This window comes from Hordeum vulgare, chromosome 3H (genome assembly GCF_904849725.1).
Source record: "Hordeum vulgare subsp. vulgare chromosome 3H, MorexV3_pseudomolecules_assembly, whole genome shotgun sequence".
Lineage (NCBI taxonomy): Eukaryota > Viridiplantae > Streptophyta > Magnoliopsida > Poales > Poaceae > Hordeum > Hordeum vulgare.
Genome location: NC_058520.1, coordinates 594,169,683 through 594,241,771, shown reverse-complemented (window position 1 = coordinate 594,241,771; position 72,089 = coordinate 594,169,683). Strand labels below are relative to the sequence as shown.

At 44.1% G+C, this 72,089-nt stretch overlaps 3 protein-coding genes and 1 pseudogene across 3 annotated transcripts; all 4 read right to left on the bottom strand.

Annotated features, from left to right (window-relative positions):
• Window positions 1-18,502: 18,502 nt before the first annotated feature.
• Window positions 18,503-25,245, bottom strand: LOC123445463 (lichenase-2-like). Its single transcript, XM_045122446.1, has 2 exons — window positions 25,058-25,245; window positions 18,503-19,533 (listed from the first exon to the last, which is right to left on the bottom strand). Exons 1-2 carry the CDS (start codon window positions 25,107-25,109, stop codon window positions 18,590-18,592), a joined length of 996 nt encoding a protein of 331 aa, XP_044978381.1. The 5' UTR covers window positions 25,110-25,245; the 3' UTR covers window positions 18,503-18,589.
• Window positions 25,246-44,095: 18,850 nt separating this feature from the next.
• On the bottom strand, window positions 44,096-44,770 carry LOC123445464. Its single transcript, XM_045122447.1, has one exon. It carries the CDS (start codon window positions 44,735-44,737, stop codon window positions 44,291-44,293), a length of 447 nt encoding a protein of 148 aa, XP_044978382.1. The 5' UTR covers window positions 44,738-44,770; the 3' UTR covers window positions 44,096-44,290.
• Window positions 44,771-50,917: 6,147 nt separating this feature from the next.
• Window positions 50,918-52,335, bottom strand: LOC123445462 (glucan endo-1,3-beta-glucosidase GII). Its single transcript, XM_045122445.1, has 2 exons — window positions 52,200-52,335; window positions 50,918-52,034 (listed from the first exon to the last, which is right to left on the bottom strand). Exons 1-2 carry the CDS (start codon window positions 52,282-52,284, stop codon window positions 51,103-51,105), a joined length of 1,017 nt encoding a protein of 338 aa, XP_044978380.1. The 5' UTR covers window positions 52,285-52,335; the 3' UTR covers window positions 50,918-51,102.
• A 9,088-nt stretch (window positions 52,336-61,423) lies between these two features.
• On the bottom strand, window positions 61,424-69,829 carry LOC123442160 (annotated as a pseudogene).
• Window positions 69,830-72,089: the final 2,260 nt, after the last annotated feature.

Below are 72,089 nucleotides of genomic sequence, written 5' to 3'. Positions count from 1 at the left end.
GGACTAAAGGGTCGGGACTAAAGGCCTAACCTTTTCGTCCCGGCCCTCTTACAAGCCGGGACAAAAGGTGCTCCACGTGGGCGTCTCGTAGCGCTCCAGGGGCAGGCCCTTTAGTCCCGGTTCGTTACATAGACCGGGACTAAAGATTTTCAGATTTTGCTGGTTTTAGATTTTTTTTTAATGAAATTATTTTTGGGTTTTAGGGTTTAGGTGTTCGGAAGATTAACGTGATGCCTCGTTTGGTGTTCGGTAAGAAGAGGAGATGGCCGTGTACTATATAAGAAGAGGAGATGAATATGAATATCAATCATGATAAAAAAGAATGACGGGTAAAAATAGAGGTTTGAATGTTCATTGCTTACGTCGAATCTGTGATCCTTGTGCTCAGAGGTAAACGTGCGAATGGTCTCGCAAACATAGTATCCGTATAGATGCGTTCCCCGTGGCTGCTGGTCGCACTTTACGAGAATAGAATATATATAATCAAAATAATAATGTAGCATCATAAATGTATTGAAAATTAATAGAAGTATATCATACTACTACTTACCTGAGCCGCTCTAAAGGTCAGCTTCTCATGAAAGTTACCGGGAGTCACGCACTTGAACCGCTTCCAAACCCTGCCCGACAAGGATAATGATTTGCTAAGTTTTTCATTAATTGATATATCAGAAAATCATCGAAAGAGACCAATAGAGCGCAAGAATGATTAAAATTACCATTGGAGCATGTCCTGCAGGCTTTGGAACTGTTCCAAGGGTCTCGATAATGGGTCGAAGGCATCAACTCTTCCCTTATCAATTTGAATGTCCAACAGAATCCAATGGAAGCTGCACATGTATGTGGTCACATATATATATCAGTAACTTATCAATTACACTTATAAGTGAATGGACACAACAGAGTAAAGACCCTCACCTGAAGTTGTATGGAAACAGTATGTGGTCACATAAATTTTGATCTATTAGAAACTTTAGAAGGTTTTCCTCCGTCTCCTTGGGATAATTAGTTAGCGTCGCTATATGTATTTTATCTGGGTCAATAAACCCAATATTTAGGATGCTCTTACTTTTACAATCCAGAATCTTCATTCTGCATAATAGAGTACAAGTTATATATAGACAATGAATTGAAATAACTAAACAAGTTATATGTAGACAACGAATTGAAAAACTTACATGCAATAGCAACTCATAAGCCAGAACATCTTCAACCGAGACACCCCATTCAGCCGCCCACTTCTTTGCTATTTCAAAAGCTTGCCCCTGCACCGGAGGGGGAACATTCTCGGTTAACACCTTGAGGGGTGGGATCGACTGTTTGGCCTGTTGTCCAAGCTGAGGAACGTCTGATTTTTTCTTGCTTGTAGTTGAACTTGATTTTCTCCCACTTGCACTTGCACGTGATCTGCTCTTTTTCACTTCCTTCTGCAATGTGCGTGTATAGTCATCAGGCTTATGGTGTAAGTCATAAGGTCTGATATAGGAAGATTAGCATGACGTACCTTTGGGAGGGGCGACAGTTTGCGCTTTGGGGTGCTCTTTGGCTTAGGAATCGTCGGCCGAGCGTTCTTGGTGGCACGCTCCCGCTTAGTAACCGGAGCGGGCGGCGGCAGAGACGAACGACCCAAGTCCGGCGGCGGTGATCGAGATGGACTCGTGTTGTGCTGGCCGACGTCATGTGGAGGGCTTGCACGTGATCTGCTCTTTTTCACTTCCTTCCGCAATGTGCGTGTATAGTCATCAGGCTTATAGAGTAAGTCATACTGTGATGGAAGGGGGTACGATCATAAGGTCCGATAGGAAGATTAGCATGACGTACCTTTGGGAGGGGCGACCATTTGCGCTTTGGGGTGCTCTGTGGCTTAGGAATCGTCGGCGGAGCGTTTTTGGTGGCACGCTCCCGCTTTGTATCCGTGGCAGGCTCAGGCTTTGTATCCGGAGCAGGCGGCGGCGGAGCGTTCTTGGTGGCACGCTCCCGCTTTGTATCCGTGGCAGGCTCAGGCTTTGAATCCGGAGCGGGCGGCGGCGGAGCGTTCTTGGTGGCATGCTCCCGCTTTGTATCCGTGGCAGGCTTAGGCTTTGTATCCGGAGCGGGCGGCGGCGGAGACGGACGACCCAAGTCCGGCGGCGGTGATCGAGATGGACTCGTGTTGTGCTGGCCGACGTCATGTGGAGGGCTTGGAGGTAATGGAGGTGTAGGTGACCTGCGACGACTCGGAGGCGGTGTTGTCCTTGGGGCCGAGCCTGGAAGCTTGATGTAGTTCTTGTCGCATAGGATGACTCCACCCAGTACCTCTCCGAGTGTCCTCTCATCTTCGGGTCCAGCTATGTCGAGCTCCATATCATGAAACCCCGTCATGATTTCATCCACCCCGACTTTAGCAAAGTCAGCTGGAATCTCACGGCCATGCCAGCGTGCATCAAGGCCAGAAGATAAAGCTTGTCCGACGGCCACCTTCATGGATATGTTCTTAAATTTCTGATGGAGTTCACATGATGTTGACTCCTTGATTCCATCCACGGGGTAGCCGGGACCGCCCTCTATCATTCTTCGTGCATCGTCGGGCGGGGCCTCAGATTCAGCCATGCTGTTTTTCCGCTTAGATGGGGCGCCGATAATATCAAGTGCAGGATCTTCCTGGCGCACTACTCCTCTAAGCTCATCAATCTGCTTCTGTTGCTCGTTAATCCTGGCAAGCAACTGGTTGAACTTGTCATTCTCCTCATCCTGCTGCCGCTTCTTTGCTCTCTCTCGGCTTCTGTAAGTGTCTTGGTCTCTAGCAAACCCAAGCCACCACGGGTAAGATGGACCGAAGCCTCACGTTCGTCCCCCATGTTCGTCATTGCCGAGGACCAGTGTGAGCAAATCTTTATCTCTATCTGCAGTGAACTTTCTTTGTCCCTCCTTAATTTCTTTCACTATCCTTTCTCAATTCTCACTGGGTATCCTAAGATTGTCATTGCAGATGAGGTCCCCTGTTGTTTCGTTGTACGACCCACCATGCGCAAGGAACCAATTTCTTGCTCTCAATTCCCACTCATCACGGAGTGGTTCAGGTACGATGCCTTTATCTATCAGATCTTGCTCTTTCTTTTCCCACTTTGGGATGGCAATCTCATAGGCCCCTGGCCCCAGCTTGTGGTGATATTTCTTCTTGTCGGCATTTATCTTGTTCTTTTCTGATAATGCCTGGGCATCTTCTGACTTCTTGTACTTTTGAAATTCCTTCCAGTGATTCGCCTGCTTGGCTAGATACCCCTCGAATACTGGCACTTTCTTTGTCTCCAGATAGTTTTTTCATAGCTTCTTCTTCCAGCTACGGAACAGTTCGGCCATCTTCTTTAGAGTCCACTGCTTGACTTTGGCCCTCAGTTTGTCTGTGGCGTCTTCATTCTCACATTCTGGCAGGTTGAAATGTGACATGAGATCATTCCAAAGATTATCTTTGTACCTTTCGGCGACATAGTCACTATCGGCTGCCCCTTTGCGCTTGTTCCACTCCCGAACGCTGATCGGGACGTGATCCCTAACGAGAACTCCGCATTGCTTCTTGAATGTGTCAGCAGCATTCTTAGGAAGCTTGGGTTCGCCCGTAGGCATTATCACCTCAAAGGTGTAATGCGTCCGTGCATCCAACTTTCTAGTTGGGCCTCGTTTCGTAGATTTGGTCGATGTGGAGGCCTAAGAGGGAGAAACATTCGTCAAATGAATGTATATGTATACAATATAGAGCTATCTCCAATATTTTTCACATATTACAAGTGATTGTCGAACTTCATATGTATACCTCGTCGGACTTTATTATTTCTTCACCGGCTTCTCCACCGGCTTCTCCATCAGTGGAGCTATCACCTTCTCCGTCATTGGACCTATCTCCTGCCCATCGGCTTCATCTTCGTGTCGCTCGACCTCCATTCCATATCCGGAGTCGTTTAGATATGACGTCGGAGATTCGGCTGGTTCAACGTCGGGGCCGTCTTTGATTATATCTTCGAGAAGTTCTTCCTCTTCGAGGTTCCTCATATGTGGATCCATAGTTCTGCAAAAAACGGACATTTGATTAACTAATAAACTAACAAACTAGCCGGGCGGAAACTTCGAAGGCTCGTTTTATATAGGAGGACCTTTAGTCCCGGGTCTTGGCTAGAACCTAAACTCTAAAATACCAGCCGGGCGGAGCCTAGTCCCGGACACTTAAGCATATACAATAGCAAAATTAAACTAGTTCTATTAATTTTCTTGCTAAAAATAAACTATTAACACTTAAGCATATACAATAGAAAAATTAAACTATTAACACTTAAGCATATAAAATAGCAATAATCTAAGAAACACTATTAACACTTAAGCATATACACTATACAATAGCAAAATTAAATGACAAAAAAATATTTCTTCTTCTTCTAACCCTAAACTAATTTTTTCTCTTCTTCTATTTCTCCTCTTCTTCTACTTCTTCTACTTCTACTTCTCCTCTTCTTCTACTACTTCTCCTCTCCACTTCTTCTATTTTTCCTCTTCTTCTCCTCTCCTCCTCTTCTTATTCTCCTTTTTCTTCTTTTCTTCTCCTCCTCTTCTTATTCTCCTTTTTCTGCCTTTCTTCTCCTTTTTCTTCCTTTCTTCCCTTTTTCTTCCTTTCTTCTCCTTTTTCTTCCTTTCTTCTCCTTTTTCTTCTTTGCTTGTGCTGGCCGGAGTGTTGGGGAGGAGGGGGCGTGGGGCTTACAAGCCGGAGGTGTCGACGGCGCGCGGCGAGGAGGACCGCGACGCGCGGCGAGGAGGACGGCAGGCGGCGGCGAGCAGGACGGCAGGCGGCGGCGAGCAGGACGGCGGGCAGCCTGACGGCGTCGTCGAGTTCGTCGCTTGCCGCGCCGGGCAGGAGAACGAGAGGAAGAAGAAGAGAAAATGGACGATTTGGGTTTGAAATTTTCTAACTCCCGCTTATACAGGTGGATCTTTAGTCCCGGGTGGAGCCACGAACCGGGACTAAAGAATCCTTTAGTCCCGGGTGGAGCCACGACCCGGGACTAAAGACCCTTTTTCGGCAACCAGAAGGCGGGAAACAGGGGCCTTTAGTCCCGGAGCGTGGCAGGAACCGGGACTAAAGGGGGTCTTCAGTCCCGGGTGGAGCCACGACCCGGGACTGAAGACCCTTTTTCGACAAACCAGAAGGCGGGAAACAGTGGCCTTTAGTCCCGGGGCGTGGCACAAACCGGGACTAAAGTTTTGCCTATATAAACCCTCACCCCTGCCCGCCATATCCCCGGTTTTTTGGTTGTTGAAGTGTGACCATGTCATGCTCTTGCCACTCTAGTTCATGCACATGACGTGTTCGATGAAATGCCCGAGCCACTCTACTTAAGCTTTTTCCTCTCCAAGCTCGACCTCCAAGCTCCATTTTCCTTAATATTTGTCTAGGTTTGGCCATGCACCAACTGCGAGCACCACCGTGGTGAGCCTCTTGTTCTTATCTTCTCTTTAAAATCAAAAAAATCTTACTTGTATGATTTAGATACATACTTGTATAAGTTACTTACTTTCATTATTTTTTGTTATTATATAGTGCGATAGTTTTGGTATCCGCCTCCGTCGGCCCTCGTCCTGTCTATGATTCGGATGTGGTATGTATTATCTTTTATAACTATTTGTTTTATTTAGTGTTTATGACAATTATGACGACCAATGTGACATATATTTTTTTAATCTAGGAGGTATGTGAACCGGAAATTCCAACGCACATAAAAATTCTTGTCGAGAAGTTAAATTTGACGGAAAAAGAAAACAAATACTTGAAGAAAAAATTGAAAATAATTGAGGATAAGAATATGGAACTGGAGTTGCATGTCGCCGATGTCATCGATGATCGCAAGATGAAGATCGATGCGATGCGGTTGAAGATGGATGCAATGCGCTTGAAGATGGATGAAATGCGCTTGAAGATTAGGAATATTAGAAAATATGCCATTGATAAAGAGGCTTGGTATCATTATGCTTTTGGGTCAATTGTTACCTTACTTGCGATTTTGATCGCGTTTGTTGTTGCATTTAAATGTTTTACATAGTTGTATGTTGTTTTATGAGAGAACTTTATGTATTTATTTTTTGCAATAATAACATTTGATCACTACTGTTCTTTGGCTTTAATGTGATGATGAACTTGTATTAATTTGGTCATATGTTCTGCAATGGTCTTTTGAACTTATTTGAACTCCATACTTTTTGTGTGCTCAAAATGCACCATTCAAAGGCACATCACAAAATTTTAACAATTTCTGACTTCATTTGGTATATTTCGTGCATTTACTTATTTATTTTTGAGCTAGTTGACCCTGAAATTGAAAAGCACTACAAATGAACTCTGAAAATGTTGAAAGTTGGCATGCTATCATCATTTCACCCACATAGCATGTGTTAAAAAGTTGAGAGGGCTACGACAAAACTGGATGCACTTCGTGTACAAAACGGACAATCTCTCTCGAAGTATCACGGTTTCGAACGAGAACTCATCTCTTACAAAGGGATTTTATTTTTTTGAACTTATTTGAACTCCATACTTTTTGTGTGTTCAAAATGCACCATTCAAAGGCACATCACAAAATTTCAACAATTTCTGACTTCATTTGGTATATTTCATGCATTTACTTATTTTTTTGAGCTAGTTGACCCTGAAATTGAAAAGCACTACAAATGAACTCTGAAAATGTTGGCATGCTATCATCATTTCACCCACATAGCATGTGTTAAAAAGTTGAGAGGGCTACGACAAAAATTGGATGCACTTTGTGTACAAAACGGACAATATCTCTCGAAGTATCACGGTTTCGAACGAGAACTCATCTCTTACATGGATACTATGAAAATGAAAAGTGTTTGAAATTTAGTACATTGTATACATGCATTATATAAAAGGTTTAATACATTATTACATTATTGCACCAATATTCCTATCTATTATTTCTGTTTTCTTCTGGGTCGTAGCCATGGAGAATCTTCATCATTGAGTAGGATGCTTGGGTCAGTTTTCATTTTGAAGGGCGGAATTTCATGAAACTTATTATAATCTTCTGACATGTCTGTCTTGTCATCTACTCCCACGATGTTTCTTTTCCCTGAAAGAACTATCTGGCGTTTTGGCTCATCGGACGATATCTTCTTTTGCTGATTTCTTTTTCTCGTTAATGTAGACATGTTCTTCACATAGAAAACCTGAGCGACATCATTGGCTAGGACAAATGGTTTTTCCAGGTACGCAAGATTGTTGAGATCCACTGTTGTCATGTCGTACTTTTGGTCTACAACTACCCCGTCTCCTGTCAGCTTCACCCATTTGCACCGAAATAAAGGGATCTTAAAAGTAGGACCATAGTCAAGTTCCCATATCTCCTCTATGTACCCGTAATATGTTTCCAAACAGTGCCCATTCTCGTCTGTTGCATCAAAGCGGACACCACTATTTTGGTTGGTGCTCTTTTTATCTTGGGCAACCGTGTAAAATGTATTCCCATTTGTCTCATACCCTTGGAAAGTACATATAGTCGAAGATGGTGGCCTGGCCAAACGGTACAGCTCATCTTCAACGGTGTCGTCATTCATGAGATGTGTCTGCAACCAACTGCCGAAAGTCTTCTCGTGTTCCCCTTTAATCCAAGAGTCAGCCTTCCACGGGTTTTCGGAGCATAGAATATTCTTGTGTCTCACGATATACGGAGCCACCATAGTGGAATTGTGTAGAACTGTGTAGTGTGCTTGAGAGAAAGAATGCCCGTCCATACATACTTTTGCTTTCCTTCCTAGTGTGCCTTTTCCTGTCAGCCTACCCTCATACCGAGATTCAGGAACACCAATCGGCTTAAGGTCAGGAAGAAAGTCCACACAAAACTCAATGACCTCCTCTGTTCCATAGCCCTTGGAGATGCTTCCTTCTGGCCTAGCACGGTTACGAACATATTTCTTTAAGACTCCCATGAACCTCTCGAAGGGGAACATATTGTGTAGAAACACATGACCGAGAATTCTAATCTCTTCGACTAGGTGAACTAGGAGGTGTGTCATTATATTGAAGAAGGATGGCGGGAACAACAACTCAAAGCTGACCAGACATTGGACCACATCAATCTGTAACCCTGATAGACTTTCTCGATCGATTACCTTATGAGAAATTGCATTGAGGAATGCACATACCTTCACAATTGCCAGACGAACATTTTCCGGTGGAATTCCTGTCAATGCAACCGGAAGCAATTGCGTCATAAGCACGTGGCAGTCATGAGACTTTAGGTTTTGGAATTTTTTGTCTTTCATATTTACGATTCCCTTTATATTCGACGAGAAGCCAGTCGGGACCATGATACTGAACAGGACTTCAAAGAAGATTTCCTTCTCTTCCTTAGTAAGAGCGTAGCTGGCACGCCCTTGAAACTGCCCTGGATGCATGCCATCTCTTCCTGTATGATGTTCCTGGTCCTCCCGTGCTTCCGGTGTATCTTTTGACTTCCCATACAAGCTCAGGAAGCCTAGAATATTCACGCAGAGATTCTTCGTCAGGTGCATCACGTCGATTGCCGAGCGGACCTCATGGACTTCCCAGTAGGGTAGCTCCCAAAATATAGATTTCTTCTTCCACATGGGTACGCGCTTATCAGGGCCGTTAGGAACAGGTTGGCTGCCAGGACCCTTTCCAAAGATTACTTTTAAATCTTTGACCATATCAAATACTTCAGCACCAGTACGGATGACAGGCTTCCCCCGGGGTTCTGCCTTGCCATTGAAATGCTTGCCTTTTTTCTTTAAGAGATGCTTGGGCGGAAGAAAACTACGATTGTACGGATACATATTCTTCCTACAGTTGTCGAGATATATACTTTCTGTCTGATCCAAACAGTGCGTGCATGCATTGTATCCCTTGTTTGACTGTCCTGAAATGTTACTAAGAGCAGGTCAATCATTGATGGTTACGAAAGCAACGCTCGAAGGTCAAATTCCTCTTGTTTGTGCTCGTCCCACACACGTACACCTGGTTCGGCCCACAGCTATAAAAGTTCATCCACTAATGGCCTTAGGTACACATCAATATCGTTGCCGGGTTGCTTTGGACCTTGTATAAGCACTGGCATCATAATGAACTTCCGCTTCATGCACAACCAAGGAGGAAGGTTGTAGATACATAGAGTAACGGGCCAGGTGCTGTGACTGCAACTCTGCTCCCCAAAAGGATTCATGCCATCTGTACTCAGACCTAACCATAAGTTCCTTGCGTCAGCTGCAAATCTCGGGAACTCTCTCTCGATTTTTCTCCACTGCCGACCATCAGCGGTGTGCCTCAACTTATCGTCTTTCATACGATCTTCCATGTGCCATCGCAACAACTTCGCATGATCTTTATTTCTGAACAGACGTTTCAACCGTGGTATTATAGGAGCATACCACACCACCTTGGCAGGAACCCTCTTCCTGGGTGGCTCGCCCTCAATATCACCAGGGTCATCTTTTCTGATCTTATACCGCAATGCAGTGCATACCAGGGATTTATCCATATTCGCGTACTTCTCACCGCGGTAGAGGATGCAGCCATTAGGGCATGCATGTATCTTCTGCACGTCTAATCCTAGAGGGCAGACAAGCTTCTTTGCTTCGTACGTGCTGGCGGGCAATTCGTTCTTTCTTGGAAGCATCTTCTTCATCAGTACCAGCAACTTTTCAAATGACGAGTCAGTCACACCGGTCTCTGCCTTCCACTTCAGCAATTCCAGTGTGCTACCCAGCTTCTTCTGGCCATCTTCACAAGTTGGGTACAACAATTTGTTGTGGTCCTGTAACATCTGCTCGAACTGCAACCTCTCCTTTTCCGTGTCGCAACCTCGCCATGCATCAGAAATGACCCGGCCAAGATCATCAGCGGGCTCATCTGGTTCCCGTTCTTCATCCTGATCTTCTTCTTCATTGTCTTCCATTGCGGTATCAGCATACTCAGGGAACATAGATCGGTAGTTTTCATCATCGTTCTCTTCTTCTTCGTCGTCGTCTTCCATCATAACTCCTCTTTCTCCGTGCTTGGTCCAAACATTATAGCCCGACATAAAACCGGACCGAAGCAGGTGGCTCTGAATGACTCTTGAGGAAGTGTAATCCTTCTCATTCCGACATTCAACACATGGACAAAACATATAGCCACCACCATGCTTGTTCGCATTGGCTGCATCTCGAAAAGAATGCACACCTTCTCTGTAAGCGGCTGTGCGTCGATCACCTTACATCCATGGATGGCTCATCTCTGCGTTATACAACAGTATATCAAATACAATCACGATCCTAAAAATTAGTACCGCACGGTCTAAATGAGGAAATATAGTTGCTAACCTTTTAGAATAAGTAGAAATAAAGAGGAAGAGGTTTAAGCGTGGCTCGAGCATCTCATATCATAGTTGTGTTCGGTGAACTGAAGCGGCATCGCTCTAACCCACATTTCAACAAACACCTCTAGTGCATCAAAAAAAGTGGAGAGCAAGCACCCACCCACAATCCTCCATCCAAGAAAAATGCAACGAAGTGGGGAGAGGGGGCATGTGCTATATATAGGCAGAGGACTTTAGTCCCGGTTTGAGACACAAACCGGGACTAAAGGTGGCGCACATGCGGGCTGCCCACCGCGTAGCCCTTTAGTCCCGGTTTGGGACACGAACCGGGACTAAAGGCTCCTTACGGGCCAGGACTAAAGCCTCGAGGGAGGCATTGAGAATTGGGGCGACGTGGCCGGGCCTTTAGTCCCGGCCCAGAGGCAGGCCGGGACTAAAGGGTCCCGGCCAAAGGCCCGTTTTCTACTAGTGCGTCTTCTTGACCTCGCCTGCGCGATCGGAGAAGTCGACAGCGGTGGCGCCGGAGCGGAGGGACACGAGGTGCAGGGCGTGGCGGTTGAGCCGAGCGCCGGTGGCGCTCGACGCGCAACGCCACGGCATGCAGACGGCGGCGAACGCATCGCGGTCGCGTTTACCGTCGCCTACGCGTTGTGCGATGTCCTCGAGGAGGTCAGGCAGAAGGGTGGACCAGTCGGAGGCGGCAGCGGCGCTAATCATGCTTCCTGGAGAACGAGATGGAGACGAACGCGGCGGCGGTGCTCTTTGAAACCGTAATTGTAGGTTACCACGGAATCCTAACGTTGAACTGCTTATTTAATTGTGGAGGCCCAATTCATCTTGAAAGGAAAGTCCAATGGTTCAGTCCGTGATCAGCCCGTGAGCCTTGCCCAACAGGTATGTCATCACCTAACATACATACAGTCTTCTCACCCAAAAAAAAAAACTAACATACATAGTAATGTATAGATCCTTAACAAAATAAATAAATATAGATATGTTTGAAGTCCCAAAAATAATAAGTGTCTAATGAAGGATACCTATACAAACAAGTGAAAAGGCCAATAAGAAAAGTTTATAAATTGGAAAATCTAACTGACAAATGTTTGCTCACTGCGCTTAGGGAGAGACCACACGCCTTCGACGCTCTAGAGCTTAGTGACAAGGAGGGATGGATATTGTAGAGAAGCAAATAAGAGTGAAGGAGAAGGTCGATCGCGCTGGTCGAGGAAACCAGAACCAATGCCTCGCTTGGTGTTTTAAGCTGTGTGGACCGCCCACAAATGAACCAAAGGAAACCCCCTTCTGGTTTTCATATAGGTCAGACCAAAAAATATAGCCGGTTGATCTCGTGGCAAGCGCTTGTGTTCGTATTAAATCGGAAATTAAGTGGATATGATGGTCACCCGTCTGGTTTTTCAAACTACGTCTGCCAAATAATTGGTCACGTGACGGGGAGCACCCTCGAGATTAGAGGGATTGCTTTATCAGGACACCGTTCCCCTCTTCATCAGATTGCTCGATAAAGACACGGATTGTATGAAAAGCGAAATACGAAGAAGGAAGGGGGGAGGAGGAGATGACGATTCATCACGGGGCACGGCCCATGGACACAGCATAAAGTCATGCTCAAAATGAGAAACACGGGCAAGAAGGAAAGAGGAGGGCTGCCTGAGAGACATGTCCATATGGGTCATGCCTAACATCCTGCACATCTGCACGTGTTTTTGGCATGGATGGGATCGGTACCGCACACGAAAAAGGTTCCGGCCGGCCTTCGACCCGCCATCAATAGATTTTTCTTGTGTATTTACTGTTCTAAAATCATTGTATATTTGTGTTACTATTTAAAGATTTTTTTTTATATTTTGTACACCAAAACCGTCCGACATAGCCAAAATGAACCGCGGGTCGGCTCACAGCCACACCGTGTGATGTGAAAAATATGGTTCATACCTTTTGTTTTTAAAAAACTGAAACAAATTATGCAAGTAGTAACAATGTTATGTGTATGTGTGTAGAATTTTAGGATGAAAAACATTGAAATCTAATATGTACAAAAATAAATAAATTCATGACATGTGAGGATGAATAATATCATGTGTTGAAAAGTTTCAGATTTGTCTTGTTGTACATTGCTCATTTCATCATATTTTGCCTTTAGAATTTACAAACATGTGTGTTATGCCTTCATGTATATCTGTGTTTTTTTTTTAAATTTTGAAACATAAAAAGTATGAAGTTTGAAAAATAAAACCAAAGAAAAAAGAACATGGAAAGAACAGGAAAACATGACTCAAATAGTGGAAAAGGGACACATGAAACCAGAGAAGAAATTGGACAAATAGTGAAAACCTCGACAAATAAAAACAGTAGTGAAAGAAACAACTATAATGTCTGGGTGGCCCGATCACGCCATATGCCCTATCTGAGGGAAACATACATTTCATGATAACCAAGATATAGATCATGTGCCAACTAGCTGTCTTCAACACATAGCCCGTTAGCCTGGTCATAAAACCAAAAACCAAACCAGAAGAGACCGAGGTTGAGACCAAACCCGTAAAGACCGAACCCGAAAGGGTTAAATAAATTTAGTCCTCAAAACTATAGGATCGAACTAGTTAGTTACGGTCTAATCAGTTCCGATTTCTACTAGGCGTCCTTTGCATCATTTATAGGCAAAATGGGTAAGTAGCACACACACCCAACCTACATTGCTTTCCTAAGTGGGCTGAGCCATCAGGTTAGCGCTTTGATACATTGGTTTGTAGGAGCGAAGTATATCTATCAGAGGCCGCGAGCGCGTGCGGCGGCGCGTGGCGGGGGTGGGGGTGAATAGTAGTTTTTAAAATTTCTTCCAAACCCGAGCAATGGAGTGAATAAAAATATACTACATCTAGTGAATGATAACTTGCAACATAAATTAAACGAATGCATCAAAGAGAATCACATGATTGAGACTTATCACCCAACACAGAATGAATGAAAAACAAGTGCAGAGATGACCAGTTATGCTTGGTGGTGACTAAGAATTTGGTAAACCAGTTTGCCCTTCTGCAAAAGGACTACATCTGGTTGGACTAATTTTACTATGTATGTAATCTTATATATAGGAACAAATGGAGTAGGATATATGAATAAATGATTCTACGAAAAAGGGAGAAAGTTTTTGGTTGCAACAACTGATGCACATGCACTGTGTCACTTCTCAACCCTTAAGAAGGTGAGAGTGATCTTTCAAGAGCTATCAATTAATTATTGATCTTGGATTCTTTCAACTATAGGAGTGACTATGTGTCCCGTGACACAGCCGGCACGTCAAGCCATTGTTATATAAATGAGTCACCCAAGTAGGTTTCAGGTTAGTTTGACCTTTACTTTGTTTTTTCCATTATTCTTATTTCATCTTTCCTTCTTATTTTCAAAAACATTGTAAATACAAATATTCCAAAACATAAATTAATTAATTTAAATAAAATTTAAATATAAAAATGTGATAACACAATTTATTTATTTTTCGAAAACATAACGGAATGTAAAATAATGGAGAGCTTTATATAATGTTGATAGCATTGAAAATACATGTTTATGACCTCTAAAAATGTTCCTGGCCGTGTATTGAAAAAATGTCTATGAAATCAATTTTCATTAATGATGTATTTAAAAAATGTTAAATATCTACAAAAACAGTATTCATTTAAAAAGGAAATGTAAAATTGTGTATGAAAAAGTAGACATAAAAAACATATATATGAAAAAATGATCATAATCTATTCAAAAAATGCTAAACATGTATAACAAAAGTTCTTATGTGCATAACAAATGTACAATGTATATGAAAAAGTAGATACCAAAATATATATTAAAAAATTAATCATGTACTTGCAAAATTTAAATATGCATAAATAAATATTCATGATGTGTAAAAAATATGTACAATGTTTATACAATTTTTTCCCTGCGCTGGATAGAAGGAAAAACTGAAAAAGAAAGATAAACGAAAGGAACCAAGGAAATCAATAAAAAGGAAAAAAGGGAAAAATAAAGCCAAAGAAAAGAAACAAACAATAAAACGAACGAGCTAATCTTTACCTAATAATAAAGAGGCTATTGCTTCCGTCGGAAAACCCACCGAGGTGATTTTACAAAAAAGCCCTTACTGTTTATGACATTAAACTCGTAGTATATATTAATTATTTTTTAAAAATACTCATATCTTTTAAACCGTAACTTCAAATTTAACATATTATACATGGAATTTGATTAGAAAAATATGTAGAATTTAAATATGATATTATTTTATCTGTTAAACGTTTAATAAAAATACTATCTAGGGTGCAATCTTAATAAATAAGTCATTATTCGTCTTTCTTTCATACCGGTACTCATCCGGGTTGGGAATGAACACGTCAACAAAATCAGGATTAGAGATGAAACTGAAGGTCATTTGACTGATTCTTTGTACGTATTAAATCTACATGCAAGCCGTGTTAAAATAGAAGACCTGTGAAATTTTGAATTGCATTTTTGTAGGATAAGACCATCTTTATTTGTATCGTAACTATAAATTCTCAAATTATAGACATTTTTTATAAATTAAGAGCGTGTGCCGTGTGGTATTTCTTTCTCCCGTTGCAACGCATGGACCCTTTTGCTAGTAAAGAAAAAAAGAAGAAACCAAAGAACATACGTCCTCTCGACTACGCCCGGTGCGAGGAAGCACTATGGCTGGTGCGAGGGAAGCATACATCTCGTATGTGCAAGATATAGCTCTCATGCCAACTAGCGAGTGAACTCCTGTTTTTACCCCTTATTTTGATATTATTGACACTAATTACTTCATTTGGCGAGATTTTATCCGTTTTACCCCATTTAGCAAAAAAATGCCACTGTTTACCCCCTCTTAAAACAAATCATGTGTTCTGACTGGCGGGTCCCAATTGTTAAGTCTAGCTGGCATACCACATCGTTAAACCGGCCCTCGTAGCTTCTCCCAACCGACCTACGCCGATGGAGGTCGCTCGCACCTGGTCACAATGCCCAAGTCAGAAGCACGCCACGCTTGCCTCTAGTCGCTACTTGATTTCGTTCCTCATCCTAATCGATTGCATCGTCCGTCCAAATATTGAGATATGTAGGTGCATCCTTGTTAAAAGTAGTATCTATATTTACATACATATTTATGGTTGTATATAATAATAATAAACGAAATATACATGATTTCGGAATATATCATTAACAATTTTCTTCTATAATTTATTCAAGAGAAAATCTAAATTATAGCATGCACACCTAATTGTTTCCATGCAACAGCTCGCAAAGATGCACTAGTAGAAAAGAGGGCTTTGATTCAGGGCCTGCAATCGCATTAGGGGGTGTTTCTTTAGAGGGACTTTTTGCTGTAGGGATTAAAAAAAGTCCCTTTTAGTTTCATGTGATAGAAACAGGATAGACTTTTAGGGACTAAAAGAGGGTATTTGGGACTAAAGGAAGAAGTCTGTATGGAAGGGTCTTTTTGAGACTTTTTTGACACTTTTTCCAACAATGCCCTTAATTTTAACATGTCATTTAATAACTTGTAATACATTATTAGGGGTAACATGGTCTTTTTGCATGTCATTTAATGACCTCTAGTCCCTGTTTAGTCCCTGAAAAGAAACGGCTAGGGACTAGGGACTTTTTAGTTGGGATTAAAAAAAGTCCTAGGACTTTTTAAAGAAACAGGGCCTTAGTCCCGATTCACCCACGAACCGGGACCTATGATGTCATTGATCCCGGTTCGTGAGGCCAGGGCGCCAGCCGGGCATCATGGGTCATTGATCCCGGTTCGTGTCAACCCTTTATTCGAATTCATGAACTTATCTCAAATTACTCGAAAAAAATTAATCACATAGACTATTGTGTTTTTAATGTGAACTTTATTAAACAAACAACATTCTTTTGGTGCTCACTAGTCAAGTCTCAGACTTTACATTGGTGCTCACATTTTTCTGAATTTATTTCAGGCATTTCAAAGATATGCGTTCAATGGAAGAAGATGTCCCCATAGACTACGGAGGCGTTTATGACGACTTCGTCAATCTAAGATGATTTGTTGGCCCAGTCTTCGAAAGGTGTTCATAGGGATAGAGTGTGTGTGCGTGCGTGCATTTATAGGATAAGTGTATTAAGTGCGTATGTACATCTGCCTCCGTGTTCCAAAAAAAAGTATAGTCACCATATAAAATTTAATTAAATGTTAAAAATCAGCCACACAAACACACACTCAATGAATATATTTATACTGTATATATACACCTCTATGACCCTGCATGGCCGCGTAAAAATAGCATTTTTCAAATTTCTTCTAAAATCCAGCAATGGACCGAATAAAAATAGACTACATCTAGCGAATGGTAACTTGAGAACATGAATTAAACGGATGCATCAAAGAGAATCACATGATTGAGACTTATCACCCAACACAGAATGAATGAAAATACAGTCCACAGATGACCAGTTATGCTCGCTGGTGACTAAGAATTTGGTAAACCAGTTCGCCCTTCTGCAAAAGGACTACGTCTGATTGGAGGGTTTGTCACTTAATATGGAAGATAAACTCTCTTCACCCTATTCTCCTTGACAATTGGTTTATCAACCAATGTTGATTACTCATGGTAGATTCTTGAGGTGATCTTCGAACATTTACAGATTTTTTTGAGAACCACAATCACTCTTGATCTCTGAAGAAATTGACACCTAACTGTGTAGAGAGTTCGAAGATCTCAAGAGTAATATGTGGGGGCGTACTGCACTATTCTGGAATGTATTAACCTCAGAAATCGAACAATGAAAACCATTTAGTATTTGGACGCACGGTCTAAAAGATACTCCCTCCGTTTCTAAATATAAAACTTTTTAGAGATTCCATTACATACTACATACGGATGTATGTAGTCATATTGTAGAGTGTAGATTCACTAATTTTACTCCGTATGTAATCTTATATTTAGGAACGGAGGGAGTAGGATATATGAATAAATGACTATGAAAAAAGGAAAAAAATCTTTGGTTGCGACAAGTGATGCACATGCAATGTGCCACTTCTCAACCCTTGAGAAGGTGAGAGTGATCTTTCAAGAGCTATCAATTAATTATTGACCTCGGATTCTTCCAACTATAGGAGTGACTATGTGTCACGTGACACAGACGACACGTCAAGCCATTGTTATATAAATGAGTCACCCAAGTAGGTTGCAGCTTAGTTTGACTTTTTCTTTGTTTTTTCCTTTTCATCTTTCGTTCTTATTTTCAAAAAAGTAAATATATATATTCCAAAACATAAATTAATTAATTAAAATTAAATTAAATATAAAAATATGATAACACAATTTATTTATTTTTTTAGAAAAGATAACGGAATGTAAAATAATGACGAGCTTTAAATAATGTTGATAGCATTGAAAATACATGTTTATGACATCTACAAATGCTCCCGTGTATCAACAAAATATCTATGAAATCAATTTTCATTAATGATGTATTTACAAAATGTTAAACATGTATAAATATATTATTCGTTTAAAAAGGAAATGTACAAATGTGTATGAAAAAAGTAAACATCAAAAACATATATCTGAAAAAATTGATCATAATCTATTTAAAAAATGCTAAATATATATAACAAAAGTTCTTATGTGCATAACAAATGTACAATGTATATGAAAAAGTAGATACGAAAATATATATTAAAAAATAATCATGTACTTTCAAAATTTAAATATGCATAAATAAATATTCCTGACGTGTAAAAAATATGTACAATGTTTATACATTTGTTTCCTGCTCTGGAAAAAAGGGAAAAACTGAAAAACAAAGATAAAAGAAAGAAACCAAAGGAAATCAGTAAAAAGGAAAAGGAAAAATAATCTAAAGAATAGAAATGAACAGTAAGACGAAAGAGCTAATAAAGAAGAAGAAAAAAAGATGAAACCAAAGAACATACTAGACCAAAATAGTGAAAACTCGAAGAAAGAGAAAGAATATAGAAAAAAAAACTATAGTACTGGGCTCGCCCGGTCGCACTACGTCCGATTCAAGGGAAGCATACATATCGTATGTGCAAGATATATAGCTCTTATGCCAACTAGCAGTCGTCGACACATATATATTTATACAGTATATATACACGTCTATGACCATGCATGGCCGCGTACGTACATGGATGCATGGAGGACGCATGATGAACTGAATCAAGTTCACCTGCCGAAGGTGATGGGGTAGACCTTATCGGTGGTAGGGTAGAAGAGCCCCCAGTTCTGCTCCACGCCGGCCTCCTTGAGGTTCTCATTGAACATGGAGAACACGTACGTCTCCACCTTCCCCGGCCGCCGCGGCGTGCCCTTCCCGACATGGCTCACCAGGTTCTGGTTGTACGTCCTCGCGTTATCCACCGACGCCTCCTCGCCGCCCGCCGACGGCCACCCGGTCTCGGACACCACCACGTCCACGCCGCTCACACCGAGCCGCTCCACCGCCGCGTGCACGGCGTCCACGCTCGCGTCGAACATGTTCTGGTACCCGTACTCGCCGTCCTGCACCACCGTCCCCGGCGCCGTGAACAGCATGAAGCTGACGTCCATGTCGCCGGCAGCCTTGTACGTGTAGGCGAAGTACGGGTATAGGTTGGCGAGGAGCGGCGCGCCGGTGCGCTCCAGGAACTGCAGCACGGGGAGCAGGAACGGCTTGGACTCGCCCGCGAACTCGCCGGCGGACGGCGGCACGTGGACGGCGATGGTGGCCTGCGATATCGCCGTCGTAACCTTGACGGCGTCGCCCAGCCCGGCCGCGGCCAGAGCGCCATGCACGTTCTCCATCGCTGGGACCAGGTACTGCGTGTCGCTGCCGGCGACCTCGTTGCCCACGGTGATGTACCGGAATGAGACATCCGGGTGTGCTGCGATGTTGGCGCGGACCCAAGCGGCCGCCGCTGACGCGCTGGCGGCCAGCTCGGGGAGCACGTAGTTGGGCGCGCCGACGATGACGCCGATGCCGGTGCCGGGGAGTGCCGCCAACGCTTCGCTGTCTGGAGCGTAGAGGCGAACGGAGTTGAAGCCGTTGTCACGTAGCATGCCGACGACGGTGGTCGCCGGCGGTAGGTTGTTGGCGCTCATGCCGTAGCACACGCCCACCGACGCAGCTCCTGCACAGGTAGTAGACCCCATGGTACGTTTCAGGTTTGTATGTACGATGTAAGAGAACGGCCCACTCTGTAACCACTGTTGAAGAATGAAGATCAATGTGTGCAGTGCACTACTGTATGCGTGGATGAATTGATCGATCGTTGCTCTCTTGATTTATGAAGATCAATGAAAACCCAAACCGTGTATGTGTAGCAGTAGCGTGCAGAGAGAATCAAGGAAGAAACAATCATCATAATATTATGTACCGTAACTTTGATTGATTGGCATCGCGTAGAAGGATCCGTTAGCTTTGATTGTTAGCTATCATTCTGATTGAAAAATGGTGCGATACGGACGTTGGATTGTTCACCAAGCATGCATGCAGACTGTTGCAGGACAAAATGGCGGGAAGGTCGACACGGTTCCAAATTCCTTTTTGACCTATTCTTCGCTTAGTTTGGACGCACGCAGCCATCAACCACCATCACTCACATTTTGGATGTACACTTGCTAGTTCCTAATTTATGCTGATTTTTCCATTAATTATTTCGTAGAGCCCTTTGATTGATACATATAGCAAAGCCAGTACTGGACACCGGCGCGTCGGCCCGACGTCCCCGTCGGTTGCCTAGCAGCCGTTGGATCCGTACCATCTGAACCGTTTATGCCTTAACTCCTACCCCCATCTGAAAACGATTCTCCCAACGAAGCTTCATTCTCACACGCGCATGTCAGAAGCCGTCTGAAAAAACACCTCGCGTTCTTCAGCTTGTAGCTCCTCGGTGCTCACCTGCCATAGCAAAGGACGACGCATGACCCTGTCGTCGGCCGCTTGCAGCAGCATGGCTCGTCGCTCTAGCATTCCTTGGACCCATTTTCTTCCTCCCAACGCCTCCCTCAAAAGAAATCACGCGCCGCTGCTCCCGCGACTCTGTCTTCGTGTGCAGCTCGACAAGGGCAACGGCTATCGGCAGCTGGGCGCTTGCACCACAACGCCTCATAGTTCCTCCGCTGCTCGCCGGAGAACCGTCCCGCTAGTTCAGTTTCAGTTGCAAGCTCCACCTCAGATGGTTGCAACTCCGGCCGTCGACCCTCCATGGTTGCAGCATTCGATGTGTCGCCACGGCCAATCGTCATCGATGCTCCATGATTGCAGCACCTGGTGCGTCTCCTTGACCACTCGTCATCGATGCTCGCTGGGACCGACGACCACCAGTAAACAACATTGAATGGTTGTAGCAAATTCACTCATCGGTAGTAGCAAAAATCATCAATGGTTGCAGCAAAACCAAAAAAGAAATGTCCCCTCCGTCGCAGCTCCGCCATCATGGATGTAGTAAATTCCCTCGCTGGTAGTACCAAATATCACCAATGGTTGCAGCAAAAAAAAAATAGTCACCGCCGTCGCAGCTCCGTCACTATGGATGTAGCAAATTCCCTCATCGGTAGTAGCAAAATTCGATGCCGGTTGCAACAAAAATGTCACCATCTTCGCTGGGTCACAGCTCCATCATGATGGATGTAGCAAAATCGTTTGTCAGTTGCAGTTTTTTGCTCTGCTGCTTCCAACTTTTTGCATTGCTGGTTCCAACATTGACAATGGCAGCAAGGTTGCAACTCGCCGGTCGTCTATTGTAGCACCGTCCCCGTGCAGGTTGTAGTTCGTCGGACATCTATTCTAGCATTGCATGTCGCTTAATCTCTCGCGCGTTGATGTGATGAGGTCGTCGGGGGCGAGCCGTGATGGTGCCGGGACCCCCTTGCAGGCCAGCGATGCTTGCGAGATGCGCGCTCGCTGGGAGAGACTAGGTGCAGGGTGGAAGAAGATATAAGTGAGCGTGTCCATGGAAAGGAGACCACCAGCTTGATTCAGATCGAGCGACGCTCGCCAGACCGGCTGAAACTTAGGCCGGCGTGTAGTACCCAAATGTCGTGCGCGGTGGTCGGAGCTGCGACGACGTCATGACGTGCGGCTGGGGACCTGCCAATGTAGGAGAAAGGGAGGGACGCGCGTTCTTGCTGTCCAGGCGCAATGGTTCGACCGACGCGCCGGATAGAAACGTTTCCCATATAGCAAACTTCTTTTGAAGAGACGGATGTTTTACGCGTTGTTGGAAAACATAATGGATTGACTAATTGACTGTACTAATAGTGCTTTACGGCCTACTCAGTATGCAGTTATTGACTAATATCCAAATAAAGAGACTGCATATTAGCCGGTGGCCACCGGCCACAGCTTTTTCGGTCAAAGAAAAAAAAAATACTCATTCCGTCTTAAAATAAGTGACTTAAAAGAGACGGAGGAGTGTTTCACAATATTTTTCGGCCGGAAAATATATAATATGTCACTGACTGTCTGACTGTACAAAAGTTTCACGTCAAATGAAGAACCATGCATGGTCCTCAAAAAAAAACCATGCATGCATGTGTATTGGAAATTCGGAAGTGCCATAAAAGTTTCTGTTCCAACGTCTGCAACACGTTCGCTACATAGTCAACTTCTTCCTCCTGTCCATCCTTCTTGATAGTACAGAATATGAATGTATATATGTCTGTACATGGTTCAGATAATTGAAGGCAATTAACATAGCCGCCGACTATACTTATATATATGCACAAGCGCACAAATATGACATATCCAGCCAGGGTGATGGTACGTGTCAGCTAGGTTGTCACGAATCATGCAAGTTTGTGTCCAAGCTGCTGCAACTGTGCGTACCCTTAATTAACTTCTACGAACTTGGAAATGCGTTTCCAGTTTCCAATTTGCGTACTTTATCTTGTTTGCATCTTGTGTCTCAAAAAATCATGCACTTATGTGGCAACGATAATGGTGACAAGCATAGCAGGGTTGTTGCATGTCCATCATCGTCGACCATCCGGCATTGCCTTTGAGAATGAAGATAGAGTTGTAGCATCGCGGGACGATGTTACGACAATAATGCCTTGTGATGGGCAAGTTGGACTGCGTTGGCGCAAGGTGTGCTCCTTTCTACTGTTAGGCCAAGTCGAAGTTGCTCAGTCATTGATATGTTTGGTCGATTGTTTTGGCATAGACGGCCATGGTTTTTCTGTGTGGTTTTAGTAGGTCATCCCTGGTAAAGTCGAAGTCTCTTGGTCAAAGAAAAATAATAATGATGGCACTGTAGACAACCTTGACTGACTGTGTGCACTCTATGGAGGGGTATGTGTGTGCGTGCGCGCGCGTGCGTGCCGGGGGGGGGGGGGGATGTGCGTAAGAGCATCTACAGTCGGGCGCCTCAAACCCCACTCAAGCGCTCACACAGACAGTACGGTCAAAAAAACATGACCCAAATGGGTGCTTTAAACCAACCTCAAATGGCTAAGCTGACCGACACCTTTCATATCCAATCTAAATATTCTACGGATATGGGAAGGTCCGCGCGTGAACGGGCATGTCTACCACGTCGGACAAGACATGCCTATCCCACCACAAATTACATCAAATCCCATCCGATCTATCCGGTTTCACTTGGGTTGCACTGCTCTCTATATACTCGACACATAGTCGGACTAGCTTTTTCGTGATTTTTTAGGAGCTTGATAAAAATGGTTGAAAAAAAACTTCTCATACTTAAGAAACTCTCACGGTTAGTAGCGGCCGTCGATGCTCCCCTTGTGAAGGTTATAAGCTCCTTAGGTAGGAGTGCCGGCTTTTGGAGCCCGAGCTCGAGGGAGATTGTTTTGAAAAAATGAATTTGACAGCCTGATTTTTTTTTGAATATTTCTGTAAACATTTACACACACTTTATACTTTCACACACAGTGTACATAAAAGACAAAAACATATTTCTAAAATAGACCAATTTTTGTTGTTGCTCCGACGGAATATTGTTTTATTTGTTCAACACACAAAAAACAAAAAGTTCAAATGCTTTTCCTCACGTGTGCGCGGAAAACATATAAGTTTCCATGGATTTTTTTTATTTTTTTTAACTTTGAAATATAATTTATAATTATTATTTTCAAAATACCGAGTTGCATGGACCTCAACGTCCATTGGTATTTTTTGGCATAATAACCCCTATTAAGAGAGGGTAGCTTAATGCTTTTACCCGACGCGGCTATTTGCGGGGTGCTCCTCCAGCTGTGAGGTGGGATTAAAAAACCCAAACCACACTCCTAACACGAATGTTTCTATAAAGAAAATCTTTTATGGACATTTTTTGGTGTTTACACAATAGTGCCAATTCAACGGATTATAACATCCAATATGATGGACGTGCATGTCCTTACATATATTGGGTGTTTTGAAAATATGGTTTGCGGTTGAAAACCACAAAAATTGACGCCCACCCGGTCACTGCCGTGGACGCATCCTGGCGTGTCTGCGGACGTATAGGGACCCAGATACGCCTATCGTGGCTATAGATAACCAAATCGACTAAGATGCCCTATCTTGCGGATGTATTGCAATGGTTTTCACCCAGTTTTTCACATATTAACTGGCAACTCTCTTTTACCCCTTTTAGTGAATCGAGTATCAAAAGATTGACCTGAAAAAAACTACTCTCTCCGTCCCATAATATAAAAGTGTTTACTATATTAGTGTAGTGTTAAAAATACTTTTATATTATGAGATGGAGGAAGTAGTTTGTAGAACTGCCAACATATTTTTTCCTAGAACCACCTCTTTGGTGGGTTGAAGATGTGGGAGGCATGACTCGGTCAACTAGGGGTTGAATCTCGATGCTCAAATTTGCGTGTGGATAGTGTTCGTTAACTAAGCGACATTCATGTTTTGTGTCCATGGTTCGTCTCCTCAAGCGGGTGGTTGGGAGGCTTGCTCGTGTAGGTGTGACATGTGTGGTAGAGTATGTTCACGTTATCATTGTTGTAAAGTTTCTGGCGCAAAATAAAATGAACAATTTCCCTTTGTGTTGACTAAGATTTTTTTCAATCACCCTAATGTGTTGACTAATAACAGTTGGCTGGTTATAAGTAAAACTGTAAAAAGTTGAAATGTTCCTCAAAATCAGAATGTTCTTGCATTACAAAGGCTTACAAGATAATATTGTAGATGAGACCGTTGACTGAAAAATATCCCATAAAAATATGAAAAATATCTTAATCCTTTCTTGGACAAAGAGAGGAAGCACGGGTGGTGGGGGGCCGTTCTCGCAGCTTTAGGGTGATTGGATATATCAAGTGGATGTGGACGAGCTCTCTTCGCCATGGCATCGTTGGAGGCCTGTGCTCTTTGAAATCTTATATTTTTCCAACCTTATTTGCCATCTGTTGAATTATTCCTGCTTTGTCTTGTGAAATTTGCATGCATGAACCAAGAGATGCAAAAGGCCCAGAATTACACTTGCATTATATGTTAATGACGCATGCACTTGTCATTTTGAGATGAATAATCAATGTGCATGGTGGATTTTATGGGAGTGGGTTCAGTGTTTCCCTTAAGTATGTGCAAACAGTAGTTACTTCTACGGATCGACAAGTTAATGCTTAGGCGCTGCAGCCTGATTTTTATGGCAATACGTACACAAAAGAGAGAGAGAGAGAGAGATGACTAACTTGTAAGGATGGAGGCGAAGACGATTCCGAGGAGCAACGCCATGTGGAGCATATAGAAGAAGCAACTCCTCCAGATGTGCCGCCTTGCGCCGTTGCCGTCTTCTCTTGCCACAACGATGATCTGATCAAAGGCTGCTCTTTCAGCTGATTATCAATCGGTTAGCAAGGAGTAGTAACAAGAAGTACCTGAAGAAATCGTTTCCGCTTGCTGGTTATATATGGAGAGGATCACAGAGAGCCGGTCGATGGTACGCATGGATGTTTGGCCCGGGACCAACCAGCATGGGTGGATACGGTCTTCGCTGGTCAGAGGTTGATGCGTCAGCTGGCGCGTGCCAATCCACGGCCGCGACAACAACCGGCCGATCGATCGACGGTACATGCGCACTCGTCGTCCTTGCCAAGACCAGATTTAAAGCGATGGTCTTCACTCACCGGTTTGTTCGCGCCTAACATCCGTTGAAATACTTGGAAAACACCCTTATACTAAGTGAACTGTTCGTATGAGCCAAATTACTTCAGGTTTATGATCCATACAACCATTTTATTAATTATTTAACAATACCTTACAAAGTATTATGTCTACAACCAGACGGCATATGTCGATATTCCTATCTATTTTATAAAGAGGTATACCCATGTCTCATATCAAAGCACAACATCTAAAGCGAGAGGCCCCAGCTAAGCTGAATTGCTGGGTCTAGGTCACATATCGGTCTGGCACACTCTTAACGGGCACCGCATGCGCACGCTGTAGGAAACATCACCATCGTCTTCCATCGATCCATCTTCAGAGCAGGCACTGATGCATCCACCTTACCAGGCCTGCCATAGATGCCATCACGGTGTCAGACAACGCTACCACCCTACGCGCGTTCATTATCACACATCCGTCGTCGAGACCCTGCAGCACCATGTCATCGAGACTCCACCTTGTCGATGCGTTACAGGAACTGCCACCCCACCGCAGAAGCCACCCAGTCGTCCCTCGAGTCTCTACACACCTCCTAGAATGACGCTCCCAAGAAGGTAACGACACAAGAGCACCGTCATCATCTGATCGACTGATCTAGAGTTTTCCCTGGAGATAGAGGATATAGGTTTTGAGCTTCTCCATGGTGATGCCTTCAATAATGGAACAACACAAAAGAGCTTCGCCATCGCAGTTCTTGGCAACAAGCCAGGAACAAGGTTTTCACTAGGATCCACTCGACGAATCTTCATCTAGCGTGTGCACGGGTCGCCACCGATCTGAGCTGCCCCACAGCGAGCAGGCCGCACCAACCAGATAAAATCTGACCGGAGGCCAGACCATGCATGATGTCGATCCATCCATCAGGCCCTCCATGCCACCACCACCTATCCGAGTTCAGATGGCTAATCGCCACAGATCGGGTCCTTGTCGCCGAACACAGCCGACACCGCTGCCTGAGGCAAGGCCGTCCCCCGCGCCTGCAACCTTCATCGCCCGAAGCAGAGACGACCGTTGCGCCGCCGCGACCCAAGGAAGGGAAGCACGCCACGCCGCCAAGGCCAGATCGGCCCAGCCACCTCACGTCGCGGGGCTCCGCACCACCCCCATTGCGCAAGAGAGAGCGAGGGCCCTGCTACCGACTGGTAGAGTTTCATCCCCCCCCCCCCCCCCCCCCAAGTCGGTCGAGTGGGGGCTATACCAGGTTGTAATAGTAAGTGGGTGGCCATGCTATAGCAAATCAAATCAAATAAAAAATAAAAATATTTTTCATTAGTGTATGGATTGTTGGGCCACCCTGACCTAGTAGGCTGGGGTCCGCCACTGATGGTAGCCTTGATCTCTGCCATTCTGCTTCCAGGTTCCAACCAACATGCATGTACACACCATCCAATCGTTGACTGTCTTACCAATGTTTAGCCATCTTTCAGTTGTTGGAGAAAAAAGGCTACAATATCTTGGCATTTTATGCTAAAGCCATTTTGTACAACGTACTGCATGCATGCTTTAACTATAACCACTGATGAAGGCACACATCACACATTAGGCGCACCAAATTGCTCGGCACCCGGAGTGTAGCCAAATAGTATGACAAGCTAGAAAGCCTAAGAAGAACTGTCAGTTTCCTCCTTTCTGACTATAAACACTGGCCTTTTGTGAAGCAGACATGACAACAACCAAAACTTTGTGCAGCAGAAAACAAAGGAGACCCATGGCACGATTTTCAAATCTTTTCTATTTTGTCGTCTATGTCCAACCGATCTCTAAACCAGTGTCATAATCCGATGAGTAAACATGCAAGTATGTACTCTATACTAAAAAGCCTTACCCATGAAAAGAGGAGGTCGAAAATGAAAGAAAGTGAATAAACATGCATGTATGAACAATCCAGCTGGTTTGAAGTGTTGGAGAGACTTCGCTTTCTTTCATTTTCGGTTCACTAGTGGGGACGGGGCCTTTAGCCCCGGCCCATAAGGGACTTTAGTCCCGGTTCACCAACCGGGACTAAAGGGGCGGGACTCCCGGCCCTGTTACAAGCCGGGACTAAAGGTGCTCCACGTGGGCACCTCGTAGCGCCCCAGGGGCAGGAACTTTAGTCCCGGTTCGTTACACGGACCGGGACTAAAGAGTTTCAGATTTTGCTTATTTTTGGGTTTTTTTGAATGAAATTATTTTTGGGTTTTAGGGTTTTAGGGTTTAGGTGTTCGGGAGATTAACGTGATGCCTCGTTTGGTGTTCGGAAATTAGTTTTCATATAATTTAAATAGAAATAATTATGCATATATATATATATAAGATTAACTTATCTTACAAGCGAGCATATATATACAACTATATGGAGATCTGAATTATCGGGACTAGAGCCCGTCTATTCGATTATATGGACGAACATCAGTAATGGCCCCTAGCTACACTAAATCGTCCTTTGTCATCTATAGCTTCCGTCCTCAGAAAGGTCGCAAGCTCCTCTGCAACAGCAATCGCGCGTTGCTTTGGTAGGACCTTCGTCCTCATGGCCGTGTACTATATAAGAAGAGGAGATGAATATGAATATCAATCATGATAACAAAGAATGACGGGTAAAAATAGAGGTGTGAATGTTCATTGCTTACGTCGAATCTGTGATCCTTGTGCTCAGAGGTAAACGTGTGAATGGTCTCGCAAATATAGTATCCGCATAGATGCGTCCCCCGTGGCTGCTGGTCGCACTTTACGAGAATAGAATATATATATTCAAAATAATAATCTAGCATCATAAATGTATTGAAAATAGAAGTATATCATACTACTACTTACCCGAGCCGCTCTAAAGGTCAGCTTCTCAGGAAAGTTACCGGGAGTCATGCACTTGAACCGCTTCCAAACCCTGCCCGACAAAGATAATGATTTGCTAAGTTTTTCATTAATTGATATATCAGAAAAATCATCGAAAGAGACCGATAGAGCGCAAGAATGATTGAAATTACCCTTGGAGCATGTCCTGCAGGCTTTGGAACTGTTCCAAGGGTCTCGATAATGGGTCGGAGGCATCAACTCTTCCCTTATCAATTTGAATGTCCAATAGAATCCAATGGAAGCTGCACATGTATATATATATGTGTGTGTCAGTAACTTATCAATTACACTTATAAGTGAATGGACACAACAGAGTAAAGACCCTCACCTGAAGTTGTATGGAAACAGTATGTGGTCACAGAAATTTTGATCTGTTAGAAACCTTAGAAGGTTTTCCTCCTTCTCCTTGGGTTTATCAGTTAGCGTCACTATATGTATTTTATCTGGGTCAATAAACCCAATATTTAGGATGTTCTTACTTTTACAATCCAGAATCTTCATTCTGCATAATAGAGTACAAGTTATATATAGACAATGAATTGAAATAACTAAACAAGTTATATGTAGACAACGAATTGAAAAACTTACAGACAATAGCAACTCATAAGCGATTTGTCGAGGGCGTCGCCATTGTACATCTGGAAGAGTTCATCAAATTCGATATGGATTTCTTCGGGGCGGCCGTAGTACTCCCGTGGGACACTCACCACGATCATCGTTCTCCCATTCTTTGATTCACTTAAGTACCATGTATGCAAGTAACGCATATTTGTTGGGAGATCATCTTTGCTGATCAAAGGCTCTCCCATGACAAACTGTGGCTTAGGGGCTACCACAGCCTTGGGTAACCTGTCGTCTTGGGAAGCCAAAACATCTTCAACCGAGACACCCCATTCAGCCGCCCACTTCTTTGCTATTTCAAAAGCTTGCCCCTACACCGGAGGGGGAACATTCTCAGTTAACACCTTGAGGGGTGGGATCGACTGTTTGGCCTGTTGTCCAAGCTGAGGAACGTCTGATTTTTTCTTGCTTGTAGTTGAACTTGATTTGCTCCCACTTGCACTTGCACGTGATCTGCTCTTTTTCACTTCCTTCTGCAATGTGCGTGTATAGTCATCAGGCTTATGGTGTAAGTCATAGTGTGATGGAAGGGTCGTGAAGTATTTTGCATATGCTATTTGCTTCTCGGTGTATTCCGGGCGGGGCTCGGGTTCCTTCTTTTTCATCTGCGCATCATGATGTTCCTTTGTTATCCTGGCGTTTTCCTCGGGGGTACGATCATAAGGTCTGATAGGAAGATTAACATGAGGTACCTTTGGAAGGGGCGACCGTTTGCGCTTTGGGGGGCTCCGTCGCTTAAAAATCATCGGCGGAGCGTTCTTCGTGGCACGCTCCCGCTTAGTATCCGGAGCGGGCGGCGGCGGAGACGGACGACCCAAGTCCGGCGGCGGTGATCGAGATGGATTCGTGTTGTGCTGGCCGACGTCATGTGGAGGGCTTGGAGGTAATGGAGGTGTAGGTGACCTGCGAAGACTCGGAGGCGGTGTTGTCCTTGGGGCCGAGCCTGGAAGCTTGATGTAGTTCTTGTCCCATAGGATGACTCCACCCAGTACTTCTCCAAGTGTCCTCTCATCTTCGGGTCCAGCTATGTCGAGCTCCATATCATGAAACCCCGTCATGATTTCATCCACCCCGACTTTAGCAAAGCCAGCTGGAATCTCACGGCCATGCCAGCGTGCATCAGGGCCAGAAGGTAAAGCTTGTCCGACGGCCACCTTCATGGATATGTTCTTGAATTTCTGATGGAGTTCACATGATGTTGACTCCTTGATTCCATCCACGGGGTAGCCGGGACCGCCCTCTATCATTCTTCATGCATCGTCGGGCGGGGCCTCAGATTCAGCCACGCTGCTTTTCCGCTTAGATGGGGCGGCGGTAATATCAAGTGCAGGATCTTCCTAGCGCGCTACTCCTCTAAGCTCATCAATCTGCTTCTGTTGCTCGTTAATCCTGGCAAGCAACTGGTTGAACTTGTCATTCTCCTCATCCTGCTGCCGCTTCTTTGCTCTCTCTCGGCTTCTGTAAGTGTCTTGGTCTCTGGGAAACCCAAGCCACCACGGGTAAGAAGGACCGAAGCCTTGCGTTCGTCCTCCATGTTCGTCATTGCCGAGGACCAGTGTGAGCAAATCTTTCTCTCTATCTGCAGTGAACTTTCTTTTTCCCTCCTTAATTTCTTTCACTATCCTTTTCCAATTCTCCCTAGGTATCCTAAGACCGTCACTGCAGATGAGGTCCCCTGTTTCTTCGTCGTACGAACCACCATGCGCAAGGAACCAATTTCTTGCTCTCAATTCCCACTCATCACGGAGTGGTTCACGTACGATGCCTTTATCTAGCAGATCTTGCTCTTTCTTATCCCATTTTGGGATGGCAGTCTCATAGCCCCCTGGCCCCTGCTTGTGGTGATATTTCTTCTTGTCGGCATTTATCTTGTTCTTTTCTGATAATGCCTGGGCATCTTCTGACTCCTTGTACTCTTGAAATGCCTTCCAGTGATTCGCCTGCTTGGCTAGATACCCCTCGAATACTGGCACTTTCTTTGTTTTCAGATAGTTTTTCCATAGCTTCTTCTTCCAGCTACGGAACAGTTCGACCATCTTCTTTAGAGTCCACTGCTTGACTTTGGCCCTTAGTTTGTCTGCGGCGTCTTCATTCTCACATTCTGGCAGGTTGAAATGTGACATGAGATCATTCCAAAGATTATCTTTGTACCTTTCGGCGACATAGTCACTATCGGCTGCCCCTTTGCGCTTGTTCCACTCCCGAACGCTGTTCGGGACGTGATCCCTAACGAGAACTCCGCATTGCTTCTTGAATGTGTCAGCAGCATTCTTAGGAAGCTTGGGTTCTCCCGTAGGCAATATCACCTCAAAGGTGTAATGCGTCCGTGCATCCAACTTTCTAGTCGAGCCTCGTTTCGTAGCTTTGCTCGATGTGGGGGCCTAAGAGGGAGAAACATTCGTCAAATGAATATATATGTATACAATATAGAGCTATCTCCAATATTTTTCACATATTACAAGTGATTGTCGAACTTCATATGTATACCTCGCCGGACTTTATTATTTCTTCACCGGCTTCTCCACCGGCTTCTCCATCAGTGGAGCTATCACCTTCTCCGTCATTGGACCTATCTCCTGCCCCATCGGATTCATCTTCGTGTCGGTCGACCTCCATTACATATCCGGAGGGGTTTAGATATAATGACGGAGATTCAGCTGGTTCAACGTCGGGGCCGTCTTTGATTATATCTTCGAGAAGTTCTTCCTCTTCGAGGTTCCTGATATGTGGATCCATAGTTCTGCAAAAAACGGATTCTCTTAACCTTTGTACCAAAAAAGAATTATTCTATCAGGAACTCCGTTCCAAAACAACTTTAGTCCCGGGTCGTGGCTCCACCCGGGACTCCTAGATTTATGCATAGTATTCAAAGTAGGAGTACTTTTCCAATTTGAGCATTCAATAAGAAAAACCAAATCGTAAAATAAAGTAGTATTCAAATTAGCATGCATTTAATTATAAGCAAATACATCATCTTTTTTGTCCGTTCATCGTCGAATATTATCACTAATACTCCTCGAATACTATCATACATATAGCATCACTGATACATCTAGAACAGTAGCCCGACGGGTATCGGCGCGGGCGGTGGACACCCAAAGAGAAGGAACCATCACAGGATCATAGCTCCAGTGAGATCCCCGAAGAACCTGCCAGGTATGCTCGAACCTGCCCTCCAACGCAACCATGTAGCGACGGACGTGCTCATCCTCCTCGCTGACACGGTGACGTACCACCTCTGCGGTGTCCGGAAGCCTCGGCACCCTCACTGGCCCACGCGACCGCCACCAAACAAGGATCGGGTCAACGACGGGCTGGCTCCTCACCAACCTACGCCCCCCGGAAGGTAGCACCTCCCAATACCAGCCGGGCGGAGCCCAGTCCCGGACAGGCCCCCTCTGATCAAGCAGGTGTCCTCCGCCGAGTCGACGACGAGGATGCGGGATAGGCATCGTAAAATGAACTAAAAAAATAAACTAGTTCTATTAATTTTCTTGCTAAAAATAAACTATTAACACTTAAGCATATACAATAGCAAAATTAAACTATTAACACTTAAGCATATACAATAGCAAAATTAAGCAATAATCTAAGAAACACTATTAACACTTAAGCATATACACTATACAATATTTCTTCTTCTTGTAACCCTAAACTAATTTTTCCTCTTCTTCTATTTCTCCTCTTCATCTACTTCTTCTTCTACTTCTACTTCTCCTCTTCTTCTACTACTTCTCCTCTTCTCTTCTTCTACTTCTCCTCTCCTCCTCTTCTAATTTTTTCTCTTCTTCTACTTCTCCTCTTCTTCTATTTTCTTCTTCTCATCTCCTCCTCTTCTTATTCTCCTTTTTCTTCTTTTCTTCTCCTCCTCTTCTTATTATCCTTTTTCCTAATTTTAAATATTACTAACCCTAATAATCTAGCACAAACCTAATAACAATAGGAATTAAATGACAAAACAAATCTTTTTCTTCTTTTCTTCCCTTTTTCTTCCTTTCTTCCCCTTTTTGTTCCTTTCTTCTCCTTTTTCTTCTTTTCTTCTCCTTTTTATTCTTTTCTTCTCCTTTTTCTTCTTTTCTTCTATTGGCCGGAGTGTTGGGGAGGAGGGGGCGGGGGGCTTACCGGCCGGAGGTGTCGACGGCGCATGGCGAGGAGGACGGCGGCGCATGGCGAGGAGGACGGCGGCGGCGAGGAGGACGACGGCGACGGCGAGGAGAACGGCAGGCGGCGGCGAGCAGGACGGCGGGCAGCCTGACGGCGTCGTCGAGTTTGTCGCTGTGCCGCGCCGGGCAAGAGAACGAGGAAGAAGGAGAGAAGGAAATACGATTTGGGTTGGAAATTTTCTAACTCCCGCTTATATAGGTGGATCTTTAGTCCTGGTTCGGGGCTCGATCCGGGACTAAAGACACCCTTTAGTCCCGGGTGGAGCCACGACCCGGGAATAAAGGTCCTTTTTCGACAGACCAGAAGGCGGGAAGCATGGGCCTTTAGTCCTGATTCGGAGCTCCAACTGGGACTAAAGGGGGGGTCTTTCGTCCCGGATGGAACCACGCACCGGGACTAAAGCCCCTCCTCGGCAGGCACGATAAGTTTAGTCCCACCTCGCCCAGCGAGGGGGACTAACACTTGTTTATAAGCCCCGTCGCAGCTTCTCCATCGAGCTCATCTCTAAAGCAGGCTTACGGGCCTAAACTCACTGAAAATTGAAACTATATTCGAAATTATGGAGAAATTTCAACCTGAATTCAAAGTGAGTTCACTTTGTATTTAGGTTGAATTTTCTCTATAAATTCTCATATAGTTTCAATTTTTTTCAAATTTCATAATTAATAATTTTGACTATCCAAACTATTATCTATTTTGTTATTTTCAATCAAAAACTATGTTTATTAAAAATTCTTTTTGCATATTTGAGAATTTGACAAAACTATGATAATGAAAAGTGTTTGAAATTGAAAAAATAATGCAAAACTATTTTCTATTTTCATAATTAATAATTTTGACTATCCAAACTATTATCTATTTTGTTATTTTCAATTAAAAACTATGTTCATTAAAAATTCTTTTTGCATATTTGAGAATTTGACAAAACTATGATAATGAAAAGTGTTTGAAATTGAATAAATAATGCAAAACTATTTTCTATTTTCAAAAGTAATTATTTTTACTATCCAAACTATTAACTATTTTGTTATTTTCAAAAACTATGTTTATTAAATTTTTTTTTGCATATTTGAGAATTTGACAAAACTATGATAATGAAAAGTGTTTGAAATTGAATAAATAATGCAAAACTATTTTCTATTTTCAAAAGTAATTATTTTTGACTATCCAAACTATTAACTATTTTGTTATTTTCAATTAAAAATTATGTTTATTAAAATTCTTTTTGCATATTTGAGAATTTGACAAAACTATGATAATGAAAAGTGTTTGAAATTGAATAAATAATGCAAAACTATTTTCTATTTTCAAAAGTAATTATTTTGACTATCCAAACTATTAACTTATTTTTTTTTGAGGTAGTTGACCCTGAAATTGAAAAGCACTACAAATGAATTCTGAAAATGTTGAAATTTGGCATGCTATCATCATTTCACCCACATAGCATGTGTTAAAAAGTTGAGAGGGCTACGACAAAAACTGGATGCACTTCGTGTACAAAACGGACAATCTCTCTCGAAGTATCAGCGTTTCGAACGAGAACTCATCTCTTACAAAGGGATTTCATTTTTTTGAACTTATTTGAACTCCATACTTTTTGTGTGTTCAAAATGCACCATTCAAAGGCACATCACAAAATTTCAACAGTTTCATATATGGTGGACACTAGCTCACCTATGGTATATGGTGGACATTCTTCTTCTCTCATATATGGTGGACACTAGCTCACCTGATTTTTCAACCGTCGATGATGGTCGCTACTCCTACTTCTCCTAGTGCATAACCAATATCTAGCACAAGGAGAAGAAGGAGAAACGACCCCCCACAACAACAGTCGACATTCTTCTTCTCTCATGTATGGTGGACACTCCCTCACCTGATTTTTTGACCGTCGATGATGGTCGCTACTCCTTCTTCCCCTAGTGCATAACAAATATCTAGCACAAAGAGAAGCAACCCCCACAACAACAGTCGGCATTCTTCTTCTCTCATGTATGGTGGACACTCCCTCACCTGATTTTTTGACCGTCGATGATGGTCGCTATTCCTTCTTTCCCTAATGCATAACAAATATCTAGCACAAGGAGAAGAAGGAAAAGCGACCCCCACAACAAAAGTGGTTCCGCTGCACGCCACGTGGTTCCGCTGCACGCCACGTGGGACTAATGGTCTTTCATTTTTAAATGATTGTTTTAATCAAAAACAGATCTATTACAAAAGGGATTTCATTTTTTGAACTTATTTGAACTGAAGACTTTTTGTATATATATGTGGTTGAAATGCATGATACCATGAAGTTAGAAAGGGCTAAACCATTCAAAAGTAGCAAATGAAGTTAGAAAGGGCTAAACCATTCAAATTTGGAAACTATAATGGCACAAACAGAAACTAGACATATATAAATTGGTCCAAGCAGTACATGATACTAGTCCAAACAGTACATAATAATAGCTATCATAGATATATATATTCGAGGTGACGTTGGCCATAGTTGACGACTCGAATCAGAATGTCCACCTTATTCGAGGTGACGCTGGCCATAGTTGACGACTCGAATCTTGCGGTACAACTCGTATGAAACGTATGCATCTTTTGCTGCATACTCAATGTTGATACGATCAAGTGGGGCCTTCTCCCAAAGTTTGTGCTGAGACTTTGGGAAATTGGTCTCCATATCACCATATTCCTCGTCGATCAAGGCAACTGCTATATGAGCCATCGAAGTCCTGACATGTCGAAGCCTGAATACCGTTTGGAGATCAATGAGGCAACCCGTTGGTATCTCAATACCGAAGATGTACCTCATCTTCAGCTTGTCGTTCGTTATGTCAACGGTAGAAAAAGTGATGCCGCTGCGAAGGAAGTCCATGAGTTCTGGACAATGCTTGTCACTACTGCAACAGAAACAAATTAAAATGGAACAAATGTTACATACTGCTGCAATAAGGAAACATGTTTCACTACAACTAAAGAGAAAATTATCTTTAGGATTCAAATAGAACATATGCAATGGAACCTAGAGAGATCACTATAGCTATCCAATGGAACCTAGAGAGATCACTAGCTATATGCAATTTTCATGACTATGACATATCATATTGCTATCCAATGGAACCTAGAGAGATCACTAGCTATATGCAATTTTCATAACCTTGGATCAAAGAACACCACATAAAATTGTATCACTACAACTATGATTTCAATGGAACATATTGAACCAATCAGATTTTTCAAATTGTGGAACACTATTCCAATCAGATTGTGTTCCCTTCAACTAATCAAATTGTTTCACTACAACTATTTGAAGCGAACCAACTATGATTCCAATGGAACATATTAAACACTAGTTGATTCTAATACGATTTTTCAGATTATGGAACACTATTCCAATCATATTGTGTTCCCCTTCAACTAATCAAAATTGTTTCACTACAACTATTTGAAGGGAACCAACTATGATTGAAACAAATAAACTTACAATGTCATTACCTTGGATCAAAGAAAGCCTCAAAACTTACCTCGCCCATTGGAAGATCAAGACATGGTGTGCGAAGCATAGTTGGATGACGGCAACACCGCGTTGATCGGCCGTGTACTCCAGATCAAGCCCAAGAACTTCTCATGATCCATTGCGGCGTGAAGCCATCGTTCCTTCAACTGTTCAAGAAAATACAACATCTCCCTGCTCTCGTTCGTGTACACGACATCGAGCTTGGTCTTGCCATGTGCGAGCACCTCTCCAAAGCGAGTTGGCATGGTGGAAGAAGAGAAGGGAAGAAGAGAGGAGAAGAACAGAGCGAGAGCGAGAGAGAAGAAGAAACGAAGAAATGGCGACTCTGCTTCGGTTCGTGCTTTTCATCGCCCGAAACGACGCGGGATGCAAACCGTTTGCCGGCCTTTAGTCCCGGGTTGAGCCACCAACCGTGACTAAAGAGGTATACCAACGGTTGCCACCCCTACGGCAGGCCACGTGTTAGGCCTTTAGTCCCGGGTTGAGCCACCAACCGGGACTAAAGGGGGATACGAACGGTTGCCACCACCACTACCCACCGCGTAGCCCTTTAGTCCCGGTTTGGGACACGAACCGGGACTAAAGGCTCCTTACGGACCGGGACTAAAGCCTCGAGGGAGGCATTGAGAATTGGGACGACGTGGCCGGGCTTTTAGTCCCGGCCCAGAGGCAGGCCGGGACTAAAGGGTCCCGGCCAAAGGCCCGTTTTCCAGTAGTGGTTCATTATCCCTTATGCCATTCCTGATGTGCCATATGGATTAATATTATAGATTTTCCAACTTTTGTATTATATATTCCAGTTACCTCCATCCTACCTTTAATGATGTAGGCTCATAGAATCACCAGTTGGAGCCTACTGCCGAGCCTGGTTGAATAATTTTGGTTTCTTCTTGACTAGCTTAGAGCAACTTTAACAGATGTGCCATATTTTGGATTATCAAAATCGTTATGGATGGGGTCGCTATAAATTTTGAAGGCTCCAGAGTCCACGTCGAACCCATAACCACTACAAACAAAGCCTTCTAAAATTTATGACTGGTGGGACCCATTTGTCATGGGCTAATAAAACCTTTTTCTTCCCCATCTCATCAATAACAATTGAACAAAATTCAATCTTGCTCTCAACTTGATTTCCACAATGCTTACAAATCACCTATTTTGAAGAAAAATTGACGAACTTGAAAAAAATCATCATTTTAGAAAACAAATGGTGTGAGATTTAAAAAGCTAACGCATTTAGAAAGGAAAAGGAAATAAATAAAGAAAAAGGAAAAAATAAAGAAAAAAAATAAAACAAAACAGAGAATACTGCGTTTCTGGAGTTGTTTATTAGCATAAAAAAATTTTGTAGCATGTGAGGTCTTGTTGCCTAGTTGGTTACTGCAGCCTTTATAATACCTAAAGGTGCATGGTATCATGCTTCTCACATTCTTTTTTAACAGTTTAAAAAATAGAGAAAACATGAAAATGCGTGCCCAGCAGAGGAGGATGTCTGAGTATGACAAAAAATACAGTGTATACGTGAATATTACCATCTTGCCTTTTATTATGAAGAGGATCGATTAATCTTGACCGTCCTTGTGTTTAGGGGGTCTACCGAAGCAGAAGTGACACATGTGTATCTTTGTTGCGGGACTAAGCTAAAAACATTGTACCCCTCGAAATAGGCTTTTGCCCCGCTATATGGATATAGCAACCAACCGATACAACATTCCGATCAATGATGGGGCTAACAGCACAAGCACGCCCAAAAGAAAATACAAGAGAAAATAAGATAAAAAAATGCCAACAACGCCGGATCAACGAAAGCTACGGCACCCCGCGACCGTTGTGCCTACCAAAGATAACCACCACGCTCCAAAGCCATCGAGTTGTCGTGTACCAAGCAACACCTTTAAGAAGGAATGCAACGATGACGACGCTGCTGCCCGGACAAATCCTAGGATTTCTCCCGGTACACGGAGGGTAGTGGGGGAGAGGGTCACCCGACGCCCTTCAAGAATGATGACGGCGCCCGCAGGCGTCACCCCGTTGGTGTTGGTAAGACCCGACATGGATTTCTCCCGATCCCTCGCACCAGCCACCCAGAACCAACCTTTGGCTCCACCACATCCGCCACCCACCAACATGCGCCAACACAGTCACGAGGACACCGCCGTCGTCTCACCACGGCCAACGAAGCGAGGCCGGCCGGATCCAAACGAGACACCCGTAGACAAGGAGCGACAACACCGCAGTCGCGAGGGAGGGAACAACCTCCACCGGCTTAGGCAGTAGCAGACCGGGCGTAGCAGCAAAGGCACACCAAAGCAAATGTCCGGCCGAGCCCAGAACGGGCCCGTGAAGCTCCGCCGCCAAGCTGCAGCAGTGGCGGCACAACATCCGTCGTCCCTGTCGCGAGGAGCTCGCCAGAACCACCGGAGAACAACCCACCGAAGCCCCCAGCAGGCCCGCCCCGACCCAGATCGGGACATAGGGCCTAGATATAAGCCAGCCGGGCACCACCGGCCGCCGCAAGCCATGGGCCGTCACTGCCGCCAAGGGGCAACGCCTCCGCACCGCCACCGTCAGATCCGCGCCGGAACGCCGCCGGGCGAAGGGATCCGTCGCCAGGACTGCTCGCCCGAGCCGGGGTCCAGCGACGGGGGGAGAAGGGAGGGTCGCCACCGCCGTACTGCGGGGCGCCGTGCGGGCAACGCCCGACCGCGCCCGTCAACGGCAGCGGCGAGGGGGAAGGGGGGCGGCGACTCGCGGGAAGGGGGAGGAGTGGGGAACCGCCCCGGTCGCCTTGCTCGGGAAAGATCTGCTAGGAGGGCTCCACTGCCTTGACATGGCAAATGTGAGTGTGTGTGGCACCATCGACAAACATAGGTGAGCAGTGGCATCCTGGGTGGGCGGACCAGTTTATATACACGCAAAAGGGAATGCTCCAGCGGCAAACGGGGTTAGAATTGATGGATGTGGTTGGGAAATGGGTGTGGCACACGTAATTTATCATTAGTGGATTCTCTTCTCAGAGTGGTTGTGCTATTGCCAGGAGTCAAGGTGGAAGACATACTGACGACTACATTGATGGCGGGAGGAAAAAATGACACAAAACTTCACTCCTCCACGAGCGGTTGGGTTTGGTGCGAGAACCCCTCCACTCTACAAATTTATAGGCTCACGGGCTGGGTTTGAAGTGGCCTCTTAATATGGAGGCCAAGGCCTATATGGCGGGTGTACAAGACCTCATTTTGGGCCTGAACCAAAAAACAACGATTAGTATGGTGATCGACATACATATGACTTGACTTTGCTAGAGCTATCAGATGATCTTATTAAGACTGCTAGTTCTTTACTCTTATTTCTTCTCATGCCCCTATTTTCTGGGTAGGCTCCTTTTATTACACTAATATCTAAAAGCATTAGACCATCTACAGCTGGATATTGTAAATATGACCGCTAAACGTTCGGGGAGTGACCGGGCGCGTCCCCTATTCATCCATCCGTGCAACCACATTCCTTATTTTCTTTCTCATATCTTCGATCACTTGCACGTTATTGGTGTAGAGGAAGAAAGAGAAAGAAAGGAATTTTTAAAGAAAAGAAAAAGGTGGTTCAGGATGAGGTCGCGTCCTATGTGGCAGACTGTTCGGACGCGTCCACAAGCCCTCATATCCTTCCCATATTTAAGATGGATATGAGGGTTTGCGGACAATCCAGGCATATAGGAAAGATATGAGAGGTCTGGTTGGATAGATTTTTGTTCTTCTCTGTCATGTCTCGTAACTAACAGACACGTACGCGAACGTAGTTCAAAGGCGAACACTATAGTTGTCCCCTCGATTAAAGGAGTTCAAAGGCGAAGTAGAACTTTGAAACTAAGACGATGAATATGGTCACAAAATTATACATGTAGTCACGTACAAGTGCCAAATAGTGTTGCACTGCGATAGGTCCTTAGTTGTGCCAGATGTCAAACATTTCACTAGACGTCCTGTTCCGGACACAGGGATCGGGTCGTTGACCAAACACATTGGCGTTGTGAACCGGACCATTTACCATTTAATGGACTTTGGTTTTTTTGTTCGATCAATTCTATTATATGCTAGCAATGGCTGAACTGTTTTTTCAGTTGTTTTTTCTTCTTCTTGCAACTGCATTACTTTGTAGAAATGGCAACGGTATTTTACAAAATGTTGTTGAATTTTAAAAACAATGCACTATTTTTTTTCAATAATTGCAAAATATTACCTAATTTTAAAATATTGCAGAAAATTAAAATGTTCACGAATTTAAAAGGTGTTCACATTTCTTCATAAAAATAATTGAATGTGAAAAACGCTTGCCAGTACAAAATATAATTGGAAATTGAAAAATGTTCATCAATTTCACTTTTTCATGAATTTAAACCAATTATAAAAATAATAAGTGTTCATGAACTAAAAATAGTTCTCAAATCTTAGTTAAAGCGCTTAAAAATGTCATGAATTTCTAAATATTTTATAGTTTAAAAAATCAATAATTTCAAAGATGTCACGAATCCAAAATAGAAAAAGGAAAGTTGATAAGAAACAATTAGAAGAAACAAAAGATATGAAAAAAAATTACCATAGAAAAAGAAAGAAGAAGAAGAGAAGTAGCCTAAATAAACTGAGACAATATTAACACCAGAAGTAGCCCAAATAAACCGAGACAATATTAACACCTGAAGCAGAGAGCAACAAGTTGGCAAGCGCTCCTTCGAAAACCTTCCAACGATCACTCTCACACGTCGTCACTTGGCGTGTTCTCAACCATCACCACTTTGTCGCGCTTTGAGCATTACATTTGGATTTTATTTTTTTATTTTTTTGCATGAGTTTTCTTTTTTTTTGAGAGGTTTGTTTTCTAGTTTATTCGGTGTTTCGGTTTTCCACCGGCCTTTCTTAGCTTTGAAAAAAATCGAAACAAATGCATGAAAAAACTTAGTTTTTTTTAAAGCATGGTTTCCCTTCAGCGCGAGGCACGTCCATGCCTCTTGAAAAAAAGAGTTTTCTATTTTTTCTTCCTGAGGGCACGACTTTGCTTCTGCGAGAGGCACGATCATGCCTCTCAGAAACACAAAAAAAGTGGTTTCTGTTTTTTTCTTTCATGAGAGACACGGTTTTACTTTTGCGAAAGACGCAACCATGCCTCTCAGAAACAAAAAACAAGCGTGTTTTCTGTTTGTTTTTTCTTTCGCGAGAGGCACGGTATTGTTACCGGGACAGGCATGGGTTTGCTTCCGGGAGAGGCATGACCGTGCCTCTCGAAAACGAAAAAAATGCTTTTTTCTTTTTTACTTTCAAGAGTCATGATTTTCCTTCCATGATATGCACGATAGAGCCTCTCAAAAACGGAAAACACGTGTTTTTTTTCTTTCACGAGAGACACAATTTGTTCCTTCTGTTTTTTTCTGAAAAATGTTCACCAAATCCTATCAACATAGGATCTAGTTTAGAAGACCTCGACGCGAAAAATCCAGTCATGAAAATGGTTCGAGATTTGGATTCACGGTTGAAGAGGTAAAACATTTTAAAAATACAAATCTACGTAAAAAGGATAGATTCTGTGACACACATGAAATGTGTCACTTATCATAACCTGAAAGGACGGAAGTAATGTGTAAGAGGAGTACTTTTAATTAATAATTTCGCCTGAAGTAGGAAACACCACAATGTCTTGAGCACAGTGAAATGCCTGTTTAGGTTGACACAGTGAGCCTTACATGCGGAATATGATTTACACAGGAGCAACTATATGAGGAGTGCTTCTTCGGAAGCCTTCTAACGATCACTCTCATACATTGTTACTTGGCGTGTTCTTAGCCGTCATCACGTGTCATATTTCGGCTATTCAGTTTAAATTTTGTTTTTATTTCATTTTTACGCACATGATTTGGTCTTTTTAGATGGGTTTTTTTGGTTTTCTATCTTCCGCTTTTTCACCGATCTTTCTTAATTTTTGGATGAAAGATTAAATAAATTTGTTTTACTTCTGCTGTATGGACGGATTTGCTTTCACAAGAGGCGCGACCGTGCATATCGGAAACGAAAAATACGTGTTTTCTGTATTTTTCTTTCACGAGAGGCACGGTTTTGCTTCCGACAAACATGGATTTTCTTCCGCGAGAGGCGCGGCCGTACATCTCAGAAATGAAAAAAAATACGTTTTTTTCACGAGAGGCACGATTTTGCTCCACCGAGAGGCATAGATTTGCTTCAACGCCTCTCGAAAATGAAAAATAAACATATTTTTTAACTTCCGCAAGAGGCATAGTTTTTCATCTGGTTTTTTCATCCAGTTTTCGTAAAAAAAGGTCGTCAAAACCTATTAACATGGATCTAGTTTTAAAGATCTCGACGCGAGAAAATCCAACGGTGAAAACGGTTCAAAATTTGACTGCACGGTTTAGGAGACAAAATGTTTTGAAATAACAGATCTACGAAAAAACAAAAAACTTTCATGTTCCGACAAGTGGTACACATGCAATGCGTCACTTGTCGTGACCTGGAGAGGTGTTGTGATCTTTGAAGAGAGTACTTCTTAATTAGTGATTTTGGATTTAGCCTTCTTCACACGGATCTCACTTGCATTCAATTTTTTTAGAGAAATTAAATTTAATCAACTCATTGTTTGGAGGCATGCTTGTTGTGGCAAACATTCTAAAACAATCTTGGCTGCCCCATCAGCCCATGTGGACAAACGTACCGCTTGCCAATTGGCCAACATACTGAGGAATGAAATTGAATCAGCCCATTAACACACTGTTTTCTAAAATAAAAAAAATCCTGAAGCTCCGAACTAAAAATCCCAAAATCCTGGCGGGAGGGATCTTAATTAAGGATTTTTTTAGTTTGTTTAGAGTTTATGTTTTGATCAGGAAGACGATACGACGTTGGCTTCCTAAAGATGGAATAAGGTCCCCCCTAGCCTTCGTTTCGGTGATGTGTTTAGCATCATCGAAGGACATGTGGTGATGTGTCTGCGACAGATCTCATGAGATTCAATCGGTGCTAGTGTTTGTGGATCTGTATGGATCTAGTATTTGGTCATCTTCGTTCGCGTGTCTTCACCCTGAGTCCTTTCGATCTATACTTCTTTTCATAGGCTACAATTGATGTTCTTGTGCGTTTTTCCTGTGAGGCCTTAGCAAGATGACTTTCTGATTGTCTAATACAACAGGTCTGGTTTTACTCCTGTAAGGGTGGGGTGATATACCACAAGGAAATGTGGTAAGCTCTCTTCAAGATAAAAAAATCCAATTATATCTAAGATGATGTTGAGAGCTAATTAAGTTAAAGTAGAAATATCTTATATTTCACTATACTATTAATGCCTTTTGCGATCAGATAACGCATACGCCCGTCCAACATCTCGTTAATTGAAATCTCACAGATGAATTTTGCAATACAAACAAAAGGCACTTCTTTATATCATTCAGTCTTAGCCCATACTACAATGGGAGTACATGAATTGGTTAGATGGCACGGGATTGCAAATCAAGCATCAACGTGCATAATCAGTTCTACGAAGAAAGAAGAAAACATCAAGCGACGTGATTGAAGAAAACGTCAAGGGACATGACATGATTGAAGAGGCATTGTGTCGATCTTGTAGTCGAGCCTCAGTTACACTTAGGGCTAGAGGAGAAAACATCGACCGGGAATGACTTGGATATTGCCCCGGCATGCAGACTGAGCTCATCGCCATCGCGGCCGACCTCCCGTATGTTTATCCACGCAATAAAGACCTTCACCTTAATTCCTTCGATGCCGTTGATTGTTTCATTATGGATGTTCCCGGCAACCCGACTGTTGTAGTGGATATCGTACTTGCCGTCAACACGAAATCTGCATTCATCAGGGAAGTGTACCTCAAAGGAGCCGTCCGGTCGGAGCTCGTAGTCACGCACTCCCTTCGGGAGGATGCCGGGTGGGAAGCCATACCGCCCTAGCATTTCGTACGCCGTCGGCGTGGCTGTTGGGGCAGCGGTCCTGGACAGGGTGGCAGCGGTGGCAGTGAGATGGATGGCTACTATGGCCACAAGGAGGAGGATATTAGGCTTCGCCATTGTTGGTGCTCTAGCTCAGGCTGACAACGAAAGCTTTGCAGATATATTTGTGTGAAAGCACAGAAGGATGCGGGCTATATATAGAGAAAGAGCTATAAAATTTGGTGTGTAATGAATGTGTATTCAGTACTCACCAACGTTAATAGGTAATATACTAAAAATATTTTCATATATAAAGTAAATAAATATAAGATATATATGCCCATTAATTTTTCAAATCGTAGCCACAAAATAGACATTTACTTCCCTCCAAAAAAAGCTTATATCCATTGAGGTGGAATTAATTATGTATCTTATTTTAGCAAAAAATAATTTTCTACTCTTACAACAGTAAATAAATTCTTCACAAAGGCCGTGCGGCCTATTATCATTTAACTTCGCCTGCAATACCTCTTTTGAATTAGGCAAGGCAACATATTCCGGGACCTCCTATGTGTCGCTCTTTGCGTCAAGGAGTCGGCGTTTTGAAAAGGGTGCGGCTCGCCTGGGCCGGCAGGCGTCCGCGAGCTGAAAAAAATGCCGAAACCTAAGAGTGCCACCACCTCTAAGTCATATGCGCACTGTGCTAGCTGCTGCGACAAGCAGACTCTTGTACTCTATTTGCATCGTAAGAAACGGGCGACAACGGCTCAACATCTATATACTACTAATAAACAAGCAAACAAGAACTTTTTTATATACACCCAATAAAACGTACACGGATCTATTATCATCGAATGATTAGGTCCACTAAATTCAATCTAACGGCTAGCCTTCACCTAATCCATTCTCTGTGTGCACTTAACAATTTGCATTGACTGACCGTGCTCCACCGCGGAGAAAAATATAAAACTCCACACCCGATTAATTAGGAAACTATAATCACGATGACGTCTTATTAGGAAACTCCACACCCGATTAATTCAGAGTCGTTGCCACCGTGACTCTGGCGTCGAGAGCTCCGACTATTGTATTGGATCGGTACTGCGGTGGCGGCGATTTGGATCCGAACGACGGCGGCCGAGCAAGGGCACCGGTGCTGTTGAGGTACATCTCCGCCCTCTCTCCCTTCCTCTGCCCCATCGGGGTCACCGTGAGCCCATGACAATGGACTGGCGGGGAACAGGGAGCTTCGACAGAGAGGAACGCGGAGCACGGGTCATCTGGTGGCAGAGGCATGTTCTCGGGTCGGGGAGACCTCCAGCCATGGGGAATGGAGAGAGCTTTGGGTTCGAAATTCTTTTTTCTGTTGACAGCATAGAAGAGCATTGGTAATGGTGAGCCAATAAAGGTAAGTAGCAGACTAATTCTATTTCCTAGATGACGATTTGCTCCCCGTATGTGATTTCTGGTCATATTAGGGTGTGTGAAAAATGGGTTTTCTTAGTCTATTTCCTAGATGACGATTTGCTCCCCGTATGTGATTTCTGGTCATATTAGGGTGTGTGAAAAATGGGTTTTCTCTGTATTCTCTATATGAGATTACTTTGTGATCGTTGGAGTATGGAAATAGCATGGTGTGCAGTTGTGCAACAATCTTTGATGCTACAAATGTTTATAAATTTATGTTGTGATTGCTCTCTAATTAATGTCTCGGGCATATTATCAGTAAATTGACATGATCAAGGATGGTAGAGTACTCATGATATCATCGTCCCTGTGAAAGTGATCCAAACTGCACTTCAAGGTGCAATAAGGTACACCTTCAATCCTGTAAGGTACACCTTCAATCCACTTACAATGTGCAGTACTTTATTAAAAAAATGTTTTAGATTGGCTTTTGGGTTTCAGAAAATTCAGAATAAGTTAGTTGTAACTGGATAAATCATGTATGACACTATCCTTGTGCCCTTATTCCTGGAGTATTTGCAGATGTATTCTTTGGTCGTTGTTGCTGAGTCGGGTGAGTCTATTCTCTCTTTTTTGACAGCAATTTAAACATGTCAATAGGGGAAAATATACCCATGATCCTTTCACTTTTATTTGGTTTGAGGAGAAATGAGTAGTCAGTTTCCAGACTAAATTTGTTTCCTGTTCTATACATATATGCAGGTGCAACAATCAGCTGCAGCAACTATTCTTCCTTTTCTTTTGCAGTTGGGATATGCGTCCATGAGTGTTAAACAGTTAAGTAAATTTAATCTGCGGCCTAACAATACTTCTGTTAAAGTTGTCAACTAAAAGATGATCTACTTGTGCCAAAAGTGAGGATGCAGATATCATGAATTCATATTGTACAAAATTATTTTTTGTAAGCAATATTCTCTTCTTTCTTATTATTTGATATTTTCATATTGATAATAGCTCCTGAATTGTTGTTTGATTACCTCTCCCCCTTGGAGAACCATCAGATTTTCATGCATGAACAATAACCATGTGTTTTTATTTTTAGGTATAAGGACTCTAAAATGGATAAAGGAGGAGCTAAAGTTCATTAGCGTACAACAGTCATGTTGTGTATAGAGTTTGCAAGGAACCGTGTTCATTTCTTACACTTAAATATCTTAGCTAGCACAACTACTTCATATCGCAATACTTAATGGAATCACTTTTCTTAGCACCTCCATGATGTTCATTATGTGAATTTGATTACTATGATGCCAAGTAACTTGACTATTCGGTATCTGTATTTGACATCTGCATCGAATAATTTTCTTTCTAAAAAACACCTTTGAAGTTTAATTACACATAGGATGGGTCACTCCGGTTACCATGGAAACTCAAGTATTTTGCGTTTGCAGTTTGCGATCTTTTCCCCCTATAGACATCCTCAAAAGGCTAAGGAAAGTACTTGTACTCTGAATAGACTTGCATAAAAGTGAACCGTTTGTTCAATTGATATTATGTTTTGTAATGGTTGGTTTAGAAAACAGGATTATTGTTAATGGGGAGAAGCGCGGGTACCTGCCACCATTGAGGATGCGGAAGTCTCGGTTCCACTATGCACTGACACGGGTATCGAGTGCATCCGCAATAGGCGGGGACATGAGGGTCGTGCCGTAGCCAGCGAGGATGTGGGTGCCGCCGCCATTTCGGTTGCTCTACAGAACTAGCACTTTTTAAATTGCATAGTTTACATGTTTCAGATTACACAATTTATAACTTGTAGAAGAGAAAGTTAGATTCCGATTGTTATCTTCACATTAATTCAATATGTTGTCCACTTTAGATCTGTTCTTTCACATTCCCACAATTTTTCTTTTACCTTAACCCAAGAGGACTTCATGAAATCTTTACCATAGTTTTGTGATTTCTAAATGGGTTAGATTTATTTTGGCCTGATTGATCCTCACATAACATAGTAAAATGATGAGTAATGGGGTTTGTATTAAACTTGACCTTTCGAGAGGCAGAGATCTTCATGCTATAGTATTCTATCATTTTTTCAAAATTTCTAGAATATGAATTCAGAATTCAATATTCATATTAAATTTAATGGGCTGTTTTGATCAAGACGTGCGTTGCACGGGCATGTTTACTAGTTTGAACAAAATGTTAAAGGATTACTTTTTTTTTGAAATACAAACATTGTCCCAAATGTTCCAAACATTGTCTGTAAAAAGAATCATTTCTTAAAATGATATTTTTTTCCAAAACAGTTTTTTTTTTGAATTTGCGAAGAAATTTGAAAACATGAACTTTTCGAATTTGAAAATAAATTTGGAAAGATAGAACATTTTTTGAATTTTCAGAATATTTGTTGAATTAGCGACAAATCTTCATGTTTCTTTGTGCTCAAAATTTGAAAGTGGAAACACTTTAAATTGTATTTGGGAGCATGAACATCTTTTAAATTTCTGAACATTTTAAAAGTGGGAACATTTTTGAAATTGCTTGAATACTTTCAAAACATGATTGTTTTTTAAATTTCTGAACAAAATTAGAATGTGGGAAGATTTTTCGGAATTTTAAATTATGTTCTCAAAAATGAATATTTTTTAAATTTATGCACACGGTTTGAAATTGGCAACATTTTCGCATTTTTCAATTATGGAACATTTTAATATTTTAAAATTTAAACTATGAAACACTTTTCATAAGAAACAAACAACAAACTGTATAATACTTATGAAAAAATTAGACATGTGGTGAAAAAAGAAAAAGGAAGACCAATAGAACAAGAAAAACCGACAAAGAAATAAAAGTAAAGCAAAAGAGCCAAAGCAAACGAAGAAAACAGGAAAGAAACAAAAGAAAACAAAGTATAACAAAGAAAGAAAAAACAAGAAAGCCAATGAAGACAAACAAAACTAAAGAAAAATGTAAAAAAGGGAAAACCAAAGAAAGCTGGTTAAAAAACTAAGAAAACAAAAGGAAAAAATGAAATGAAAACCCGAAGTGAAGTGGACCTACAACGATAGTTATAAGCTTAGAAAACCTAAGCGCAGAAATGGGCTGGCTTAGAACATCTCCAACGCGCGTGTTTCGACCGGTGCCCAAAAAACGGTTTTGCAGTACGCGCCTAGTTTTCTTTTAACGCATCGACGAGCATTGGCTCCAGCGACCGTAACATATTTTAGCGCGTGCGCGGCGCTCCAGCAAACCCTGCAAATTAAAACGCAAAATAAATCCAACATGCTGATTTGATACATAGTTAATATAGATAATAAACTAGTCCAACACGATAATATAGATAATAAAACTAGTCCAATACGATAATAAACTACATAGATAGATAAAACTACTCTCAGTCGTCACCGTGGGTGCTGTCCGTGGTAGATAGCCATGCGTCCTCCGAACGTTCATCGTCAGAAGTGAAGATGGACGTCCAACTGTTGTTGATGACCACGCACTGCGATATAGCGAGTAACTTGCGCCGACGCCTGTCGTGCCGCTCCTCGCGACGCCTTGCCGTTCTCTCGGGTCAGAAGGCGTTCTCGGCAGCGACGTCCTCCGGGTGGCGCCGACGGCACTCCGCCATGGCTCGCTCGTCCTCCTCGGCGACGAGGAGCCGGCGCTGCCGCCGACGGTGCTCCTCGCGGTCCTGGTCTGTTATCAGACCAGACGGAGGGGCGAGGTCCTACACCCGCTTGCGTGTGTAGACATCCTGAAAGTTCATCTACGCACGAGGCCTCTCTAGGCGCCACGCCACCGCGTCGTACACGCGGGCGGCCTCGTGCGAGGTTTCAAAGGTGCCGAGGCTGAGGCGGACGTCACCGGACCTGATCTCGGCGTAGTAGACGCTGGAGCAACGTTCGCGGACGCCGCGATAGCCCGTGGATCCACGGCAGCGCAGCGGCATGGTGGCAGAGGTAGCGGCGAGGGAGCGGCAGAGACAGCGGCAGAGGGCGCGTGGCTATAGGGAGCCGTGTTGCGAGCGCCGCATTTTATAGGCGCGCTGAAAGCGGTGCGCTAAATCTAGCGCGTGGCCGTCCGCTTTCTACCGCGCGTGCAATACTTTACCCCGGCGCTATTTTTCCGCGTCTGCTGAAGCGCGCGATTTCGTCCCGCGCGCGCTAAAAGTTCAGTTTACCGCGCGCGTTTTTTGGGACGCCGCTATTGGAGATGCTCTTACTATTGTCATGAATTAAGAATCAGTACCGAAAACAAATATCCCTGATGTAAATTCGGCAACCATACCATCTCGTTAGAGTGAAATGCATCATTGGTCTTTAAACTAATTCAAAGATGTCACGTAGGTCCTAGAACAATAAAAAATGTCACCTAGGTCCTCAAAGATTCTTTGAAGTGCAATAAGTGTATATTTACGTCACTCCTCTGAAATAGTTCGAGGACCTCTGTGACAGTTTCAAAATAGCTTGAGAATCTAAATGGTACATATATTACACTCTGAAGAGCGATAAGATGCATGATTTTCCTAATTCAAGGACCTACATCTCCTTTTTTAATTAGAAAACGACCTACATATCTAAAATTGTACTTTCAAGGATCTTCTTCTTTGAGAAAAACTTTTGACGACCTAGGATGCACTTCACTCCTCTCTCTCTCTCTCTCTCTGTGGCCGACGCTGGCGGCCACATACGGCAAATTAAGACGCCGCGTTCGTGTCTCGTCGCGATTGCTGCTGGTTACCCCATCTTACGTACCATGCTCGCAAACCCTTTGACCCGACGGAATGTAACTAGTCGCCCCGGAGATCTGGCGATCGAGCGGCCGGCATAGCGGACTCATCGTCGCGTGACCAGCTGATGATGGATCGATGATGCGTAAGTCGGCATGGCTGGAGGCATATGGATCACAAATTCATAACATCTTCCATATCTTTTATTCATACCATGATGATGTATCATCACCAGGAAGTTAACGCATGCTTGGTTGCACTCTTCCATGGATGAATGTACGTGTCTACGTTACACTTGGATGCCGCATTACGTACGTACGTGCAGCTTATTTATTTAGGTATGTGAGCTAGGTAGCTACACGTACTAGAACTGGATGTTGTATGCCGGCGACTTGTCCGGGTTGAAGAGCCCGAAGCTCCTCTCCGTGGCGTCCCCGGTCTTCTGGTTCTCGTTGAACATGGCGAAGATGTACGTCTCCAGCGCCTCCCGCTTCTTGGGCGTGCCCCCGCCGACGTGGTTGATCAGCCCCTGGTTGTACGTCCGCGCATTGCCGGCCGACGCCGCAAACCCGCCCGCCGACGGCCACCCGCTCTCCGACACCACCACCTTCACCGCCGGCGCGCCGGCCTTCTCCAGCGCCGCGTACACGGCGTCCACCATCGCGTCGAACAGGGACGTGTAGGTCAGCCCGTTGTTCTGGTCACGCACGGTGGTGCCCGGCTGGAACGTCGCGTAGTTCAGGCTGATGCTCCCGGGGTTGTCACGGTACGCGAAGTAGGGGTAGACGTTGGCCAGCAGCGGCGCGCCGGTGCTCGCCAGGAGCCGGGCCACGTCCGTCATGTAGGCGTTCTTGAACACGCCGGCGGAGGGCGGGAAGGAGTTGGCCACCTCGTCGAACCGGATGGAGGTGGACACCTTGATGGCGCCGAGCCCCGCCGCGGAGAGGGCCGCGTTGAGGTTGCGCATGGCCGGCAGGATGCTCTGCGTGGCGCCGCCCTGCACCTCGTTGCCGGCGGCGATGTACTTGATGTTCACGGCAGGGTAGTAGGGCCGCACGTTGTTCTGGACCCAGGAGGCCGCGTTGGAGGTGCTGGCGGCGATGTTGGCGAGCTGGTCGTTGCCGATGTCGAGGATGAGGCCGATGCCGGAGTTGCGGAGCGCCGAGAGGGCCTGCCCGTCGGCGAAGTAGATGCGCATGCCGTTGATGCCCTTGGACCTGTAGAGCTGCACCACGTCGCTCCGGGAGGGGAGGTTGTTGCCGATCACGCCGTAGCACACGCCGATGGACTGCACACCTGCATGCGCGCATGCGGATAAGATAAGTACTCAGATAAGAGTGGCATCCGTTTATTACCTGTCGTAGGCGTAGTCGACGTGAATGACCGGCAGCAGGTGCATGCATGCAAAGCAGATACGGTAGAAAATACTACAAGAGCACGAGAGAAACGTCAAGCACGTACTCGTAGGAACAGCAGCGAACGCTCCAATGAAGAGAGCAGCTGCAAACATGGAGGCAACATCTTTTCTAGCCATTGCTGCACACATGGAGTATCTGGTACTCAAATGCTATGCAATGCTGCGGTAGAGCGGGTGTGTGCCTATGGAGCTGCACCACGCCCCCATTTTATAGAGGTCCGCATGCGTACGTGGTCGTACGTGTTGCGCCCTGCCTACTTAATCAGCGTAGCTACTTTGACTCCGGCAAAACGGAACGGAAGGTGCACGGCATGGCGACATGGCGTATGTACGTATCGGTATCGTGCATGCCACCGGACGTCACTCTCCGGTGCGGCCTAACCCGTCGTCTCCTTCCGTCTTTCTTCCACAGAAAAGTCGGGGGATTGTGGAAACTCGACCATGTTTTCTTCCATGGTGTACTTGAGTTGAGCTAGCTGCCCATGCTGCGTCCAGCTCATTAACAGGTTGGTACTGCCATTTTTTTCCGGGGGGCATAGGACAGGTACAGGGTCTACAAGACTACAAGTGTATTACAGGGTCTGCGAACAACCGCCGGATTTTCGATTACCAGCCTAGATTGAAACGTTCGCTTACTTGTGCAGTTCAGCTCTCGCCCGAATAATTTACCATGCATTTAACATCTTGTCCAAACTTAGAAAATGCTACTCCCTCCGTTCCTAAATATAAGACATTTTAGAGATTGCACTAAAAGATTACATACAAAGCAAAATGAGTGAATCTATACTTTAAAATATGTCTATATACATCCGTATGTAGTTCATAGTGCAACCTCTAAAAGGTCTTATATTTAGGAACGGAGGGAGTACTATATAGTACTATATAGTACTCCCTCCGTCCTAAAATTAATGTCGCTGGTTTAGTATTAAATTTATACTAATTTATTATAAATTTTACAACAATTATTTTGGAATGGAGGTAGTTTTAAGGGTCTGCCAAGGCTCATCTAGATGCGCCCTAAGTATTGGAGATATAAGTGACTCAATCAACGTAAGGAAAAAATAAAATAAAAAGCAATATTCTTATATGCCTAGGGCAAGAATCTTCATGTAAAATCAATGGTATATGATTTATATGTGCAATACTTAAGACACATCAAGATGTGTCTTAGCAGACCAGCTATTTTAAAACCGGCTGTCCAATTCGGGATCTGTGTCCACAATCCTCTTCATCACGATGAATCTTCGAAACAAAATCAATGTTGGAAGAGTTTTGAATTTTGATTTTTTTCCTTTTGTTGACCTTGAAAGAAATAGTTATGGAACTTTCTAGAATCAAACACCTGCAAGGCTTCGGCCGACCAATGATAGGATCAGCCAAGCCTTCTGCTCCCGGATTTAGTTCCTACGACCGTTGGCTCCCTATTGAAGCACCTCGTCTCGACGTCCTCCCTCCCCTTGTTCCTATGCAGCCCCCTCACACCCACGCAACAACACCGCTCATATGGAAATGTGTTTTATGTGTTGCAGCAGTTGTAACGACTGTCTCAACATTGCCAACAACACTGCTTAAAGTAGATGGATCGACCGTGGCAGCATTGCAGGCAACTCCGCTAGAAGCAGCCGCACAAACCATCACAATATCAAAACATCGTTGACTGTGTCACTTCCGATAGCCTTGCCACATCGCTAACAGCGCAGTGCGTCCTCACAACATCAACCGTGCACTCCTTGCAATAGATGCCAGATATTTGTAGCAGCTATACCATCTCCCTATAGTAGTATGTGTTTCCACTAACATTAGACCTCGTCGACCCCACGGCTCCAGCGAGCAACAACAACCGAACGACTTGTAGCGCGACGACACCCTCCCAACATTGGCCTGCATCACTAACGGTACCTTGGAGTAAGACTATACCCTTGGAGCAAGGGCACTATCGAACGCAACACTATCCAAAGCAATGACAAGCATCATGAGATGGGCCCGTGGAAGTGGATGCATGTTCACAGCACCGCAGCCCTTGCGGCATTGCCAAATGCCATCACGGCATGACTCAGAGTAATGTTGCAAGCTCGTTGCGAAATCCGTGTGGTGCCGCTCACAACAGTCGTTCAAGCATCACCCGCTGTGTCGCAACAGCGATCACTGACAGCTCTCCTCATGTTTTCTCGAGCAGATGCATGGCGCCACTTGGACAATAACCGCTTGAGACGAGGGGGCGCTTCCACGGCAGTGTGCTGCAAGGTAAGAGCATCTCCAACAACCTTTGAATATTTGCACTCACTTGCTGTTTTACAAATCTTAGACAAAAAATCTTCTCCAACAACCTTTGTATAAGTGGTATCCCACCAATTTTTTGCATCCACACTTTGCATATTTGCCAGCCCAAAAGGCCACTTTGTAAATTTTTAGCAAGCCTCATAAAGCCTCACTTTGTCTCAATGACAGGTGGATCCGTGTACTAGTGTGTGTTGCGTATGCGTTGTGTGTGTGCGTGTGCGCGCGATTGTACGTGTATGTGTTTTTTGTGTACGTATACGCGTGTGTGCTGCATGTGTACGTGTGTGTATGTGTGTGTGCTCCATCTGTGTAAGTATATGCGTGTGTGCATGTGTACGTGGACACGAGTTGTGCTAGTATACATATACATGTACGTATGCTATTGTGCAATGTGTCTATGACAAACTGTCCCCATATGTTATTATGTGTTTTGTGCAAATATAGCAATTCAATATACAAAGAGTATCAAAGCAAAAAAATATTGGCTTTGTAAATCTTATCTTTTTTCTTGCTATAACATTTTTTAGCAATCTAATATGCGAATTATATTGAAGATGCTCTAACAGAAAAGCAATCGCCAACAAGATCTAAATGTACCACAGCCTCGAATGCCTCGTGGCAGTGCCCCAACGGCCATTACGTGGGCTGGACGATTTTGGTGGAAGGGAGAGAGGCAACGACAAAATTTGAAGAGGAAGGGGAAGGGATGGGGAAAACGACAAAATAATTTTCTCTATGATAAGGTGTTGGGGCACTTGGTTGTTAGCTGAAGTGGCGAACCTGTGTGGGAATGCTTGAATCAAGTGTGATCCAACAGCCACGATCGTGACTGAAGGCTCCTTGGAATTATATATTTTGCTTCCTTTATTCATGTGGGTTTTATATAATGCATTAGTGTTGTTTAATGGTTTCATCATATTTTCATGAGTTACAACTGGAGTTTCATAGTGGTTCGAGTTTCACTCGAATGACCATGAGAATCATGAACAAGGCCTATATAATTCCAAGAAATCTTTATGTGATATTTGTATTAGAAATCTTTAACTTGTTTGAAATATCTATGAACACCATGTGAAATCTATTCCAGTGCTAACCCACTTTGGGAGACGCTAAAACATTTACAAAATCCATGTCGACTATACCTTTCGTTTCAAAAAACATAATGAAACCAACAAAAATGTCTTTCAAAGATTTGTTGGACTTGTTTGAAACCCATGTATTTCTAATCAGAGAAAGCACTGTAAAAACATCATATTATCTTTTGCAAACCATGCTCGGCCATATGGGTAACTCGCTAATTCTTGCAAAACTCCTATAAAACCACACTTATTTAACGGAAATAGGGTTATTATTACCAAAAAGTACACGCCTTATCTTTTTTGTTGCGAGAAAGTACATGCCTTATCCATCCGGATAACCGATTTTCCGATTGTCTAGGTGTGGATGCTCAGTACACGAGTACGCCTAGAATGTCTAGTGCCATTCTATATGCGCCCTATTTTTCCTCTAGAAAAACAAAATAGTTTTTGTTTTCTGTATACGTGCCATGGAAATCCTCGCCTCCCAGCAGTGACTGGTTTGTTTCATCTGACGCATATCAACTTCACGTTAGCTAATTTCTTGGCGTACGGTTCGGGGTATATATGCTGCGTATCTTGACCAATACGTACGTGGAATAATATGTCCGGTATGGGGTGCTAACTGGTTGGAACGGTGGCTTGTATCGTAGTGACTTTCCATGCATGTCCAAATTCGTTCAGTTGTAATACACCATAGTTTTGAGTGGTTGAGACGGTACGTCTACGTGGATGTCCCCTATTCCCGTGGGACTTGGGAACACTACAGTGAGGCTGCTCCTAATGTTTCACTTTGGATAGGTGCTAAGCATGCTAACAAGGCAAAAAATTATATGTGGCAATCTTATTAAAAAGAGAGAGAACAATGTTCTCAGTAGAAAACGGTGCTAGTCACGAAAACCTATGTAAAACATTAAAAATGAAGGGAACTAGCCTATGCATGCAAGACTTTAGTTGCTAAACAATTGAATGAGGCAACCTTAGCAACAACAAACTAAGCACCAATGCATTAAAGATTATGATTGCTTAACATATTTAATGCTCTTAGCACCTCACTTAGCATCTTTGCATTGGAGTAAGCCTGAGAGATCGACAGCGCCAGGTCCAAGATGGTTCGTACGTTCATGGGTGTAGAGTACAGACTACACTGTATTCTGTATACGACGAGCACATCCTGTTCAGACTTCCATATTGCATTGCACCCTTATACAAATTATTCAGACATGTGCAAGTAGTTTATGGAAATTCACACCGCTTTATAAGTAATCATAAGGCGCAATGAAATCCGACCCTTGCATGTGGAGAGACAATGACGGTGACGTGCCTTAGGTTTGTTATAGTGTTTGTAGTCGTCGCTAGGTGTATAACGAACATTAATGTAATTTCTATTAGTTTTGTTGTTTCATTGTACTGTCATAACGTTTGCTGAATAGATAAAATGTTCTTCTGAAAAAAGATAACTGGGTCGAACGATACAAGATATTATGCTAACCTTCATACGAAGCTAATCAAATAAACCTAGACTACACAAGATGAACAACGTCGACAAGGCACCGGAAATGCTTTATTGGAAGCCACCAGGTTGGCGCCTAGAAAAAGCACATCAGTGGTCAGAACACAACTATAAGCTACCAACGCAACCTACGGCAAACAAATTTGCAATTCCTCAATAAGAACATTGGATTATGCAAAAGTCTCCACCAAATTGTTGCTGGACAGGGTCACCTACCCTCTCGCCCTCGGATCGTGGAGCATTGATCCTACTGGCAAGTTGAAAGGACCGAGTGAACTGGCGACACAATCATGTGCATCGGTGAGGAGTCAAAACAAGATCGCTAAGCACCGGCTCTGAGAAAGCGCCAAGCCACACCTAAAGCAACAACTCAGAGTAGAGATATGCACTCACTAATGATACAATGTGCCGCCACCGCCAAATCTGTTAGGATGGACATGAGTTTTCACCCGAAAAACTAAGGAGTGGAAGGAGGAGAGCCATGATGGTGCCACCAACAGGGACGCAAAATCGTATGCATTCCCGCCACCAGCCAAAGTGCAAAGCATTCTCTCAACGCCTCCCTCACCCATAATCGAAGAACCCTAGCGTCGAGCCCACCACAAGGGGCGACTTGTGATGACAAAACTGGATTAGGGCGGCTTGGCTGCCACCACTAGCAGCCGCTTTGTCAGGACCAGCCGCTGCTGCTCCCCTTGCTTCCCACACTGCCATGGAGAGCCTACAACACAACCGCCACGACCCTCAACCAACCATGCAATCACTACTAGAATTTCAACCTATGCCGAGTGTCAGAAAAACCCGGCAAAGTCTTTGCCGAGAATTATTCTGGGCAAAGAGTACTCGGCGAACACCTCTTAGGCTGGTCGTAACGAGAGTATCATAAGTAGTATCATGCATGTCAATTAGGCATATTTAATGACGTGGCATTAAATTAAATGAAAAAAGAGAAGGTTGAGTATTATATCATGATACTGTATCATATTAAATGTTGTGCTACTATGTGTCATGCATGACAATAAATGAACTGTTCTATGATACTAGCACATGATACTCCCCATTACAACCAGCCTTAGGCATTACGGATGTAGTATCATATGCATGATACTACTCCCTCCGTCACGGTTTAAAAGGCACAGTTAGACTTGGGTGCGTTTTCAAAATAGACAAAGATTAAGACACGTTGCACTTACTTCTAGCAGCTAATTAGTACTCCGTTGTACTACTTCTATATGCATGCATAGTGTGAATGCTACTCCCTCCGATCCTAAATATAAGTCTTTTTAGAGATTGAACTAGTGGACTACATACGGATGTATATAGACATACTTTAGTATATAGATTCATTCATTTTGCTCCGTATGTAGACCACTAGTGAAATCTCTTAAAAGACTTATATTTAAAAACGGAGGGAGTACTTTTTAACTCATTTCATGACGAAGAGAGTAGTATATGATACTCCCCATTACAACCAGCCTTAGTCAAACGTAATTTTGCCGAGAGCCAACCGTTGGTCACACAGAAAACTATTCATGGAGATTAAAACAGTGCTTCTCGGCAAACTAAAATGCACAGCCGTTGCTTCTGTCAGGTCTTGCCGAGAGCTAATTATAAACTCGGCAAAAAATGTATAGATTGACGAGAGCATCCACTCGGCTTACCTTGAACAAGCAGCTCCAGCAACTCCCCTTTACCGAGTACCTTTATCACCTACTCGGGAAAATCACAACCGAGCTGCCAACACGTGCCACGTGTCCATCCTGCCGAGCATCATTCTAGGGAGAGGTTATTTTGCGGAGTTGTGCTCTCGGCAAAGATACATTGCCGGCATGGTTTACGCTTCTTTTTCACGTAACCCTACAGCAAAAACATACTTCCTCCGTTTCTAAATATAAGTCTTTCTAGAAATTCAACTAATGAATTACATACAGATGTATATAGACATACTTTAAAGTATAGATTCATTCATTTTGCTTCGTATGTAGACATATAGTGAAATATCTTAAAAGACTTGTATTTAGGTACGGAGGGAGTATATAACAGTAATATCAACTTAGAGAACTTTGTATACTATATAAGGATCACATACATAACAACAACCTCACGAAAGCATTATATATGGTCGACGCAAACTTCATATGAAGTCAGAAAGTAGTTATTGAGCACAGGTATGTTCTCATTAAACAACAAAGTGGCCAATGCATGTAAAGGCAATACCACAATCAGGATGAACCATCCCCGATAAGCTTCCCCACATCATTTCTTAATTCATGATTTATATTTCCATCGAGCGCATGATGATTGTAATGATTCTCTGCCTCCTCTCTACTATTGAATGAATCAAAGGAGTTGCATTTCTAATGAAGCACTTGTTCGTTGCATGTGGACGCTGAATCGTAGACTCCTACATACCTATCTCTATACACCGCATACCACTTCATCTACAAAGAAAGAGAAAAAGATTTCAAGAAGGAATGAAGTTAAATATAACACATAATACATAAGCCACGTAAGCACTCATCACTCATATACCCAAAGGCATCAGAAGTGCTAATCCACATCAGAAGCTACATAACTATATCACTAAATCAAGGTTAAACTATCTAGGTGCACTTGATACTTCGAGATGTAGACTGTGAAGCCAGTGATCGTGCAGTCGAAGCAGGTGGGGATATAACCTACAGTGAGGAGCTTGTGTCGACGGGAATGATGGCATGTGTACTCAATGGCAACGGGTCGCCTCTCTCCTTTCGTGGAGGGCCCTCGCCCTCCTTAGTTTGTGGATTCTTCTTGGTCAGATTCCCAAAATACTTTAGTTGGATGAGCTGGCGGTTAGCCTGAATGAGCACCATCAATGGGTCCTCACTGGCACGCTCCTCCTTGAACGCGAAATCTACTCTAACGTAAGTTGCGTCATCTGAGGAATCCATAAATGTGAAACCGATCGATGATAACCAGATTTATGTTTTTCGGGCGATATTTCGGAAACCGGTCAAAAACCAGAACTTCCTTGTGGGGGGTGCCAAAAAACATTGATACAGACCAATTTTTTTGAATTCAAACGTTCCCAGCAAAGTTAAATAGCGTCAACTATGGCATAAGCTCTCAGGTATCGAACTCGCGACATCGTAGTTCAAGCGCTACGTGCTGACCAATAGGCCAAGGCTCTTCTTAGGTTGTTCTTGGGTTAAATGTCTTATATTTTGACGTTAAAAATTTCTAAATTCAAAATTTGTTTGAATTTTTTGGACGAAAAATACCAAAATTTCAGATATTTTTTGGAAACCAGTCTTTCGGTCCAACCCGGAAAAATGGGGATAAAAAAACCCTTGATGCTAACAGATTTCAGCACATAATAAAAAATGAGAATAAAACATCAAAGAATACTTCGAATCATTCATCACAAACCTACACAGCTAATCTACCATGATCTGTGTGCTAACTTCCAATCCGTCGAGGCTCTCTCACTAACTCTTACAACTCTCATCTCTCGAGTGGTTTTATATATGATGGACACTCTCTCACTAATATTTTGACTGTTGGTGACTGTCGACCTGGTGAGCCTGTCGTGTGTTACGAAGGTATCACATGACGAACTCTCCAGATCGGAAGTCAACGTCAAAAGTCGATTCTTTTCTTCAGTAACATCTCTTGCAACTCTCATCTCTTAGGTGGTTGTATATATATGGTGAACACTCTCTCACTGGTTTTTCTTCAGTAACATCTCTTGCAACTCTCATCTCTTAGGTGGTTGTATATATATGGTGGACACTCTCTCACTGGTATTTCGATTGTTGATGATAGTCGAACTGGTACATTTGCCCCCCCTCCATCTCTCCTGTGGCGGGGCATGCCCCTCCCTCATCTGGGAAAGGCCTATGCATGTCCCGAAGACTTGATATAGGATTGTCACATCAAAAATAGTGCCTTCAAACATCAGCAGACAGGAATACATCAAAGGTTGTTGAAACTCATCCATCTAAATCACTCCCAATTAACATGGTTCTAACAGAACTAAGAAACCACCAAGATTCCTGCTTAATGGCCCTCCTCTAGACTCTGGAGGTAAGCCACATATCTTTCGCTCGAGAGTTGAAGATCACCATAGCATAGCAGCAGCATGCAAGGCTAACATTTCTCACAGAAAATCGTATAAAAAAAGTTCAGTCAAAGCAACCTTAGCAACGCACAATACGTTGTCCAAACTTCAACCATCCAAATTACTCTCCGATTAATAAAAAGTTCTGGCAGAAGTAACAAAACACTAATATAGCGTCCAACGATATAGATAAGAAGTTAATTTTCTTGTTGTATGTACGAGCCCCTCGTTTGGATATAAGCCACTAGTTCAAGATCATCGTAGGAACATCATGCAAGCCATGCTTCATTCTTAACATTTCTAGCGGCGGATGATGTAGACCATCATCCTCAGCTGCTCCTCGTTCTCCATGAGCTTGAAGAGACAGATGTCCTCCTCCCGCAGGTGGTTGTCGTGGGCAAAAGACGACCATCCTTTGAAAACATCCATCCCATTGGTCGTGTCTAGCGTGCGATGCCTATATCGCAGCTTGGTAGTCCATGATCTGCCCTTCCCAGCCCGCTGGAGCCCCAAACTGATTGAACTATTCTCTCCACGATGATGGCCAGCAGCAAACTTCTGAAGTAGATATATGGCTGCATACTGCCAGCCAAACTGCTGTTTATATACATAACACACGGCAAATGTTAGAATGACACAGGTGCAGAGATACTTGGAAAATTTGTTGCTATATATCTTAACAAGACATACAGCTGCAATTGACGAACTGACAGAAAGCAACAGAAAATGTTTTCCCTCAACTTACTAGCATGGGACACAGACACAGACACACACTGCTCTTGCTCATGAAAGCAACATAAAAGGGTGGTTTGAACTTAATCTCCTCAACTTTCTCCAGACATTTCAACTCCTGTGCTGGTGTTAGACAAACTCTGTCAGCCAGCATGAAGAGACAATCGGAAGCTCCGTCGGAATCCTCAGGGACTTCATATTGTTCATGTAGTGAAAAGTACTCTTCACCTAAACAAGTTTTCACATAGATCAGACAGATATAATGGGAACTGAAGTGCACATGCATTCTAGGAGTGGCAACAATTTAGTACCATCGGTAGGTCGTTCCTCCTTCACACCGCCCATCTTGGCACTGCTACTTCCGTGATTCGAGACAATCTTAGTTCTTCCACCAGGGTAATGCGCAATGCTTGCTTTGTGAAGGAGATGGACTGTTACTACGAATCTTCCATGCTCAACATTTGTCATTGGTTGAAAGAGGTATATATCACCCTTTTTAACATGATTGTCGCAGGAAAAGTTGGGCAAATTGAGGTTGCGCCGACCTGCATCACGCATGCCAGATGGCGTGATGTGGAATGTGCATTTCCAATGCTTTTTCTTCCCAGGCAGCTGGAGTATGACAGTTGTATCTTCACATGGAAAGTGCTCGCGTGCGTAATCCTTCTGTATTACCTAATTGAAAACCGGAACAGAATGTGATTGTGATCAAGGTTTTTTTTTTCTCGATTCCGAATTTTTTGATAGGGACCGGGAAAACCAGTTTCCGGAAAATCTCAGAAGTTTCGGACTTTTTTCATCTAAAATTTTCAAATGAATTTTGAATTCGAAAACTATGTACATCAATATAAAATGTTTTCAACTAATTTTATCACAGCAATGATATTGTTCAAGTGGCTAGCCCGTCTTCTCTACGGAACGAATCTTGGTGTTCGAATCAAGCACCCCGCTCTTGGGCTACATTATTATTTTTTCTAAAATTTGAAAAACTTTAAAATTCCATTGTAGTTGGCAAAAACTCAGATTCAATCATGCAGGGCCTATTTGATATATGTTAGCCTTATAAATTCAAAAAAATGAAAATTTTCAGGTGATATTTGAATTTTTCAAGGATAACGGAAGGGCCGGTTTTAGAACATCTCGACCGAGAAAAAAAAAACCTGATTGTGATACTGTTGACCTTGTTATATAAGGCCGTCACAAAGGCAGCGATAATGTTGATTTAGTAATGCATATGCATTTCGTTGCAAGCATACCATTGAGAATTTTGAGTTAGAACCAAAACGCTGACCGACTTATAAAGTATCATAACAATACAATGTGTACGGGTAAAGACAGTGAGCAATTTTCGTACAAAATGCAGATGGTAAAACTTACAGTAGCATGCCGTTTTGTGCTTGTTATCTTCATCTGTACAACTAGCACTTTGATTTTAGGTCGAATTTTCTCTATAAGCGCATCTATTTTCACCTTCCATGATTTTGTAGGATAGCACTGCGCTGATATGACATAGTTTCGAAACCGTCTGTAGATTAGCTGACTCGACAGAATAGTCTACAGATAGACTGTCTTCTGATGTTCAAATATTTCAACAGTAAGAAATCATGTGTTGGTGGGTAACAAAATAATCTTAATACATAACTTAACCTGACAATTCCTCAGACGAATAAGATCTTTCTTTCTGGCTTCCATCTAAATGGCAAGAATTACTCATCCTGGATTTGACCTGTTAAAAGTATCATATATTATACTAGGTGGTGTTATTCAAAGGAGTTTCCAGAACAAATTTGATACCCTGAAATCATTGAAGATCAGTATGATGCCCTCTTCCAAATTCAAAAGCAGAGCTCATGCGATGTACGAGAATCATGTATGTTATGTTAAAAGATGTAACATATATCCGTGTAACTATAAACGGTATATGATTGTGTTTAAGTTAGTTGTTGGAGATATAACTTGTATAACAATCCAACAACTAACCTTGTAGATCTTTGTAACCAACCTGGCCGGTGGCCTCTATATTAACACGCAAAGCGCCCCTGCAAGATGCAAGCGTTCTCTCATACTTTTAACATGGTATACAGAGCTTAACTCTTCCACCGCATCTAGGTCATGTCTTCCTCCTCCTCCGCCGCCGTCGCCATGGCCAACCCCTCCATCGCATCTCTCGGTCACACCATCACCGAGAAGCTCAATCGGGAAAACTTTCTCGTTTGAAGGGCGCAAGTGCTGCCTCATGTCCGGGTCGCCGGCATGATGGGCTACCTTGATGGATCTCTCAAGGAACCTTCCGCGGATCTCATCCTGGAGAAGGATGTTGCCGGGAAGAAGGAACTCATCACCGCGTCAAATCCCGAACACGCCGTTTGGGTAACTCAGGATCAGCAGGTGCTCACTTTCCTGCTTGCATCTCTCTCTCGTGACATACTGCTTCAGGTTAGCAACTGTGAGACTGCTACGGCAGCATGGAAGGAAATCCTGCAAAGCTTCTCCTCGCAGTCCCGCGCACGCATCATCCAGCTGCGGTCTCTGATCGGGAGTACCCGGAAGGGTGACTCCTCCGCAGCCACCTACTTCACCAAGATGAAGGGCCTGGCTGATGAACTTGCATCAGCCGGGAAACCCCTCGACGAGGACGACGTCGTCTCCCACATCCTGCAAGGGCTGATGCATGAGCCGGAGTACAACGGATTCGTCTCCACCATCTCCACGCGCACCATCACCGATCAGCCGATCGGCCTCGGGGAGCTATTCTCGCTTCTCCTCGCAGCCGAGGCGCGGATCACGGCACAGATCAACGCCTACTCCGCCAACCTGGCTTCTCGCGGTGGTGGTCGTGGGCGTGGAGGCAACTTCCGTGGTGGCTACAACAACAATCATCACGGGGGTCGCTTCTCCGACAACTCTGGCGGCAACAACAACAATTCACGCCAGGGTGGTGACCGCGGTGCTCGTGGTGGAGATCGCAAGTACAAGAACTGCCACATCTGCAAAGAGAGTGGTCATGGGGCGTGGCGCTGCAAGAAGTGCTATGACCGCAGCTACAACAACAACGTCCGCAACCCTGCTGGCAGTGGAGGTGGCCATGCACCTCGATCAGCCAACACTGCACAGTCCTATGGGGTGGATACCAACTGGTATCTAGACACTGGCGCGACCGATCACGTAACAGGAGAGCTGGAGAAGCTCGCAGTTCATGATCGCTACACCGACACATAATAGATCCACACTGCCAGCGGCCAAGGTATGAGAATTGCTCATGTTGGTCATTCAGTTTTGTCCACTCCTCAGGGCTCCCTAGACCTCAAAAATATTCTCCATGCTCCTCAAGCTGACAAAACTCTCCTCTCTCCCTCTCAACTTATGATTGACAATCATGCGTTTCTTGAAGTTTACCCTGAAATTGTTTTTGTTAAGGATCGGGGCACCCGGAGAACCATTCTTCAAAGCAAGAGTAAGAGGGGCTTGTTTCCCTTGTCTGGCCGTCAAGATGCTCCTCATCCACAAGTCCTTGCTGCGGTCAAGCCGTCTACATCACGATGGCATAAACGCCTAGGACACCCTGCGTTCCTAGTGGTCCAGAAAGTTCTTCGTGATTTTAGTCTTCCAGTTTCAAATAAAAAGGATCACTTGTTAGTTTGTGATTCTTGTCAAAAGGTCAAGAGCCATCTGCTTCCCTATTCTCGTTCAAATAGTGTGTCTAAGTTTCCTTTAGAACTTATTTTCTCAGATGTGTGGGGTCCTGGACCCGTCTTTGTAGGCAGACAAAAATACTATGTGAGCTTTATAGATGATTTCAGTAAATTCGGTTGGGTTTATTTGCTCAAAAACAAATCAGACGTGTTTGAGAAATTTCATCTCTTTCAACAACTTGTTGAGCGTCAATTTGATCGCAAAATTCTTGCCATGCAAACAGATTGGGGAGGAGAATATCACCACCTCAATAGGTTCTTTGAGAGCATTGGAATCATCCACCATGTCTCCTGTCCTCATGCTCATCAACAAAATGGATCCGCTGAACGGAAACATCGCCACATTGTAGAAGTTGGTCTCTCCCTTCTTGCCCAAGCTTTTATGCCTCTTAAATTTTGGGACGAAGCTTTCTCCACCGCCGTGTACCTTATCAATCGTGTTCCCAGTAAAGTGATGCACAACCAAACACCTCTTGAACGTCTCTACGGTATCAAACCCAACTACAACTTCCTCCGTATTTTTGGCTGTGCGGTCTGGCCAAATCTACGTCCTTTCAATAAACACAAGCTCGAATTTCGATCCAAACAATGCGTGTTCTTGGGTTACAGTACTATGCACAAAGGCTTCAAGTGATGTAGCAACCGGTAGGGTTTACATCTCTCGAGATGTGGTGTTTGATGAGCAAATCTTCCCTTTCTCCCAGCTCCACCCAAATGCTGGTGCCCAACTCTGCAAGGAGCTCATCCTATTTCCATCCCACCTCCTCCCTGCCTCACATGCCGCACTAGGAGAAGGGGACAATTCTGTTGATCACATGCCTAGTTCTTGTATCTCTATTACTGATGCAGTTTCGGCCACAGATGTGCAGGAAAATACTAACGAAATCAGTGCAGGGAGTCATGATTTTATGCTACAAAACAGTGCAGGACCAGCCGCAGAAGATCCGGTGCAAAATCCAGCACAATCAGCCTCGGGATCTGCGGCGCCAGGCGAATCTGCGGTGTCAGGCGGATTTTTCTCGGGAACTCCCGTCCCAGGTACTGCACCCCTGGTCGGGCCCTCGGGTGCTGCACCAGACGGGCGGCCGCTGCATGCTCGGTCGCCACCGAACCCGACAGGATCAGGCGGGCCAGCTGCTGGGTCCCCCGCACGTGGGCGTGGTGTGTCTCCGCCAGGTGGGCTAGCCGCTGGGTCCCCTGCACGTGAGCGTGGCGTGTCTACGCCTGTCGACGTCACCCCTGTTGCCTCGCCTGTGCATGGATTCGGTGGGTCGTCTGGCGCGGACTCTCATGCTGCTGGGTCCGGTACATCTCCTGTGCATGACGCAGATTCGCATGTTGATTCTCCCGCGCTACAGGAGTTGTCGCCACAGGAGTCGCTACAGGACCCTGGCTCGCCGGTTTCTGCCTCGTCCAACCGACTCCACCAACAGCTCGACCGACCCCTTCCTCCGCCACCTCGCCCTGCACACACTCGCTCTCAAGGAGGGGTGATCAAACCTAAGGTATACCATGACTGTTGTATTCGGTGGGGATCTTTTTGTGCCAGAGATGAACCAAAGAGTCTCAGCGATGCCCTTCACACACCTCTGTGGAAGCATGCCATGGATGAGGAGTACTCTGCCCTAATGCAGAATAAGACCCGGCGCCTTGTTCCTCCAGCTATGGGCAGAAATATCATTGACTGCAAGTGGGTGTACAAGGTTAAAAGAAAATCTGATGGGAGTATTGACAGGTATAAAGCACGTCTGGTGGCCAACGGTTTCAAACAGAGGTATGAGATTGATTATGAGGACACTTTTAGTCCTGTGGTAAAAGTTACAACCATTAGGTTGATTCTGTCTGTTGCAGTATCTCGCAATTGGTGCTTAAGACAGCTAGATGTGAAGAATGTGTTCTTGCATGGTGTTCTGGAAGAGGAAGTGTTTATGAGACAACCTCCTGGGTATGAAAATCCTGATTCTCCACGGTATGTGTGCAAACTTGAGAAAGCATTATATGGGCTAAAACAAGCACCTAGGGCTTGGTACTCCAGACTGTCTTCCAAACTACAATCACTAGGTTTTGTTCCCTCCAAAGGGGACACCTCGCTTTTCTTTTATCACAAGCATGGAGTCACTATTTTTATGCTCATTTATGTTGATGATATAGTGGTTACAAGCTCCTCATCTAAAGCAGTTGAGGCTCTTCTTAAGGATCTGGGAAAGGATTTTGCGCTCAAGGATCTTGGGGACTTACATTTTTTCCTTGGCATTGAGGTAAAACCTATCGGCACAGGCATTCTCTTGTCACAAGGGAAATATGTTCAAGAAATACTTCAGCAAATAGGAATGAAGGGTTGTAAACCTTCTACTACACCTTTGTCCACCTCTGAAAAATTGTCTGTTCATGATGGAGAAGTGTTAGGATCAGAAGATGCCACCAAATATAGAAGTATTGTAGGAGCACTTCAGTATCGGACATTAACCAGGCCTGATATTTCCTACTCAGTAAATAAGGTATGCCAGTTTCTTCATGGTCCTACCAATATTCATTGGACAGCAGTAAAAAGGATATTGCGGTATCTTCAAGGGACAAAGAGCCATGGGCTAAAAATCAGTAAAACGGACTCTATGCTTGTAAGTGCTTTCTCAGATGCAGATTGGGCAGGTTGCCCTGATGATAGGAGATCCACTGGAGGCTTTGCTGTTTTCCTTGGAAGTAATCTAGTATCATGGAGTGCTCGCAAGCAACCCACAGTTTCTAGATCAAGTACTGAAGCTGAGTATAAGGCCTTAGCTAATGCCACTGCTGAGATTATCTGGGTACAAAATGTGTTAACTGAACTTGGTGTTCGGCATCCAAGGGTAGCCTCATTATGGTGTGACAATCTTGGAGCAATGTATTTATCTGCTAATTCCATTTTTCATGCCAGGACGAAACATATTGAGATTGACTATCACTTTGTTCGTGAACGAGTGGAAGGCAAGCTTTTGAATATCTTAGATGTCTGGAAGTGACAGTTATGCAAGTGGCAATATTTTGCTCCCTGGATTATATGCAAACTTGATGTTTCAGGCATCTACATAAGCACTAATATACGATTCCTAATACATTCATTAGGTGTTTGTAAAAATTTTTACTAATAGTTCAGGCATTTAATATCTACGCCATGCATGTGAGCTTGATTTTGACCGCATATATAAACTTAAACACTTCATCGCTTATTTGGGCAGCACCATGAATTGGATAGTGCACAACTTGCTAGAGGTGGAGAGTTCAGAGAACTGGGTTACCTGCTCCCCGTCGTCTTCTTCTGCCACTGTCTGCCGTGGCGCTTCACCTTCGACCTCTGCTCCCTGCTGTGCTAGAGATTGAACCATGTACATGATGAGAAACCATGCAAATTTGCCATAGTAATATAGTATTTTCATGTGGCAAACTAGGCAAAGGATTCGAAACTAGCATATAATAAAGAATTCAACCGAAAGGAGGCAAGAAGATCCTTGTGTCAAACTAAAGTGGGGTAAATGGTCGAAGGGGGGAAACTCTGTCCATAGTTGAAAAGGAACTGTCATGAATATGGCATAGAAAGAGAGCAAATCAACACTACAGAATTGAAGAAGAGAAGACGCATGAATAAATTTCAAGCAAAGAGTGGAACATGGCAGAATAAGCTTACAAAGGTGTTGCCGCTGTCGCCGCTGCCCCCACTGCCTGATGAAATGCAAAAAAGTGGTTTTTAAGTTATACTTAGAAGCTACAATCACCGTATTGAGAGGAAGGCATAAAAGAGCAAGAATTAAAAGCCGCATACTGGCATCGTTGTCGTGCTGGTAGTGCCTGCGGCATATGGTCCCGTCAAACACCTTTACGGTGAGCACGGCATGGCTGTCGTAGCTTAAGACGAGGAAGTGCCCAAGTCGCAGGTTATGAGCACGGGCGAACTGCTCCCATCCATGCCCCAGCTACATGTGGCCGTCAGCGTCCAACACTACTTCCACGTCACACAAATGACGCCGGCACCCGGCCTCCCGCAGCTTCACTTCCCAGAGCTCACGGCCGTCGAACACCTTGGCGAACTTGTCTGGCAGCCTTTGCGATGAGGATTAAGCAGCGGTTGAAAGCGAAGTGTTGATCCAACCAACCAGACCACTGACCAAAGATCAAAGCATAGAAACAGAACTAAGATAAACGGAAAGTGAGAGACTGCAAACTGTACCAGTTTCTTGAAGAAATTTGGTAGAAGGATCAGGAAGAACTCGAAACCCAATAAGTCTTGAAAGGCCGTCTCCTCTTCCATCGTAGCAAAACCTCCGTGTAGCAGGAATCTAGAATGTCTTTCCAAAGCTTCTCTTACGAAGGGAGCTCCATCAATCTGAAAGGCAAACAGACAGGTCCAGGCTGTTGGGACGAAAATGAAACCACCTACCGACGGTGATCACCGGAGACAAGGAAGGAGAGAGGGAGAGGCAACACACAGATTTTGCCGGCGAACACCTTACCGCCCGAACGGCAACCCTTATATTTCGGTGAGCTCGAACTCCACCCTCGCAAGTTACAATGTCTAACACACGGGCTTTATACCCAGGCACATGATGGACACGGTCCCCACGCTCCTGCCTGCTCGCGCCCACGACCCAGCGTGCTCTGGCCGCGTCCTCCGCGTGCGCCCGCAACGCCCGCGACGCACCGAACGCCCCCGGTCGCTGCGCTCCCCCTGGACCCAGTCTGTAATGTCAAACCCTAAACCGCTCGAGCTTGCTCTCTCTCTCTCTCACTCTGGTTAGAGGTAGACAAAGGAAGTTTTTGTGCCGCGTACAAGTGCAGCTTTTCTGTTTCATTCCTCCACTTAAGCAACGAATACAAAGCTAACTGAAAACGAGAGAATCGGGGAAGGAGCAGGTCGTGTGCGTTGGCATCCCAACACCCCGCGCGCTTCGCCCGTGATGCGCCCATGACCATCTTGTTCGTGCCATCCCACGATCAGGTCAAGGCCGTAGCTAAAGGAAGATCTAGCCTAGTCTACGCCCGAGTCGTAGCTCAGGTTATTTGAAATCAAAAGCGAAAGATACGGTGGCGCCTTCCTCTCTGACGAAACTGACGGAGAGGGAGAACACCAGGTGGTAGTCTGACGAAACTGAAGAAAGAAGCTCCCAACATCTGCAACTGTTAGCTGACAATCTCCCCCTTAATCAGTTGCTGATGTTGATCATCCCCAGTTTCTCCCGTAGCTCTTGAAACTTCATGCGAGGCAGTGCCTTGGTCATGATATCGGCCAGCTGCTAGCTCGTGTGAATGTGATAGACGGCAATCCTCCCGTCCTGCACACATTCCCTGATGAAATGGAAACGTGTCTCGATGTGCTTCGTCCTGTCATGGAAGACAGGGTTCTTGCAGAGCTGGATTGCCGACTTGTTGTCGATGAGAAGTGGGGTTGCACCTCCTGGATCACCGAGCAGGTCTTCAAGCATTCTCCGCAACCAAACGCCTGTGCACGCTGCTGCGGTCGCCGCCATGTACTCGGCTTCGCAGGATGAAAGGGCGACCACCTTCTGCTTCTGGGACTGCCAGCTGATTGCGCTCCCCCCGAAAGTGAACACCATACCTGATGTGCTTTCCCTATCATCGTCATCCCCGGCGAAATCAGCATCACTGTATCCGATCAGCAGCGGCTGCACTTCACCTTTCTTGTATCTGCACCCGAAGCTCAGTGTGCCTGATATGTATCGCAGCACCTGCTTCACCGCCGCCCAGTGCTCTGTCGTGGGAGCCTCCATGAACCTGCTGATAAAACCTACTGCATAGGAAATATCTGGGCGTGTGTGTACCAGGTAGCGGAGGCTTCCCACAATGCTGCGGTAGAGCTTCTTGTCCACCGGAGGGTTCGTGTTCTCCTTGCTCAGCTTCAGGCGAGGCTCCATGGGGATGTGTACTGGGTGACATCCTCCCATCCCAGCTTTCTCCACGATCTTGGCTGCATAGCTCGCTTGCTTGAGCGTGATCGAGTCCGTTCCCTGATGCACCTCGATGCCGAGATAATAGCTCAGCAATCCAAGGTCACTCATGGAGAACACGGACACCATCTGCTGTTTGAACTGAGCGATGGCCTGCAGACTTGATCCAGTGACGATAAGGTCATCGACGTAGACCCCCAGCAGCAGTCACTCCCCGCCGTCACAACGCATGTAGACGGCGTGCTCGGAGGGGCTTCTCTGGAAACCGAGTGCCACCAGTGTCTCGTCTAACTTGATATTCCAGGCCCGCGGCGCCTGACAGAGCCCATATAGCGCCTTGGAGAGACGGAACACCTTTCCTTCTTCGCCGACGTGTTCAAAACCTGGTGGCTGTGTGACGTACACCTCCTCCTGCAATTCTCTGTTGAGGAAAGCTGATTTGACGTCGAGGTGGTGCACCTCCCACCCAGCCTGCGCGGTTATGGCCAGCAGTAGCCGCACGGACTCGAGCCGTGCCACCGGAGCGAACACTTCCTCATAGTCCACCCCTGCACGCTGTTCATATCCCTTTGCGACGAGCCTCGCTTTGTGTTTCACGATCTCGCC

Bases quoted from the DNA above. Each gene is read 5' to 3' on its own strand.
- LOC123445462 (XM_045122445.1), bottom strand. From the start codon at position 52,284: ATGTGTGCAGCAATGGCTAGAAAAGATGTTGCCTCCATGTTTGCAGCT. The intron at 52,035-52,199 runs GTACGTGCTTGA...GCGCGCATGCAG, and splicing joins GTTCGCTGCTGTTCCTACGA to GTGTGCAGTCCATCGGCGTG.
- LOC123445464 (XM_045122447.1), bottom strand. From the start codon at position 44,737: ATGGCGAAGCCTAATATCCTCCTCCTTGTGGCCATAGTAGCCATCCAT.
- LOC123445463 (XM_045122446.1), bottom strand. From the start codon at position 25,109: ATGCTCCACATGGCGTTGCTCCTCGGAATCGTCTTCGCCTCCATCCTT. The intron at 19,534-25,057 runs GTTAGTCATCTC...CTACCTGTGCAG, and splicing joins CTTCGCCTCCATCCTTACAA to GAGCTGCGTCGGTGGGCGTG.